The sequence below is a fragment of the Molossus molossus genome, unplaced genomic scaffold, assembly GCF_014108415.1.
Source record: "Molossus molossus isolate mMolMol1 unplaced genomic scaffold, mMolMol1.p scaffold_m16_p_5, whole genome shotgun sequence".
NCBI classification, from domain to species: Eukaryota; Metazoa; Chordata; class Mammalia; order Chiroptera; family Molossidae; genus Molossus; species Molossus molossus.
Window position 1 is genome coordinate 7068408 of NW_023425388.1, and position 64007 is coordinate 7132414.

A 64007-nucleotide genomic window follows, 5' to 3' on the forward strand; every position below is an offset into this window, starting at 1 on the left:
GGGGTCCTAGACACTTTGGCGGGAACTTTCTTCCATAAAAATACACCCATTAATTCCATTTGACAACTGCATTGACATGAAGAAAACTACAACCCAGGCTGGATTAAAAATTAGAACATGATCTTCGACCCTAAAAGCCTATTTTTCTCCATTCTGATTTTTAAGGAAATCTAAATACTCTTGTGGTCCCTAAAGAAAACATTTTTGTGGTTCCCTGAAAGTACCAAAGGCCCTAAACACTGCTTGATGGCTAAGTGGGCCCCGATTAAAGGGAGAAGCAAGGCAGGGAGCCATGCACACCCCCCAAGAGAAACAGACCCCAGATGGACAGATGGAAATTCAGGCTTCCAGATCTCTGCTGGAGAAGCTATTCACTAGATGACAGCCTCCCAACATTGATGCTTGTTTTTCAGCCTGATAACTGAGATTAGAAATTCTATTGGGATTTTTAAAAATTCTTTAAAAATTAATAGGGAGTACTTTCATTTCTGACACATGAAGCATTAGTTGCCCCAAGGAGATTTCCTACATTGGGAGCACTTGGATTCTTTTTTTATTATTATTCCACGTCTCTGGGACTACCCCATTCCTCAGACTGTTATGTTCATTATATTCCACAAATAAGTGAGATCATATGATACTTGTCTTTCTCTGTTTGGCTTGTTTCACTTACGATGATACTTTCCAGGTCCCTCCATGTCGTCTCAAAGGATAGGAGATTTTTCTTTCTTACAGCTGCACAGTACTCCATTGTATATATGTACGACAGTTTTTTGAACCATTAGTCTACTGGGCTGTTTCCAGATCTTAGCTATGGTAAATAGTGCTGCTACAAACATGGGGGTACATATATTCTTTCTGATTGGTGTTTCAGGCTTCTTAGGGTATATTCCTAGAAGCGGGATCACTGGGTCAAATGGAAGTTCAATTTTTAATTTTTTGAGGTAGCACCATAGTGTTTTCCATAGTGGCTGCACCAGTCTGCATTCCCACCAGCAGTGTACTAGAGTCCCCTTTTCTCCACACCCTCGCCAGCACTTGTTGTTTGATGATTTGTTGATGGCGGCCATTCTGACAGGTGTGAGGTGATACCTCATTGTTGTTGCACTTGGATTCTTAATACGACACATTTGGTGATGAATTAGCAGACCCATAAGAAGTAGGAGGGTTTTCTGAGCCCCCTCCCCTGCCCGCCCCTAAGAAGCTGGGGAGGGCTGGGCTGCCTGAGGGCGGAGGCTCCCCTCACGGTCTAGGAACACAGCCGTGGGTGGCGATGAGGTTCGGGAACTGAGCCTGGCTTTCACGCTGAGCTGGGACTCGGAAAGGGTGGGGGGCAGCGACAAAGTGTGCAGAAGAGGGCCACCGTAACCAGACTGCTCTCCTAGAAAGTTTGCAAGGTTGGCCCTCGACTGGAGTCTGGGCCCACGCTGTTTGTACAGACAGCATGGGTTATGCTGAACCCTGCTCTCCTGCGAGTCTGGGATTTTGAAGAGTGCTAGGCAGAAGGTGCCCACCGGCGGTGTCCTTGCAAAGGTACACGCTTTTCCCAACAGGTGCGGTGGCATCCTGTCGGCAGGTGGCTCTCAAACCTGGCTGGACATTAAAATCAGCACAGGCTCTATTAAGAAACGCAGATGCCTCATTCACAATGGTCCCAACGGAAAGCAACCCGGATGCCCTCAGGCAATAAAAGGACAGACAGCTGTGTCCACAGTGGGGCTGGACCAACCACAGCACACACAACACTGCACGAACCACAGGGCCAACGAAGGACAGACGAGGAAGAGAACACACCTCCGACCCCCTTACAGCGAGAACAAAGCAGGCAGAACCCGTGTGGAAAGCCAGTGTCTGGTTACCTTTGGAAGGGTGAGGGGTCGTGACGGGAAGGGGTCTGCAGGGTCCTGGGTGCTGCTCATGCTCTCGTTCCTCATCTGGGCAACGGGTGTGGCCCCTTGGGGAAAACTCAGGAAGTTGAACCCTTGATGTATACATTTTTCTTTCTTTCTTTTGTGATGTACTTATTTATCTATTTATTTGAGAGAAAGGAAGGGAGAGAGAGAAATGTCAATGAGAGAGAACATCAATTGGCTGCCTCTTGCATGCCCCTTATTGGGGATTGAGCCCACAACCCAGGCATGTGCCCTGACCGGGAATTGAACGGGGACCTCTCAATCCATGGGAAGACACTCAATCCATTGAGCCACACCGGCCGGGCTGGGCCATGCACTTGTCTTTATGCATATTAAACCTCAGTAAACATTACAAAGTAAACACGAAGTGAGCGATACTGGGGCCCATCGCAGACCAATCAGAGGTCCTCGCGTGAGCCCCAGGCATGAGAGAGTTGGCTTTCGTCAGATGACTCTCAGATCCCAGTGTGCAGCCAAGCTCCGGAACGGCTGCTGAGAACGTGGCCTCCCAAACTTTTGTGGGCATGCGAGTCACGGGGCGCCTTCCCAGGCGTGGGAGGCCCAGGACTCTGCGCTCTTGATCTCTTGAGAACAAGCTCCCAATGAAGGCCTGACAGCGTTCTGTGCTAGTTCTTAGGAGCGCCCTGGAACCTGCATTTTTACCAAGCACCCTGGGGATCCGTAGGCAAGTTTGTAAAACACTGATCAAGTTCCCCATCATCCCATCAGGTGAGGAGTTCCATAGAATTCACTGTGTTCTTCAAATGAGAAAGCTGGCTTCAGGAATTTCAGACGCTGCTTTTTAACATTCATTTAAAAAAAGATAGGAGGAGAAGTCAGCCAGGGCAGGAGCACATTCCAGCTGGGACGTGGATCCGAGCAGCAGCTCTGTGGGCACCGCGGGGGACGGGGACGTAGAAACCAGGACCCCAGAGACACCCCCTCGTTCCAGAGATCCTGAGAACACACAACCAGCTGGAGATAGACCGGGACCTTCAGGCAATGTCCCTGCATGAGGCCAGGAGCTGGGGGACCCAAGGAGATACCCACCCTGCTGCTCTGGACAGGATGGGGCGCTGTAGCCAGACAAGAGCCCATCAGGTGCACTCAAGTCAGGGCTTCAGGCCCAGGTGAGGCACACAAAGATGCCCACGAGCCTGCAGGTTTGATTAGGGGTGCGGGTGGGAAAGTGTCCCCCCTGAGAGGGAGCACCCATCAATGTGGCTCCTGGTCTCCTGTGGCCCCTTATGTTTCCCACACTGCCCCTGGGCAGGGACGTGGCTCTGTGATTGGCAGATTTGTAGGAACAGGTGCGTAACTAGGAAAGCGCCGTCTGCCCCCTGATCTGGGGGCTCAGACGTAACCAACCAATGCGGCTGGGATCTCAGGCCGAGTCCTCAGCTCGCTCACCCACATTGACGGTGACAGTCTGCGCCCTTGTTGATTCACACTTCACTCCCAACTTAGCACCCCGGTTAAGAAGAGGGGTGCAGTTTGGAGGGGGCAGCACTCTAAGATCGGCATAGAACGTGCAAACGAAAGGAGAGAGTGTAAATGTCCTGCTTTTTTTTAACCAAAAAAAGAACATTTTTCCCCAGACATTTGAGTCCGGTAATGTGGACACTGATCCCTGACCACAGCTTAGGCTGGGTCATTCGGCAGACACTGTGCCGAGCGAGACGTAGAAAACAGTGAAGGCGCCGCAGTCCACGCAGATCCGCTCCCAGCGAGCCTCTGGTTTGCAAGCTCCAGACCGGTCGCCAGACAACTTAGATGTGGCTTGTCCCAACAGGACTGCCATCCACCCCTCCACGCGGCTCTCACCCTACATTTCCATGAAGTATGTCGCCCCACCCTCGATGAGACCTGCCAGTTGTTCCTTCCCGGCTCACCCTGCGAGATTCCTCACCGGTGCGGGGTGCCGGGGAACCCTCTGCCTCCCTGTCTGTCTCACAGCAGAGCCCTGGCAGACCTCCAGTGCCCCGCCCCCGCCTCCACCCTACCCCCCCTACCCCCCCACCCCACCCCGCCCTCCAATCAGAGACATCCATTGCAAAGGGTCCTCGGATGGGACTCCTCAAACTGTAAGGTACGCCGAAACTCCCCGGGCTTCTGTTGAGATGCAGGGTTTGGTTCCTCCAGCCTGGGGGGGCCTGAGAGTCCGCATTTCTAACAAGCTCTCGGGTGGCCCTGACACTGCCTGGCCTGGACCACAGTGACTAACGAGGCTCTGAGTGACATGCACATGTGATGCTGCCTCCTCTGGGCCTGGACCCTGGGACAGTTCCCCTTCAGACGAGGCCAAACTCTCTCCGAGATCACTTTGAACCAGACCTGCCTTCATGTCCAAACTCATCCCAGTCGGGGCCAGCCAGGAGCGTGCAGCAGGTGCTCAGTTCCTGGCCTTCAAACGTGAGGTCTGGGATGTCTGTCCCTCCCACCCCCACTTCCGCCTTAACCTTGTTTGTTCTACTCACACTCAAGACCCGGGTCAACTGCGCCCTAACGGAGCCGGGGCTCTTTCCTCGGTGACCCTCACGCTCTGCGAAATACTCCTGTTAGCACACTGTTGGAGATCTAGTGGTTTGGGGGTAACTCTGTCCCACTGGGCTGTGAGCCTTTGGGGGAGACCTTAGCCATTTCTCCCAGGAACAAGAGTTTGCTCCCCGTGGTTTATTTTTAGAAGCCACTTCAAGGAACAAGTTGGGGCTGGGAAGATGCTGTGGCACCAGGGTCCCCCTCCTGCTGGGACCCTCTGCAGACAGGTGGAGGGGCCTCTGAGAAGGGAGACACCCAGAAGGGAGTGTTTGCCCTTCGTCTCCTGTCACCACTGGTCAAGGCTTGTCCCAGAGCATGTTAATGGTCTGTCATTTCAAGGTTTATATATGTTTCAGGTTGGCTGTGACAACCCCATGTGGAGGCAACACAGAAACCCAGGGCAGAGACAAACCTGGGCAGACACCCAGATGCCACCGAGGCAAAGTGCTGCCAGGCTCCACCTGGGCACAGCTGAGGCAAGAAATAGGTCAGAGGATTGGGGGTGGGGCCCAGAGCATCTGACACCAGGCGGGGACCGCAGCTCTTCAGGTGTGGTCCAGGACAGGGACGCCAGCACCTGGCACAGTGCGGGCTATCAGGCCCAGGATGCTGAACGAATGAATGAATGAATGAATGAATGAACAGATGAACAAATGAACAAACAAATGAACAGAAATTAACAGCCTCATTTTCACTGTGGATCTGGTTGTCAGAATGATAACCCAAGACATAGTCAAGGTAATATAACTCTGCACCCACTGTGGTTTGGAGAACCAGCCTCAGGGACCAAGGCTGAGGACCCAGGCCATGGTTAGTGACTGTCCTGTACCACTACCTGTCCCAGGCCTCAGCCACTGCGCGCTCCTATTTCTTGAATGAAGACGTTGACGTCATACGGGTCCTGATCAAATGGGCAGACCAAATCAAAGCTGGAGGAATGTCCAGTCGACCATGGCAAGGCCACAGTTAAAAAGAAAAGACTTCATGGGTTTGCCGGAACTGCGTCACGCACCAGGTAGGAGTTAAGATGGGTTGACAGAGATTCCAGAATCCCGTCGACTCCTCTCTGTGCCCAAACATGGAGAAACACCTTTGCCACCGTGTGAGAAACCACCTGCAGTGGTGTCCCGGGAATGCCAGCTGGAAGGGACGCAAAGATGAACAACAGTGCCTGGCAGAGGGGCTTCTGCGGGTGCCCTGGGTGTTCCCAGCCGGACACCCCCTTTTATAGGAACGTTTCATGCATTCCTGAGATCGTGCAGTTGGAATAAATGCAGACTAGCTTCCCTGATGTCACCCTTTACTCCTGGAATGTTCTTTTTCTGGTTTCCCTTCGAAGGCCCTGTTCAGTGTGGGGAGCTCATTTCCACTTGCTCCCCGTTCATCTGCTCCTGATGGCTTTAAATGCTGCTCCTTGGTGGCCAAGGCCACCTGGCCTGCCCTGCCCAATCCTGCCCCAGAGCAAGGGGGCCACGAACCCGAAAGCCACCCGGCCTTTTTCCTGTCCCCGTGGGGAGAGCCCTCTTCCTCGGGGAAGCCTGGCTGCACTGGAAAGGCTGCTGGTGTCTTCCTGCAATTTTCCTAGATGTGTGGGGACAGGGCGGGTCCCAGGGCACGTTTGTTCCCTCTTGCTGGACAGAGAAGCATGGAGTTAACACAATATACACAAGTAATCAGAACTGGGCATTTTGAACACACGTGGGGCAGGGTCATGATGTGCTCACACAAACAGAAAGGCTGGGGTGAAGAGGGACTTTTTCTCCCCCTGGGACCCATCAGCTGCCTTCTTCCTATCACCTGGGGGAGAGCCTGGGGGGAAGGGCGCTTCCCTCCTGAGAATTCCTGGCTTCATCTCTGTGGCCCCTTAACTCAAGGAGAACCAGAGCGACTGGACGAGGAAGGGAACTGGGGTCCCAGTGGGCGCCCCCACTCTGCTGGCCTCTCCCTGGGCTCAGGCTCAGCGGGGCTCCCTGAGGGGGAGCTGGCAGAGCTTCCAAAGGTGACTCTCCAGGAAATGATGCATCAGGAAAACACCTGCGGTGACCTCAGTGTTCACAGGACAGTCACACTTCCCACCCGGAGTGGCCCCGGGGGATGCAGCTTCATCGGAATCCGTGAAAACCGAAACACTGCAGCAACCGCGTGTGTAAACTTGCATGCGAGTTCCACAGGGATGTCTTGCAGACTTTCTGCACGGAGGACCACGCAGGGAACACCCGCACTCAGGTCTAGCTCTGCCACCCTGAAGCGAGACGTCCCTGGTGAGTCTCTTATTACAGGGATTCTTGCAAAACGCGAGGCAAACAGAAGGCACCGCTGTTTTTCTCTCTTAATCGCCAGATCCGATGTTCGCAGGCTTCAGTGCTCTCAGAACCAGCAACATTGTTCACCCGTCTCAACGAGCGATTCGGTGAGCCACAGCTCCGACAATCATCATTCGTAATGAGCACATTAATTATTTGTAGGAAGGTGGCTACCGCTGGGCTATTTTTAAAGCCCTTTAAGAGTAGTTTCCTTGAACTCTTCAAGAGGCTAAATATCCCTCCAGATATTTAGTTGGTTCTATCCTTGTGCACAGCAAGACTTTTTAAAAAACAACATATAACACGAAGGATACTTTTAGGCCAAAACACAGGCAAAACGTCACTCACGCGGCCTGCGCCTTGCGGGGCCCCACGCTGGGAGCTGAGCTGCGACCCGTCTTCTGAGCCGGCCGTCAAGCCCCCCTTATCCTGCCCTTAGCACTGCCAATGGCCAGAGGGGACTGAACAGGCACCTCCGGCAGGTTCTGAGAAGCTCGGAGCAACGCCCCTTCGTGTGGCCCAGGGGTCCCCAGCAAGACCCCACAAAGGCGGCCCTCAGCGGAAGCCTCTGATGCAGTCACAGCGAAGTCCTAACAAGGGTGGGGGTTGGGGGTGGTAACCTGTCTTCATGCCTCCCTCTCTCTCTTCCTCAGCGTGCTCTCCCACCAGGCTCCCACCGCCTCCAAAGGAGTCCCCGTGACCTTGACCTCTGTGCGGTGGACACATCTGCCTCCAACAGTGTGAGCTTACAGGTCAGTGGACAAGGGCAGGGCCAGCATTCATTTTTTTAAATCCTCACCCGAGGACATTTTTCCATTCTTTGTTCAGGTAGAGTGGGAGGGAGAGAGAGGAACAGAGAGAGAGAGAGAAACATCGATGTGAAAGGGACACATCGAGTGGCTGCCACCTGCACAATCCACCAGGGCTGGGGACAAACTGCAACCGAGGTACGCGCCCTTAGCAGGAACCGAACCCCGGTCTCTTGGGACCGCAGGCCGACGCTCTAACCGCTGAGCCAAACCGGCCAGGGCCGGGCCAGCATTCTTTAGTGCCAGGAAAAACATACAATTTGGGGAACTACCTCCTTGAAGGTCCTCCTTCAGTATATAGAAAATACAAGGTGAAATATTTTCATTCATAAGGCTGGTCCCAGCCTTGGGTCCAGGCAAAATTGCCAAACCGCCTCACTCTTGGGCAATCTTTGGGAGGCTTAACTGGGCCACCTGGTGGGGACGGAGGCTGCCATCTGGGTCACATTCCTCTGTCTGCCTGGCATGGGCACTGAGTTGCAGGGGCCGTGTCACAGGGTGGCCTCGGGCAGGCTCTTGGCAGACTGGCTGGCCCACAGCAGGCTGGCAGCCCTGCCTCTGACCCGCCTGGATGCCTCCCTGCAGCAAGGCATGACTCAGGCTCCTCAGGGTGAGCTGCGACAGCACATCCTATTGGCTGTTTACTTTTGGGGTGGGATCCAGCCTGGAGGGCCCTCCTTGGGCACCTGCTGGGCGGTCATCTGATCGCCCAGCCATTTCCATGGCAGGTACTGGGGGGGGGGGGGCTCATCTCTGTCTTCCCCAGAAAAGGCTTGGGGCACAGCAGAAGCTCCAAGACCCTGGAATGAACCCTAAGTGAACTTCCTTCCCTCTGGGTCTGAAAGACTCCACGTCTCCTGGACTTCAGAACACAAAAGGCAATTCATCTTCTTTGGACAGAGCTTTGCTCACGGACATGAGAAATGGGACCCCTTCATTTCCACCTTTTAACATGGCTCTCTTTTCAGTAGAATTTGTTTACTTTATAAAACTTGATAGGAAAAAAAGTGAGCTCTGGGGTCACACTCTGTCTCTGCCACTTTCTCACTGTGTGGCTCTGGATAAGTGACTCAGCCCCTCTGAACTCAGCGTCCTTACTTTTAAAACAGATAATGCCACCCTCTGAGTGTTGCCAGGAAAATGAAGTTAGCCCATCAAGTCCAAACCTCCCTTGTGCCTGTTGGTACACACAGCCAAGACGTCTGTGCCCCCTGCCAATTGCCCACCACTGGGGGTGCACCTGTGAGGGCCCCACCATGGGGATGTGCAGTGATATGACTGGGAGAAGGAGCTTGTGGGATGGTGACTTCATCTCTCTCACAGTCACTCGTGCCAGGGTCACTGGCTTGTGGCCCGTCCTTCAGGCTCAGGAACTCCCCCCAGCCCTCCCGAGGCTGTGCTTCCGGAGCCTCTGCAGTTAGGAAGAACGGATGCTTTTCTCCCAGGAAGGCGCCAGGAACAAGGTCTCAATAAGCCGTGCAATGATCAGTGGGCCCACTGCAGGCCTCTCCTCCGGCTCTGGCCACAGGTGACCTTTGGCTGGGTTTCAGGCTCCCCAAATCCACCCGCCTGCATGACAGGAAACTGACCCGAAGCACACCCCCGCCTCCGGACTGTGGAAATGACTAAGCCCATTCGATTGTAGCCAAGGAGACTGGGTCAAATGTCCACACGGACCCCGCTGCGGAGGGCATGGAGCCAAATCTTAAAAGCATTTTGCTAACAGGGAATTCTCGGCATGTCCGCCTTCAAGGGCCGCTGGGGGAAGCGGACCATTTGTAGTCACAGGTTGTCCATCCCAGCCCTGCGGGGGCCCAGGGCTCTGGTCCATCAGGGCACTGGGCTTAACTTGATAATTCCAGTTATCACCACCACCACCACCACCACCACGATCTTCGACATTGTGCAAAGGGCTACAGGGTAGAGAACCTTCTCCGTCGAGTTCGAGACAAACGACAAGCCCCTTGGCCCCCTTTCCTCTTCTGGAAAGTTACAGTTATTCGTTGGAAATTTAGCAAAATACATCCCGACTTTTGTTAAATATTTTTATAAACCCATAAGAATATCTGATTCAATGGTAATGACAAATTTCTAGTATTGATAAGTATGATAAGTATAGCTTTGATTATAGATATGAAGCATAGAAGACACTGGACATATTGATTCATTTTTTAAAAAAATGCAACATCATCATAGAATCTGCTGGGCCAGGTTGCGGAAGACACAGAAATCCCTCCATCCTGGGGGGATCCATGAGGCACCTGGGGATGGGGTGACTGGGCAAAGAGCACCCAGCAAGCAATACTTGTCTACATGAAGAGCATTTTAGAAACATTTTAAAACTGAAAAATAGAACAAGGGAGCATTTACTCCTGTCCTGTGCCTGCCTCACAGCCTGTTACTGTGGAATATTCTGAAGAGGAATTTGGAAATACAGGCCTGGCCATCTCCTCCCCGTCCCCATGGAACTCACCTGGTCCGAGGATCAGAGTGATGCCTTCCAGAATATTCCAGGAATGCGCCTGCTCCTGGTGAGTCCTGTTGGTGGATGTGGCGACGGGTTCCCCTGGGCCCCTGCAAGCTGCTTTCATCACCACCACTTCAGTGTAAGAGCCAGAATTCGGGGCAACAGCCAGCGCCCAGACCCCCAGGCTCTCCCTACCTGCTCACAGACACTCCCAAGGAGGGGGTTGGAGGATTAAAAGAACAGGGGTTTCTTTCTGGGAACATCAAAACCAACCTCTGCAGGGCAAGTGTAGGACCCGACTTGCCAGAAGTTATGGTGGGCAAGAACCAGCGTCATTCCTGGGCAGAGCAGCCGTCTGGGTCCTTGGGTTGGAGGGATGCTGAGTGGAGGAGAGGGCAGCATGCCGGGCACGGGGAATGTCACCACGTGTGAGGGAGATGCCACCCTTACAGAGAGCTGGGCCCTTCAGTGTCCTCCGTGCGCCGGATGAATGGGACTGGGAGCTGGCGATGCCTTGCTGGGAGCAGAAGTGAAGGCAACCTGGTCTTTTTGATAGATGTGTTCCATCTGCATATTTAGGCCAACTGCATTTTCCTGTAAGCCCAGGTCTTCCCTTAGTCTCCCTCATGTGGTTCCACACAAGTGATTCAATACCAGAATGTGTAGATTCCTTCGTAAAAATTCCCAACCACAGATGGTTGCTAGTTTATAGGTGGTTGCAAGCCTCTAAATGAGCCAGGGGGTTAGCATGCCTCGAGACATGGCCGTGAGCAATGAGACTGGTTCCACCAGTCACACGGGATGTGCCCTCTCGTAACTGCCAACATGGCTACAGCAGTGCACACATCTGCACACGGACAAACGCTGCAACGGGGAGACAGGGAACCCGAGGTATGCAGTAATCCCTGGAATTCTGGCAAGGGGGCCCCAAGACTTGAACTATTCAACTGCATTGATCTGGCTGCAGATCAGAAAATAATTAGAGGCATGCTTCAAATACGGAGATTTCCAGGAAAGGGGAGCCATCCCCCAGCCCTGAAGGACCTGCGGCCAAAGGGAGAGCTAGTGTTTAATGACCAGGTGACTTGCCGGAAGCTCGGAGAATCATTCTAGTTCCACTTTCTACTATCAGACCCACCTGCTAAGGGCTGGGTCTCCCCTGCTCAGCTCACCTGGGCAATCCATTTCAGCTCCCTGACAGCTTCCTGTTCTGTTCCCCACAACGGTTCTCGGTCCAGCTGCCTCCCCATTCCTTCTTTCCTCTCGAGAAAATTGGGGGCCCTCAGACGTAAACTTCTTTCACCCTCCTACTGCTCTCTACCCCACAATTTCAAACCCCATCTCATTTTCAGCCTCTAAGAAGGAATACCCTCTCCTGTGAGGGCCCATGGCCTCTCCCGCTGCTGTGCGCTAGGCCTAGCTAAACCCTTCTCGTGTGGCCCCTAGGGTTACCCTCTAGCTGAGTTCTCTCCCCCTCCACTTCCTTCCAATCCAGCCTTCTCTACCTGCTGCTCGGAGTGACATTTGCAAAATGCAATTTTTCTCACTCCGTGCTTCAGGTAGTGTGTTGCTGCTTCTTTTCTGGGGTTCAATCTACTACCCATCGTTTCCGTGCTCTGGTTGTAGCCTCCACCTCACCCCTGACTGCCTCCAGCCCTCACATCACCCCCTTGCACTGCCTCAGGGGCACAGACATACATGCAGGCCTGGGGGCCTTTGCACGCACACCACACACCCACTTCTGCTTATGTCATTACGCCAACCTCCCCCTTTCTAGGTGGCACCTCGCTCTCTTATCTTTAATACTTGGTATCCAGGGCAGATCCATCATAATATCTATGGTTCTCTTTACTATACTGTTCCAGGGATTTTGCATAATAGGAGACGATAAATGCCACTCGTCGGTGAACCAGCTTTAGATCCTAATCTCTGATCTGCCAAAGTAGCCTGTGTTCTTAGCAAACTCCCTCTGAGTCAAGTTCTAATGTTTACCCAGTGCAGTGGCAGGGAGGGACTGAGGAGGAGCGCCAGGACCCCTCCGCTGCAGCAGCAGAGCCAGACCACCCCTGGCTGACCCACCAGACTGGCCCATGAGCGCACCCTGGCTCACTAACGAAAGGCTAAGTGTTCAGGTCTAGCCAACCCAATTCAAGGTCAAATCGTCTTCATACAGCTGCAGAAAATCCCAGTGAATTATTTTATGAGTTAGGTCTCGGAGAATCTTGGGCTCTTGTTTTGTGGTATTTCCTAATGATGGGGGTGACTGCAAGGTGAGAGGCGCAGGGGGCCGCCAGACACATGGGTGTGTACACACTTCTGAACAAATAACACGTCCATCTGAAGATGGCGAGTCTCCAGGCCCTCCTGACTTTGGGGTGCGATTCGTGGATTTCTAGGGACTTTCCAAGTATGTTAAGACCAGACACTGTCTTGCTGGTAGGCAGATGGGGATGCTAGAGAGCACCTTTCCACAGGAACAGGCGCGCGCGCTCACGCACAGGGAAGCCGGGTGGCCAGCCTCACGGTCTCCCTGGAATCCCGCCGATTAATTGGAAAGTCCCGCGCACCGCGACGTCGCGTCGCCACGCCGGGAGCATGAAACACGAGAGAAAGCCGCGCAAGACGCACCCGGCGAGGCCACAGCACCGCCGCGGTCCGCGGGAAGCCGCCGAGAGGGCTGGCGTTGCATGCACGTGGCTGGCGGGAGCCCCGAGCGGCGGTGGGGGCGGTGCCCACAGGGGCCCAGGCCGCTGGGCCTTTAAGTGGGCGGGGTCGGCCCCGGCGCCAGCGACCCAGGCCCCACCCCCCGGGCCAGGCCCCGCCCCCGCCCCCGCCCCCGGCCGGAGCCTCGCTGGCCACTACTGGGCAGCCGGCGGGACGCCGGGGGCGGCGCGCGCAGGAGGAAGCGCGCCCACCGCGGCCCTGGGAACTGCCCAGACGCTGAGTCGGGAACGCCATTCGCGGCGTCCCTCTTGCCAGGTGTGCGGGTGTGGGGGCCCAGTCCCGGGCCGTGGCCGCCGTGCGCGGGCCGGCATTTCCTCCTGATCGCCCCGCCCGGCCTCCAGGCTCCCTGCTGCCGGCCCCGCGTCCCGGGCCCCGGGCTCCGGGGCCCGCTCCGCCAGCCTCCCGGATCCAGCCCACCGCGCCCCTCCACGCCCCCCGGCCGGCCGTGGGCTGATGTCCTGAGCTCGCCGCCGCGGGCTCCGTGTCCCGCCGGGGCTGCCCTGGGAAGTTGGGGCGAGGCGCGCCGGGTATGCGCCATCACCATGTCCCGCCTAGACTCGTGGCTCGGTGAGGTCCAGTGGCTGGTCTTGGTGTCGCTCTTCGTCGTGGCGTTGGGCACGGTGGGCCTGTACCTGGCGCAGTGGGCGCTGGCCAGGGCGCGATCTCGGCCCCCGCAGCGGGCGGCGGAGCCTGGCGAGGACCAGCGCCCCGAGTCGGACATGCTGCTCTCCTGGATTCTGACGCTGAACAGCTGGAGGAGCCAGTGGCAGGCCGCCTGGGTGGCCGCCCTGAATCAGGAGGCCAGACGGAAAGGGGTGAGTTTCTGTGAGGGTGTGGTGGCGCTGCAGGGTCGGGTGCGGCTGGCGGCGGGTGCCGGGCCCGTCAGCGCAGAGCTGTCCTCGGGAGCCTCTCACAGCCCTGGAGTGACCCTAAGTGAGCCTTCCCCGTGAGAGGGCATCCTTGAAAGTTAGGGGAAACGCTGGAGAGAGGACCATCCTTGATGGGGAGTCAAGACAAAGTAATTAGACCTTATTCGCCACAGAGGAGGTGTGACAGGGACTGGCTGTTGGAGAGACTTGTCAGAGGGGTCCATTCCCCTTCGAGCTCGTATCAGCCCTTCCTGGAACCCCGCGTGGATTCTGGCTCCCAGATGGACACTCTGCTTTTGCACCTGATGTATGAATAACTGTGACCCAAATATGCTTCCATCTATAGAGCTGAGTTTCACCAAGAATGCATTTCTAAAAGGTTTGCCTGCATCCCCTGGCATATGAAACTAGTGACCATTTGTTGAGAGCCAGCCACTTGCCAGACATTGTATTGGGGGCTTTATGTGCACATGTCATGTGAATCCTCACAGTTCCTGGGACTGTCAACACTTTTCAGATGACCAGCTAGGGCCTGGAGAGGTTAAGTAACCCCCTCCCCCCAGCCCCCCGCCAAGGTCACACAGCCTGTGCTTGGCAGAGCTGGGATTGGAATTCAGCTACCTCCTACCTACCCCAAATAAAACTTGCAGGTTTGTGACCTCAGTGCTGACGAACACGCCTGCGGTTTTCTTTCTTCCAGAGTTAATGACGTGGTGACTTATTTTTTACTCTTAAGGCATCTTAGTTTAATGACAAACTCCTGGCATCTACTATTTCTGGGCATTCCCATGGCAGGAATCAGAGCCTGGTGGATTTGGGGCGGTGCCTCGCAGTCTTTGCCAGTCCTCCTTGTTTTCATGGTCCCGCACCTGCTTGTGCAGCTCAGCAGAGAAGCCTGGGGCTGCTGGCTTTGGAAAGAGCGAATACAGTGTGCCTGGACCCATCAACCTTCAAAATGTTCCAGAGTGGGACCTGTGCCTGGTCCTTGTGCCATGGCCTTGACTCACATGGCCATGGGTTAAACAACAAAAAAGCTTTGCATGTAAATGAGCATGAATCCAGCAACTTGAAAGACTTTGTTCTGAACTATTGAAAACTAAAAGTACCTTTTGGATGAAAAAAGGCTTCAAGGTCAGTTGACTACCGGCTGTCTTGATGCCTAGAAAATGTGCCACTGCTGTCCAGAGCTGGATGTCTCCTGGTCAGGGGAACCACCCATCTCTGTGGGAGCCCCAAAGCCATGTGATCTCATACATGGGAGCAAACCAATTTGTTTCCCCACCGAGCTGCTGTCGTTGACCCCTGATTGACCTGGTGTTACAGGCCAGGTTCTGGGGCTGAGTCAACTTTGGCGGGTGGCGTGAGCAGGTGAGCCTTGTCCCTGGTCTCTAAAATTCAAGGAAGTGTTGGGTGAGTGACCTGAGGATCTGTCGTTCTAATCCTGGGCCTCCAGGTGGAGTTTCAGGCACAGAGCCAGGACCCCACCTTCTGTGTGTGTGAGTTGGGATAGCTTTGCTTAACCCATCGCCTCTTTTCCTGACATTTCTTGATTGGCTTCAGGAAATAGGATGGCCTTAGACCTGCTTCCGGATTGCCTGTGTGCCTGGGTGCTGGAGACTCCTCTCTGGAATGTCTGGGTGGTCAGGTGGAGCTGAGAACCCTGAAGGAACAGAAGGTTTTGAAGAAAAACCTTTCATCACATCACTTGGCTTTGTGGCTGCAGAGAGGGCTCTGTGTTCAGGGAGTGGAGAGAAGTCTGGCTCTGTTCTCCGTCTGCTATTGACCATGCACTGCAGAGCCAGAGACATCAGTGTTTCCACACTCCTGCCCGGAAGGGGCCGTGGTGTGCGGGGTTCAAGCTCAAAGCAGCACGGAGGCTTCCCTGACAGTTTCGGGTGGCTGTAGATTAGATCTGATTGTGTTCCCTGGTGCCTGCAAGTGTTGCCTGATTTGAATTCAAATGGAAGGTTTGCAGGCAGATAGGATCTGGGGAACTCCCGACTAGTGACTTGTCACATGCCCTCCCCTGTCCTAGGCCATCACTGGCAGCACTGATGACAGTCTGGGTGAGCAGGCTGGTGTTTCTAGTGGGTGTCCTGACCCCGGCAGCCAGCCCTGCAGTTTCTCTTTGCCCTCTCTCCAACTTGATTCCCACTAATCCTGGATTAGGGTTGACACCGCATGCCAGACAGGCCCAGAGAGCCACAGCTTAGTGGCCACCTCTGGCCCCTCCTGTCCTGTTATCTCTGCCCTGGCTGGGGGAGGAGACCACTTCTCAGCCTGTCACTAGGGGCTTGGGGACATACTGGAAGTAGCAGTCATATCCAGCATCTTCCTGAAAGGTGGAATTCTCTATCGAATGGAGACGGTAACTCCTCACATTCTAAGTCTTGCCCCGAATTTGTATTTTAAGACTGAAAGGAATCCTAAACTCTTCTAGCAAAGCCCCTTCCTTCTCCAGAGGGGAGATTGAGGCCCATGATCTGGAGAGATTGCTGGGGTTGACCTAGACCCTGGCCTGGGTCTTCGTAGTCCATCCACATCTGCATCCAGTCTCTATGGGCAGCAGATTTGACCCTGAGACCCGTATGTTCTCTTTAACAGAGGACCAGCAAGAAAGGATAAAAGGGTTTGATTGTTTCACGTACCATTCCTAATTGTGGGGCTCCTTTCTCCTGGAACCTGAGGATTGAGCGCTAACCTGTGCAGCCTCCTTTGAATCTGGATGGTCCATGACAGTGGCAGTGCAGGGTCCTCTTGTCAGGCAGCCCTGTGATTCGGACCCTCACTCTGAAACTCTTTTTAAGTTGGAGAGACACGAGAGGAGACCATTGGCTGCCGTGCCAGCTGGCCAGCCAGATGCCAGGTGTTTGGGGAGCACAGACAAATTGCCTAGAGAGCTTTGAAAAAATACACATGCCTTCCCTCCTGCAATTCTGAATTAGTAGGTTGGCAGGGGTGTGGGGAGCATACTGTATGTTTCACAAATTCCCCAAGCTAGCTTCTTCCCACCAGTGAGAGGCTGCTAGTCCTAAGCCAACTGTCAGTCAGTTACCCAACACCTCTCCACTCTGATGTCTCGAACACCTAATCCAGTTGGTCTGGTCACAGTTCGGTCATGGAGAGCAGAGACCCCACAACTGCCTCAGCCACTAGACTTGGAACTAATACTCTATTATCTAAAAGCGACAGCCGAGGTTTTCCCTTTAGTTCCCCTGCATAGTGCTGACAGTTACAAAATGGTTTGCAGGGACAGTCAGTCACCCCAGCGATGGTCCACACCCCTGACACCCATCCGGGGGGCTCTGGGTTGCCATTTCCATGGCAGCTCACTGGCTGCCACCGTGCCTGTGGCCCGAGAGCCCTGCTGGCGCGCTGGACAGTGCTTCCTGCCTACGTGATGCCCGCACTGTGATACTGACCTCGCAGCGGGATCACCTCTGCGCTTAGGTAGCGTGGGCCACCCTGAAGCTGTCTGTTTCTTTCATCCTTTGCCCCAGGATTGTTTTCAGAGGGATGTGCTGGATGCCAATTACCGAGACCGGGGGATAATTTGTGGTTTTCTGAAGAAACAGAAAAGATGCAGTGGAACTTAGGGCGTGTTATTAATAGCTCTAACTTGTAGATGAGCTTCAGCAATTTAAAAAGTAAACAGAGTGACAGGACTTCAGAGTTTTCCTGTTACATAATGAGCTCTGAGTGTGTTCACAGAAATCCAAACTTCTGACCAGCTGCAGTGGCCATGATATAAGAAGTAAGTTGGCAAGAATGTGAAGGCGACCTTGGATAAGGGACTTGTGCGGGCCACTCCCTGCACCCTCCCCTGTGGCAACCCCAACCCCCAACTGGTCTCCTTTGTTTCTCGACTATTCAGGTTCCTTTCCTGTGGGGGCTTTTCCATGGGTTATTCCTTTTGTCTCAAACACTTACTTAACCGGTCTTCTTATTTAACTTCTGCAACTCTTTCAGAAAGATCCCTGGTCCTCCCATTCTGCCAAGATGCTGCCCCCCCCCCCACCCCAGTAACCTGTGCTTGTCCTGAATTACATTGGCACCTAGTGGTCACTTGTACCTCATGGAATTGTAAGCTAGGCCAGAGCCCTGCCTGTCCAGGCACAGCCCATCCAATGCCCTGCACAAGGCTGGCTCAGAACAGTCGAGGGTGGGTTCAGGGGGTGCAATGAATTTAGGGCCTCTTAGAGAAACGGTGGCCATGTGCATTACCCCATTTGGACACAGGCCTTCCCTGCTTGGGAGCCCGCCAAGCCTGGGCAAAACAAACTGTTTAATATGCTTTGTTTTTCTCTTCTAAAGAATCGACTTTAAAGGAGGCTCACTGATGACTTTGCAAATTGTCCATATGAAACCCAGGAGCAGGCGCCAGTTCAGGTTGTTCTTTGTACTCACCCATTCTCCCAGTGGGACCGGAATTCGGGGGAAGGAAGAGTGGGTGTAGTGTTAACTAAATTACAGCCAAAGCTACCTCGACTTTTATAGGCCCCTCGTGGGCTGCTGAGTTGGGAGGGGACTTCTTGAGCTGCTTGGAAGAGCTGTGTTCACTGCCCAGGCTGGAAGCTCTGGGGCTGTGTGATCCTGGGCAAGTCCTGACCTCTCTGTGCTTCATTTGTAGAAGAGGATAAGTTTGGGTTCAATCTGGAAAACAGAATCCACTCTGGATGACATGAGATCTATTTGGGGGCATTTAGCAAATAATGTTAAAAAAATGGGCTACTTTCTTGTAAAGTCTCTTTTAAAAACTTTATTTTTTATGGCTCTTAGATTTACAGAAACTTTGCAAAAATAATCCAGAGAGTTTCCATATATTCCTCACCTATCCTCTTATAACCATAGCACACTGCTCAGAACCAAGAAACTAACATTGACACAATGTTATTGTAATTTATAGTAAAATGATATTAACAGTGTAACAGGACAAGAAATTAACATTGGCACAATGTTACTATAATTCATGGTACAATGATATTAACATTGTAAACAGTATAAGACATCAACATTGATACAATGTTGCTATAATTCATGGTACAGTGATATTAACATTGTAAACAGTATAAGACATTAACACTGGCAATGGTCTTTAGCTAAACTGAAGACCTCATGTGAATTTCACAGATATTCCACCAATATCCCTTTCTTGGTCCAGGGTCCCATTCAGGTCCCTTGTGGCATTCAGTTGTTGCTTCTCCTTATTCTCCTGGTCTTGAATAGTTTTGTGATCTTTCTTTGTTTTTTACAACCTTGACAACTCTGAAGAGTATTATTCTTTTGCCAAATGTCCCTCAAATTGGTGTTTTTACACAATTGAACTGAGGTTACACAAGCTACAGAAGTGATATGCCCCTTTCCATATACTAAATCATGGGGTTCATGATGTCATTGAAACTTACTGCTGGGGACTTTAGCCTTGATCCCTTGATGAAGGTGGTTTCTGCCACTTTCTCTTCTGTGTTATGTCCCCTCTTATATCATTCCCTCTGGAGTTAAAGTTATCTTGTGCAGATACTTTGAGACTATACACATCCTGTCACTACTCACACTTTGTTCGCTGATTCTGGCATCCATCCATGTGATGAGTCTGCAACAGTTACTTCTGGGGAGTTTGCTTAGTGATAGTTTCTTGTTTTCGTCTCCCTTTTACTTTTATTCATTCGAATTCTACTCCAGGGGAGAGCTATATATTTAGCTGATTATTTACATCAGTGTGGACTCACGGGGGTTTATTTTATTCTGTGCATTATAACCCAACACGATCACTCTCTGTGTTGTTGCATCTGTTCTTATTTGAGCATGAGCAGCTCTTAGTAGCAGCCTTTGTGTCCTTCCATCAAGATAGAAAGATATTTGTGTGTGTATATTTAGCACTTTCTTACTTCATGGTTCTAGAGATGTTGTTTTTCTAGACTCGTCTTGGCTTTCCCCTCTGCCGGCCCTAGACTTAGCCACTTCTCCAGGCTGGTTCCTTCTACTGCAGAAGTGTCTAGAAACCAAGATCTGGGCATCAGGGGTGTTCATTAATGCTGAGGTCCCATGGCTTCTAGACTTTTTAGTGGACAGAGCTAGGAAATATATGTGTGTGTACAAACACTCATGCACACGCCTGTATTTCTCTATCTTTCTGTCTGTATCTTCGAAACCATGACTTTATACGGATTCCTTGGCCTGAATAGAGTTCATTTTATCTCCCCTATCCAATTTTTTTTTTTTTATTCTCACCCGAGGATATTTTTCCATTTTTTGTTCAGATATAGTGGGGGGTGGGGGGAGAGAGAGAGAGAGAGACATTGATGTGAAAGGGACACATTGAGTGGCTGCCACCTGCATGACCAACCAGGGCCAGGGACAAACTGCAGCTGAGGTACGTGTCCTTAGTGGGAACTGAACCCCGATCTCTCTGGACTGCAGGCCGACACTCTAACCGCTGAGCCAAACTGGCCAGGGCTCCCATATCCAAATTTTTAACTTACTTCTCCAGGAGGGAGGCATCAGGTACTTATCTGGAACGTATTTATTTACTTGGTCAGTTCGCATTCACATAGAGTAGTTTCTGAATCGCTAACCTGTACCCCTGTGAGAAACACATTCACAGCATTTATGTGCCATCAGGATATTGTTTCCCAAAGTGTCTTAGGTTAGACTGTGTTTTTCCACCCCTTCGGGGGGGGGGGGGGGTTATGATATTCATTTGCAATGCAGTTGGGTTCAATTGTTAGTGTTTGTTTTCCATCTGGGGTTCCTCCCACATCGTGATCAAAGAGAGAATCCACCTTTCGCCAGTGATCTGGGATGCCACTCTCGCCCCCTGCTAAGTCTGCACACGTCCGGGTCTTCGGGACTTCCTGTTCCTGTCCACTGGACGTTTGCGTGTTCACGTGCCAGTCCACACGGTTTGAAAGGTGGAGGGGCTGTCGTGTGTGCTAACACCTGGCAGGGCTAGTCCCCCTCATGGTTTTTCTTCTTCAGTGTTTACCTGGCGATTCCCGCATGCTGCCCTCCCAGGGGGACGTCAAGTCTGGCTTTGGTCTGAGCAGGGCAGCACCTGCAAGGGGCTGTCTGCTCACTCGTGGCTGAGTGCACACGCTAGGCTTCTTGAAACTCAAGGATTAGGCAGTCAGGAAGGGAATGGGAACCCGTGTCCTTGTTTCAACTTAATCTATTTCCTTTGTGAGCCCACTCTGACATGAACTCTCCTGGCAGAATCTTTCCAGGGTTTTAATTCATTAGGTGCTATAGGTGAGAGGGTACGGACTGTGTGGACTGCGTGCACCGAGGCCCGGGGCAGGGGCCTTCGTCCGGGCTGCGCACGGTGACAGTGGCTCTTTCGGCGGGGACAGGAGGTGCATTGTTTCACTGCACTGTGCAGCAGCTGTCACCACTCCTGCCGATGCTTCCCTGCCTGGCACTGGGCTCCGTGCTGGGGCGGTCCCTCTCGCCACCCGGCCCTGTACGTGGACCCCTGTCATCACCAGGCTCCTGGCGTACCCCGGTCAGCAGGTCACACCCAAACAAGCACCAGCCATGGAGAGCGTCAGCGGAGCAGCTGAAACTGATTTCACCTCTCGTGGGGGGTCGATTTAATTCCCCTTTGATGATTTCTGGGGGATGAGATTGGCGTTGCTAAACCAGGCGGGGTCAGAAACATGTGATCGAAAGTGTTCTGTGCCTGTTAGCTTTCCTTTGGGTTGTGGGGAATTCTTAAGAAGTAACCCCTGATGACCTCAGCGCCCGCCGGCTCCTGGTGCTGTGCCTCCCAGACGAGCTTGGGTGTCTTTTGCAGAATTTTGTTTTCCCACCTGATGGGGTCTCGAGCTGTAACCAGCTCACCACGTGGAGCATCTCTGGATAGAGGGGGAGCCGTGGGAAGCGCGGGGTGGAAGTTTTTCCTGCAGCACCCCATCAGAACTTGCTTGACTGTGATACATGTCAGGAAGTGTTTTAAGAAGAACTTCATTCCAGGTTGTATTGTTGCCATAAGTGTTTTGGCCTCTCCAGAGAATTTATTTGAAACAGGACAAGCTTGATTGGCTGTCCAAGCCCTGGTTTGTTCTTTCATAAAATATTAGTCTTGTTGCCTTGGGGGTCATATTAATTTAATTGCATATCTCTCTCACTTGGAGATTTTTTATTGCAAGAACCTAAATGGACGTAGGCTGACAAGCCACGAGGGAGTTTACGGGGAGGGTGTGGGCGGGTGCACAGAGCTGAAGGCAGGGTTGCACCAGAGGCTTGGGGCAGGAGCTGGCAGCTCTGGGGGTCTGAGAAGCAGTAGCTCTGGAAGGTGCTCTTGGGGCACAGCCTCCAAGCTGGCTCATTTCCAGCCAAGGAGTCCCAAGTTCCATGGAAAGGTGGCTGGCCCCAGGGGTTCCTGCCCACCCACTCCTTGGCACCTTAAGTACAATGCCAGCAACCAGAGACAGGGAAGGTGATTCTCTAAAAGCAGGGCTTTCCCCAGAGGCAGGGAGGACACAGCCCTGGCACCTCCGTGCCTGGCCGGAGGCTGTGCTGCACCCGCAGACCCCCAGACCAGCACGGGCACCTCCCCGAAGAGCCTGCACTTCTTCCCGTGGTGAACATGAGTGTCCAGAACACCCTTCCCTGTCTCAGCTGTGAAAGCTTTGCTCTTGTTCCTGTGTTTCTCTGCTTCCCATCCTTGTCCCATTCCCGAGTCTGCCCCGGAGTGCGAGCCAGCCCGAGCAAGTCCCCAGCGCCAGCACCGACTCCTGTTGGATCACTGCTGCTACTTGCTACTTAGAGGCACGGGCTTCACTGGAAGAAGCCATGTTGCATCTCCTTGGATTTGCGGGGTGTTGTCGCAGACACCGGATCTCCCTAGGGGCAGGCACCCCCACTGTGCGCGTGTCCTCACTGTGCGTTTCTGTTCCAGGGCCCGCTGCCCCTCTCCTTCCAGGAGGACCCGCAGCAGCAGCCCCTGGAGCTGGCGGTGCAGCAAGTCTTGAGTGCGGCCAGGTCGGCCCAGGAGAAGGTGAGCTGGGTGTGTCCCTGGGAAGGGCCTTCCCTTACGGAGGGAGCGCATCTAAAGCCCGTGGGGGCAGTCTGCTCTGTTTTAGAATTGTTTGAAAATGCAGACACCTTACCTTTAAAACATCTGCTCCATCGGCTGGTGATGGATAAATAAAAGGTGGTCTATCCGTACAATACAATATCATTCAGCCTTAAAAGGAATGCATTACTTTTTTCTTCATTGATTTTTAGAGAAAGAGGAAGGGAGAGGGAGAGAGAGATAGAAACATGGATGAGAGAGAACATCGACTGGCCGCCTCCTGCACGCCCCTCACTGGGGATCAGGCCCACCACCTGGGCATGTGCCCTGACCGGGAATCGAACCGGTGACCTCTTGGTGCACGGGCCGACACTCAACCACTGAGCCAGACCCACTGGGCAAAAGGAATGAATTTCTGACGCAGGCTAGGACATGATGAGCCTTGAAGACAGGATGCTCAGTGGAAGAAGTCAGATACAAAAGGCCACATATCGTAGGAGCCCATTTACATGAAACGTCCAGATCAGTCAGTAGAGACAGAAAGCAGACCAGTGGTCAGCAGTCCTGGGTGGAGGCAGAGGTTGGGGGAAATAGGGGTGACCACTGTGGGTACAGGGTTTCTTTTGGGGGTGGTGAGAATGTTCTAAAAGTGATGGTAGAGATGGTTTATACTGGTCTGTGGAGCATATTTTTTAAAACATTTAATTCTACAGCTTAAGTGGGTGAATTACATGGTATGTGAATTATCTTAATAAAATATACACAAACATGTATGTGTGTATATGTATATAGTCTGTAATATGATAGATTGGAGCATTTGGATATTATGTAGAGCTCATTTTGCAGTTTCTAACTGTTCACAAGCTGAAATTACTTATTAGACTGGTCAAATACCATATGTAATTTTAATGATCTTTTAAAATGGAAGGTATCTGTAAGATCCTAGCCCTGGCCAGCGTAGTTCAGTGGTTAGAGCATCGGCCCTCGGACTAAAGGGTCGCAGGTTCGAATCCTGCTCAAGGGCACGTGCCTGGGTTGCAGGTTTGATGTGTGTGGGAGGCAACCAATCAATATAGCTTTCTCACATGGATGTTTCTCTCCTTCCTCCCCCCACTGTTTCTAAAAATCAATGGAAAAAAATATCCTTGGATGAGGATTAATTTTTTTTAAATCCTAAAGAACTTTTCTTAAATACAAGGCTTACCCTTGTATCTCTCTACATTTTATTATTCAGTAAAAAGCATACCATGTAGCAGCCAGTGAGGAAGGGACACCTTTGTGACCCCAGGTCGAGAAGCAGAACATTGCCAGCCCCAGCACCCTCCCCGCTGTGTCCCCTCCCTGTCTCCGCCAGAGTGTGGCTGGTGCACTTAGAACATTTACCGTTTGTAGGTAGTTTCACAACCAGCTTTTTCTGTAGGATATGGCAGTTTTGAGAGTCATCCAGGTCAGTTTACACAGCTCTGTTCATTTGCTTTACTATAGTTCAGGGTTCTGGATGGACCAGAGCGTCTCTCTGCCCTCTGTTGATGGGTAATTCAGTGGTTCTCTCTCTCTTTTTTTTTTTATCCTCACCCGAGGACATGTTTCCATTTTTTGTACAGATAGAGTGGGAGGGAGAGAGAGAGAGAGAGAAACATCAATGTGAAGGGACACATCGAGTGGCTGCCACCCGCACGACCAATCAGGGCTGGGGACAAACTGCAACCGAAGTACATGCCCTTAGCGGGAACCGAACCTGGGTCTCTCCGGACCGCAGGCTGACGCTCTAACCGCTGAGCCAAACCGGCCAGGGCAGTGGTTCTCTTTTTCACAAGTGCAGCAAAGCTGTAGTGAACTTGAAGGTGTACAGTGTCCAAACCCCTCAGCATGAGCGTAGAGGATGCCAGGGGGACGAGGGACTGCCAGGCAATAGGTCTGCACCCCTCCTCTTGACTGGGTTTCCCAGGACTCGTCCCCAAAGTGCTGTGCCACCCAACTCTGCCTGGCATCCCAAGAGACCTCCCCTCCCCATCCCTTTGCCAAGAGAGTCACACAGCTACCTAATCCTCAAACAAACGTCATGGAGTCTCTGGATCATATTGGGGTTCCAGGAGGAAACTGGCGGCACCACCGCAGGATGCTGAGTCCAGCAACACCCACAGAGCTGGGAGGGGCCGGCGAGCAGGGCTCTAGTGCCTGAGTTTCACAGACCGGGACCGAGGGCAGACCCCGCAGGCCTGACCTGCCCGAGGCCTCTGCGTGGGCAGTGTCCCCCCCTGTGCGGGGCGCCCTCTCCACCGCAGGCACGCAGGACCCTCTGCGTGGGCGGTGCCCCCCGGTGCGGGGCGCCCTCTCCACCGCAGGCACGCAGGACCCTCTGCGTGGGCGGTGCCCCCCGGTGCGGGGCGCCCTCTCCACCGCAGGCACACAGGACCCTCTGCGTGGGCAGTGTCTCCCGGTGCGGGGCGCCCTCTCCACCGCAGGCACGCAGGACCCTCTGCGTGGGCGGTGTCCCCCGGTGCGGGGCGCCCTCTCCACCGCAGGCACGCAGGACCCTCTGTGTGGGCAGTGTCTTTCTGGTGTTTTCTGTCACTGGCCAAGGGGTACAGGAGGGAACAGACACAAGGAGCAGCAGTAGACCATTTTGCAGTGTCTTGCTGTGTAGTGCCCGAGAAAGGGGAGGTTCAATATGTTTGTTTTGTTTTTAATCCTCACCCAAGGATATTTTTCCATTTATCTTCAGATAGACTTGGAGGGAGGGAGGGAGAGAGAGAGAAACAAACACCGATGTGAAAGAGACACATCAATCGATTGCCTCCTGCATGACCCCGACCAGGGCTGGAGATGAACCGCAACCGAGGTACATGCCCTTGGCCGGAATCGAACCTGCAACCCTGTGGTCCGAGGGCCAATGCTCTAACCACTGAACCACGCCAGCCAGGGCTCAGTATGTTTTAGTACCATTCCGGAACTGGTGCATGCTCACTAGAAAGTCAGAGCAGTTCAGAAGTGTGGAAATTTCCATGGAAGTCTGCACCCCGCGCCCTCCCCCGGCTCCTCGGGCGGGACCGCCGTCCACAGGGTGCCCTCCAAGGCCTTTCACTCACCGCAGGCGACGGGAAAGTGCACACGAGGTCCTGTTGTGTTTTACAGGCGTCTTCAGAGTTCTTGACTCGTATGTTTTCTCAGCCCGACGAGGAAGTGAGAACGTGCCATTGCCTTGTGCTGTCCCCCTTGGACGAGCTGGCTGGCCGGCTGGGTGACAGGCCCCTGGGGCCCTGCGCAGTGTGGGCAAGTGGGGCTGGTGGTGTCCTGTGTCACAGTAACACTTGGCAGCCTGGGTCCTGTGCATGCCCCCCGGTGGGGACACCCTGCCAGGATCTGCCCGGCGCCTGGGAAGTTGGGCATAGGACTCGCCTGCGTGTTTGGATCGTGTACATGGCCTTTTCCACTCTTGGACGAGCCTCCTGGCTGACATGGTGCATTTCAGGGCGTCCTTTTGCAAAGGGGTCGGGCCAGGCTGATCAGAGTTCCTCCTGCCATGTGTCCCGGCAGGAGGTTCCTGAACATCTGTGCATCAGATGAAGGTGGGCACAGGGGCCAGTGTGCTCGAGTCCTCTGTCGGGCAGGACGCTGACAGCACCCTCCTCCTGCCTTTAGGGTCTCATTGCACACGTGGCCCCGCCACGGGCCCCAGACTTACACGGAAGCCTGTGTCCACACCATCCTGTGTTCTCTCTACTCGGTGTAGTCTTTTGTTTTTCATTCCCCACCCGAGGATATTTTTCTGTTTATCATCAGATAGAGTGAGAGGGAGGGAGGGAGGGAGGGAGGGAGGGAGAGAGAAACATTGACGTGATAGAGCCACATCGACTGGTTGCCTCCGTGTCACACGACCTGACCAGGGCTGTGGACGAACTGCAACCGAGGTACGTGCCCTTGTCCGGAATCGAACCCGCAACTCACTGGTCTACAGGCCGACGCTCTAACCGCTGAGCCAACCAGCCAGGGCTTGGTGTAGTTCTTGAGAAGGAAAAAACTGATAGACCCCGAGGCTCACAAGCCGATGTTACAAAAGAAATACAGGCGTGTGATTTCAAGGACAGTGCCGTCCCCTCTCTAGGTTCCCTCCAGTGTCAGGTTGTCCCTTTGTCATCTCTCTGGCTCACGTGCATGGCGTTGGAGCTGATGGTAGAGACAGTCCTGCTGGACCTGGGGCTCTGGTGTGTGTAGTCACGTCTCTGATCCCTTAGCTGAGAATGGGGGCTCAGGTCTACCTTGGGGAGTGTTTTTCTGACTTGTGTTTGGTCTTGAGCCTCCCTGACACCTCCCTGGGACAGAACCTGGCCCGCCTGCTCTCTGGGTGCCCTGCAGGTGCAGTTTCCCTGCAGCCCCCAGGACCCCCATCGCCTTGCAGACATCGGGCCGTCAGCACCCCCGCCTCGGCACCCTGCGCGGAGGGCGGGCATGCTGCTGTCACTCAGTTGTCCCGCAGAACCACGAGAAGTGCGGAGCCCACACCCGCAGCCTGGGCTGAATCAGGGTGGTCTGAGCTGTGTACCCACAACACTGCTGACACCGAATGTGTGGGTGTTTCTTCCACCCAGCACTCGGTGCTCCCGCGTTCTGGAGACCAGCCGGGTGTGCAACAGTTCAGTTCGATTGGAACACTGCCGAATGCAGGCCTCCCAGGTTAAGGGCTCTGCCCCACACATCTGTCCCCATGTCACACGCCAGTCCCCAGTCAGGGCCACCCATGCTCTGACCAACAGGCTGTAAAGTCGGGGTTCTCATTCTCAGGTTTGATAATTTGCCGGAGCAGCTCACAGAACCCTGTTTGGGATACAGGACACCACTCAGGAGTGGCCAAGTGGAGAGATGCGCAGGGCCGGCGTGGGCAGGCGTGGGGGCTCCCACCCCTGTGCGTGCTCCGCCCTCCCGGCACCTGCTCCCGCGGACCGACCCACAGCTCCGTGAACCCCGTGTTGGGGGATCTTATGGAGGTCCCATGACAGGCAGGATCGATGAACTCAATGGCCGTCGGTGACTGACTGCAGTCTCCTGGGAGGTTGGGAGCAGGGCTGAGAGCATCAACCTCTAGTACTTTCTTGGTCTTGCTGGTGACCAGCTCTGCTCTGAAGCTGCCTGGGGGCCTCCAGCCACCAGCACACGAGACACATTGTGTCACTCTGGAGAGTAAGGGTTTTCGGAACAGTGCACCAGGAGCTGGGGACACAGACCGACTCTTCGTTCCTCACAAGCGGCAATCCTGCAGGGTGGGGGCATTTTCCCAAGGAGAGTCTCCTCTGCAGCCGGTGCTTGCCGGAAGGCGGGGCGTCTTTTCAGACCCCACGTGCCCCTGTCACCAGGGCCCGTGTGTGCAGCACACACTCGCCCAGGCGCCCCAGGACCAGACCAGGGAGGGCTGAGTGGGAGGCGACCCCTCCCCGTGGGGCACTGCAGGCACCAGCCCCTTCCCTCTCCCTCCAGGGCCCCTCTGCCCCTGTCCGGTCTGGGGAGGACCGAGCTCTCCCTCAGCCTGTGATTACGCCCTGACTCAGGGCGGCGAGCCCCACCTATGCTCTCTTTCCTCACGTCCTGGGAGAGGCGCGCTCCAGAATGTGTGACCCAGAAAAAGGCAACTTTTATTTCCATCTCGCCAGTGGCCTGCAAGTCAGCTCTTCCCCCACACGACGCAGCCACGGCCCCTCCCGGCGCGTCCGGGGCTCCCAGGTCACGTCTCCGGGCTCCGGAGTCCCGCGCGCGGCTGTGCAGGCGTGAGGCCCCGGGGCGCACGTGGAGATGCCTGGACCGTGCGTCCCGTCTGGGGTTTGCATCGTGATGGGCGCCCTGCTGAGACAGCCCAAGTCTCCTTTGGGAGCAGGCCGAGCGTCTCGGAACATAGCGTGTGTTTGGAAAGCTCGCCTGTTAACGTGCTGGGAGCAACCTGAGAAACTGGCAGAGTTGCTGGCTTTCTGGGTGTGAGGCCAGGTGTCATGAGAAAGGCATCGCATACCTTTGATTTCAGCACCGTTTGTAAACAAAGAGACGTCTAGTGAATGAGCAAACTGTGGGTTCAGGTTTTAGATCACTGGAATAACCCACCCAGCACGGGGGCCCCGCTGTGAAGCCAGGGAGACCCTGGGGTGTGAGCTGTCCTGGGTGCTTCCTTCTCTCCTGAGCCACAGGTGCTGTGAAGTAGTAACCCCTCCCTGGCAGGCACATGAGAGCACCGACCTGTGCCGTGCCTGGCATGACACCTGCCATGTCGCCAGTCCTGATGCTATCAGGTGTGACCAGCCCTGGGCGATGGGGCTTGTGCCCATTCCTACTGTGCTCGAACATTCTGCCCGAACAAATAGCGTGCCCACTGTGCAGAGGAGAAAACCAAGACAGAGAGCCCAAGTCACTTGGCCAAGGTGACCAAGAGCTACTAAGTAGCAGAGGCTGGATTTGAACCCCGGTGGCCCCCAGAAATGAGCTCCAACTGCTGCACACCGTACACAGCCCTGTTACTATTATTTTTATATTTTTGGGAGTATTTCACTTAAGCCCTCACTCCCACCCTCGCCTGGAAAGAGACAATGAAGATGAGAAAAGCTCAGAAAGGCACTAACCAGCCTTTGCCTCTGGAAAGCCAGAGCCACACGGAACGGCTGCCACCTGGGATTCCCCCAGATTGTTCCGCATTGTATGTCGGGGAACCCCACAGCCGGCGCTGGGTGTGTACTGTGTATGGTGTGCACATGGTTTTTGCTAAGGCGGCCTGTTGTACATTTGTGTACTGAAATGTCGCCTGCCAGCTTCTTCTAGAGGCTCCTGTGCTCTTTCCAGACCGCACTGGGTCCCTTGGTTTGCGAAGGTAGCTGGGTTCAAAGTTGCTCACGTTTGTCTCTCTAGCTGTAAAGAGGATGCTTGGTTGACCGGTTTTGGTTTTTATTTTTGTACGACTTGAAATTCCAGGTAGTCCATTAACCTGGCATCTATGCTAAAATGCTAACAGGTTGTGAAATTGTTTTGAGATGGGTCTCTCCGAGGGCAGGTAGAGATTACTCCTGGGGGCCTCCTTTTTGTTTGGCAAACAGAAAGCCGGGCTCAGTGCCGTCAGGTAGCCTGACCTCACCCGGGGAAGACAGGGTGCGAGGACCCACGGGCCAGCTGTGCTTTTGTGTGGTGAATACAGAGATGGGTCTTGGGCAGGACAGAGGGACCCGGCCGCAGATGAGAGCATCATTCATCTTGAAGGAAATGTCTCGTATGTGTTTCTTTCTTTTGAAAATTTTTTTCCTTTATTGATTTTTTTTTTTTTATCCTCACCCGAGGACATTTTGCGATATTTTGTTCAGATAGAGTGAGTGGGAGAGAGAGAGAGAGAGAGAGAGAGAGAGAGAGAGAGAGAAACGACGTGAAAGCGACACATCGAGTGGTTGCCACCCACACGACCCAACCAGGGCTGGGGACAAACTGCAACCAAGGTACATGCCCTTAGCGGGAACCGAACCCGGGTCTCTCCGGACCGCAGGCCGACGCTCTAACCGCTGAGCCAAACTGGCCAGGGCTCCTTTATTGATTTTAGAGAGAACTAGAAACATCGATCAGAGAACATAGACTGGCCGACTCCTGCATGCCCCCAACTGAGGATCGGGCCCACAACCTGGGCATGTGCCCTGACCGGGAATCAAACTGGCGACCTCTTGGTGCATGGGCTGACGCTCAACCACTGAGCCACACCGGCTGGGCTCATGTGTTTCTTTGTACATAGAGTTGATGGAAGAGAACTCTGTTCACAGACTCTAAAGCTAAAGGATGTTCCCTGTAAACCACATTTTGTGGTGAGATCACTGAAAGCCTCCTTGTTCATTTTATTTATTTATTTATTTTTTGTCCTCACCCGAGGACATTTTTTCATTTTTTGTTCAGATAGAGCAGGAGGGAGAGAGAGGAAGAGAGAGAGAGAAGCATCGATGTGAAAGGGACACATCGAGTGGCTGCCACCCACATGACCAACCAGGGCCGGGGACAAACTGCAACCGAGGTACGTGCCTTTAGCGGGAACCGAACCCGGGTCTCTCTGTACCGCAGGCCGACGCTCTAACCGCTGAGCCAAACCGGCCAGGGCCTCCTTGTCCATTTTAAAGCACCCCGACAAAAGCAGGGATGGAGGCTGTTGCTGGGGACAGGGTGTCAGAGCCTGGGGTGTCCAAGGCACACCCCTTGCGCATGTGCCCAGCATTCCTTGGGCTTGGCTGCCTCCTGTGTCCAGCATCTTCCTTCTCCACCCACTGGGAGAGTTGCATGGACAAATCCACCTTCAGTCCGTATTGGGGACGAGTGGGCAGGAAGGGTTAACTCTAAAGATGCTCGGACACACTTAGCTCGGATGGATTTTACTTTTAAAGCGGAGTCTCTGTTCCAGAGCAGAGACGACACGTTACATCAGATCCACGCTGTCTTAGGAATCTTTACGGAGCCGCAACTCGATGGTAGAGGGGATGCACTCTGAGTGGGGCTCCGAATGACTCCTGAAGGCTCTGTCCTTCCATTTGACGTCGGGGCTCTCTCCTCGGGATGTTACAGAGGATGATTCAAGTGAAAAATATTCAGTGACATAAACCTTTCTGGATGTGTTTTTCTCGGCTGTGTTCCTAGTTCTTTTGGAGACAAAAGGAATGAAATTGTTCCCCGTTCTGCAGAGTGTTCCAAGCAAAAGTGGCTATGTGAGAGGCTCATTTGAAAGGGACAGTAGAGAGAGGACATGGGGTGTGAGGACATCGGGGACTTTCTGGTTGGTGAGCAATAAACAACAGGAGCGTCAGGCCAGGAATTCTCTGACCACTCTGAACAAAGGGACACTGTTTCAAGACAAGACCTATTTGTATAGGTATGCGGATATTTAAGGGATAAGAACTATTTGTATAGGTATGTGGGTATTTAAGAGATAAGACCTATTTGTATAGGTGTGTGGGTATTTAAGAGATAAGACCTATTTGTATAGGTATGTGGGTATTTAAGGGATAAGACCTATTTGTATAGGTATGTGGGTATTTAAGGGATAAGACCTATTTGTATAGGTATGCGATTTAAGATCTTGAGACTGGATTCTGTCCTGTAGGTCACAGTGAAATGTGCTCATTTTCACAACTTGATAGTGCCTCCATCTGCTGTCTTTTCTCTTGAACCTGGGAGTGGACCAGGGATGCCCTGACCTTCACCTGTCAGACCAGGTGCTTGTGGACCAAAAAAAAAAAAAAAAAAGTTTCTACAGAAAGTAACCTCACAGGGTGATCTGATCATAAATTCCTAACTGGGTAGGTCATGATGGGTTGTCACACCCCTAGCACAGAGCTTTTTTTGTTGTAGAAGATACGGTTTTTTTCACTGATTTTAGAGGGAGAGAGAGAAACATTGACAAGAGAGAAACATCAATTGGCTGCCTCCTGCACTCCCCCTACTGAGGACCAAGCCCATAACCTGGGCATGTGCCATGACTGGGAATCAAATCAGTGACCTCTCGGTATATGGGACAACACTCAACCAGTGGAACCACACCGGCCAGGGAGCCACACCCGCCAGGGCGGCACAGAACTTCTTTAATAAAAGGCTTACCTTTGCCTTAAGCCAGCCCCGTCCACTGTTCCTGGGCACCTAGGCTAACATATCTTTGAAATGCCCCCTTTCAGGCCCCTCCTTCTAAAGCGAGACCACGTGGCCACAAGAGAGCACAGGTGAACCTCTCCGGTAATCTAATCCCACCTTGCCCTCCCCCCATGTCATCTTCTGCACCTGCCCTCCTTAACGCCAAGTGCGTAAAAGCAGCTGCAGACCGCCATCCCAGAAGCAGTTTTCTTAGTCTGTTGTGCTCTTGCTCCCAGCTGTGTCCTGTGTTTGGCTGAAATTTTATACAAATTCTTCGCCGGTGTGGATGTTTTTACGTCAGACTTGCACGTTGGGGACCCTCACCATACTGCCCACCCTCCAGGACATGCTCTCTGGTGTACAGAGGAAGGGGGTTGACCTGGGACCCTCAGCTCAGCCTCCGATGCTTTCTTTCTTTCTTTTTTTTTTTTAATCCTCACCCGAGGACATTTTTCCATTTTTTGTTCAGATAGAGTGGGGGGGGGGGGGGGGGGGGAGAGACATCTATGTGAAAGAGACACATCGAGTGGCTGCCACCCGCACGACCAACCAGGGCCGGGGACAAACTGCAACCGAGGTACATGCCCTTAGCGGGAACCGAACCCGGGTCTCTCTGGACCGCAGGCCGACGCTCTAACCGCTGAGCCAAACTGGCCAGGGCCTCTGATGCTTTCTTTCTAAACGTTTTATGTATAGAGGAGTTTTTTCTGGCATTGGAAAAACATCCCAGGAGTGAAGGAGTGGGCCTCTGGACCTGTTTGCCAGAACGCTCCTTCCTGTGCTCTTGGCTCGAGGAGTCCTGCTCCGGGGCCGTGGGTCCGCTTCTGTTCTCCGAGAAGTCTTTGGTCCCAGCACAGTTACTAGACATTGTTTCTATTTAACTTTGAAGATCCGGCGTCAGTATCAGCCTCCTTCATAGAGAAGCTCTAGCATCCGGGATGCAGCAGCTCCATGTCGGTGGGACTCAGGGAACCTCAGACGGAATCCCCGTAAACTCGGTGTATTTGTGGTCGGGAGACTCTGGGCCTCTGTCTGTTCGTCGGTATTTTGGTAGCTGTCAACCTTGGACACTCTGGCCATTTAGGTGTGGGGTCTTGTGCCAGGTGATCCTGTCTTCAGCTGTTCCGAGAGAGGGTCTCTCGCTCCGGGGCAGCGAGGCCTTGCCAGTGTTCTCCTGGGACCAGGGAATTTAATGTAATCCCCATTGCGGATAACAACTTAATGCACTAAAAGAAGATTACTTATTTTAAAAGCTCCTTTCCATTTTGTTCTCGTCCATTTGACAAATGGGCTATTATTACTCAGGGTGGCGGGGCGGCGGCTGGGCTGGACAGGATGTGGCCCAGGCGTCCTCCCTCCAGCTGGCCTCAGGGGGACAGAGATGGCATTTTGTTTGGCCGTAAGGAAATGCGGAGGCAGGTTTAGATTGTTTTAATCAGCGTTTCCAGCCCAACACCGAAGGGAGGCCAAGAAACGCAGGGTCCGCAGGACTTGGTTTTATTTAGAGTCGGGAAGCCATGGGGCTGGGAGGACCCTCCGGAGAGTCTCCATGAAGAGACATTCGGACCTGTAGGTGTCTCACTTTTAATGATTGCACTTAACTTCTTTTCTAATCCCCACCCGAGGATGTGTTTATTGGTTTTCGAGAAAGAGGAGGGGAGAGAGAGAGAAATATCAATGTGAGACAGAAACATTGATCGGTTGCCTCCCGTACACACCGAGACCAGGGACCGAACCCGCAACCTAGGTGTGCGCCCTGACTGGGAATCGAACCCGCAACCTTTTGGTGTATGGGATGGCACTCCAACTGAGCCACCCAGCCAGGGCTGCACGTGTCTCCTTGACATGACTTAAATGGTAATTGTGATCTTTGGAGGCTTATATTCCAGAATTTTAATGTCTTTTAAAATCTGTTTGGGTTTTGTTGTTTGTTTATTTGGTTTGAATCAGGTGCCTGGGCTGTCTGTGTGTCAAGGGATGAGTGGGCAGTAGGGAGGCTCCTTGTAGAACTAGATCAAAAGAAACCACCTTTCTTGCTTGAGTCAGGACACTAACAACGTTGCCCGTTTTCCTGGTCAAGTTCTAATTAGCTTAGTAGAGAACAAAGAAATCACAGAAGCAAAATGGTTTACTGTCGTTTTTTTTTTTGGACGTTCCGCAGAAAAAGAGTTGTGGGCCGCAGAGTCGAGGGACAGCGGATGCGTCCTGTTGTTTGCGTGTGTAACTCAACTGGCTTCAAACTGTTCCTCCAGAAAAGACGGTCTGTAGGGCGTTGATTTTTAAAAGGAATAGACGACATTCCTTGTACAAACATTTTCTTGTTCCAACCTCTCGTGAACTTTGGAGACGCAATAGCGCGATGTAGATACTGTAACTAACCTCCGTGAATGAGCCTCCCGGGCGAGAGCAACCTTACGAGGATGACGAAGATGGGGCAGAGGACAGGGGAGCGGCTCTTCCAGATCTGTGCCGGGGAGCTCGTCATGGTGGCCGTCGGAAGTTGGCCCCTTGCTTCGGGGCCCGGTGTGCAGGTCCGTTTTTGCTGGAAGGGGCAGGCGGGCTCGAAGTGGACAGGCGCTGGACGTGGGGAGGAAGGAGCCAGGGACAAAGCAAGGACGGGGGGGACGTTCCAGCCTGAACTTTGTGAACTAGCAGGCCCCAACAAAGGAAATATTTTGATCGTCTTTCTACTTGGTATTTTAGATTCTGATAAAGCCATCGGAGAATTAAAATGTTTTCTCTTCCTTCCCAAATGGCACCGTCCAGTTTGGGGTCAGCAGTTCCCCTGGGAATGTGGGGGAGTCCAACCTGTCCTGTCTCGCTCGCTCTCAGCCTCCCAACGACCCGGCTTTGGCTAGACTGGTCACCTGTTAGCCCCCCTCCCCCCTCCCCCACTGCTGCTCCTTCCAGTGTGGACACCTACCTCTGGCCGGGAAATTGTCCTACCCTGGGCTTGCTTGGAGTCTGCTGGGAGGGTGGCCCGCCTCTCATTCTAGAAGATCACTTCTATAGAGGGGTTCTGTGCAGAAACTGGGTATTTCTCTGTGTGGTAACAGTGGTCACAGTCATCCCTCTAAAATGCTTTGTGGTTTATCTCAGGAATATGGCCTGGTTTATTCCCAGTGAAATTCCTTGTCTTCTCAAAGGAGCTCATTTGATAATTCTATTTTTAAGGCTGCATAATTTCGTAACTGTTTAAAATTTCATATGTTCTTTGAATTATTCCCACATCTATGAAAACCACGATAGGTTAAAATTTATTTAGCCCTGGTTGGTGTAGCTCAGTTGGTTGGAGCATCGTCCTATACACCAAAAGGTAATGGGTTCGATTCCCAGTCAGGGCACAGACCCAGGTGATGGTTCTATCCTCAGTTAGGCTGTTTCTCTCTCCCTGTCCCTTCCCTCTCTCTAAAATCAATAAAAACATATTCTCGGGTGAGGATTAAAAAAAATTATTTAGATAAAAATAATTTATTGTGTCCTGCATACTTTTTTGTATTTTTTACTTGTAACATCTATCCCATTTTTTCTTAAGGCTCATTTTTTAGTGAGAGACGATGGTTAATGATTTTCACTCCTGTGACGGGGAACGTCTGGGGAATTTGAAATCAGCGGGTGTGGAGAAATAGAACAAAGCAGTATTTAAAGAAAAACATCTTTGTGTGGAGAGGGCGTAACAACTAGATTTGGGCAAGAAAGAGTTTAGCTCCTAGAAATCCGTCGGGAAGAAGGGATTTGAAATATTTTTCCAGTTTTCAGACTACTACATAATAGAAAAAATGTGAAGGTGGGTATTTTTCCAAGTTTGAAACTCTGAATTCTTCTCCTTGTTGATCTCTCCCTCTCTTATAAATTTCCATTAAAGTCACCTTGTCCCCCCTGCAGGTGGTGACTTCTCACGTGGTGGGCAAGGCCATCCAGTTCCTGGTGAGCACAGGGCCCGCCTCACCTGAGGACGCGGGGCGCCAGCAGTACAGCGTGCGGCTCGCCCCACTTCATTTACAGGTGAGGTCGGTGGGTTGTGTCGGGGAAATAGTTCTCATAACCCTGTAAGACGAGTGTCACGGGGCCATGAATACCCAGGCTTTTATTAGTTGCCATTCATTTAATAATTTCCCAACTGTAACCTTCCATATTGTATCTGTGGGAAGTTTAAAGTGCACATGATATGCATAGTATATATACACACACACACATATAATGCATACATGTATATGCACGTGTGTATACATACATATACACACACACATGTATATATGTAATGAATTTAGAGGTTGCCCATCTATCACAGATGAGAGAGATGGTACTTCTTAGAGACTTGACCGGGGGTGTTGCCAATGGGGGAGCCAGGTAACGGCAGGTGAGGTGAGGTGAGTGGGTTTATCTCCGAATCAGCGCTGGATTTCGGAAGTCGACCACAGCCTGGAAAGAACGCCGGGCTGGTGCCGTCCTCTTTTTAGTTTCTGAGAAAGTCAGCTTTAAAGGACCTCTTATTATTTTTATAAGCTAAAGAATGAGTATTACCATTATTTTTCAGATAATAGACATTATTATAATAATTATAATAGACATATGTAACAATTTTATAATGTATACACAATGCTGTATAAATATTCATAATTATAGGTAACAGTTACATAGGGAAACCTAGATGGTAATTATAACAGACCGAGTGAAACTTCTGGCGGGCTGAACCGCCACACAGCGTCCGGCGTTAAGCAGTTCACCCGGGCCCCTGCTTAGCAGTGTGAGAACGTGGTAAATTTCTGGGTCTGTTTCAGGGACACTGCCCACTCAACCCCGTGTTTCCCCTGCTGTCCTTGTGGTTGGCTGCTCATTTTGGGGGGCTTCTCAACAAGAGAAGATGATGCTCCATACACTTTTCTGACGAAGACATAGTTTTAAATCAGCAGGGGGAACAAGATTTTCTGGCCAACGAAATGGCTTTGTTTCTGAAATCTAGCCTCCCCCATATCACCCCCTTTCCAAGTTGAAGAGATTAAGTGATAACTTCACAAACTTGTCAGATGTCAATGCCTCGTGTGTCCCCCAATGTTTTGGACAATGTGACTAAGGAAAAACTTCAAAGTGTGGGACCTGTTTCAGGGCTGAGTCGGGCAAGGACCTCACACACGGAGCAAATGTAGCATCTGAGGTGGACACTATGTGTCTGTCATTTGAGCAGCTCAAACACAGTAACACAATGGTATCTTTGATCTCTTAGCACAGTTTCAACGCGGCCTATGGATTAGGCTGCAAGCAGAAGAGATCGGTCAATTATTCATGCTGAAGGCAGCAGGCCGGCCACTTCTCCCTTGTTCTTCAGACAAAAGGCATCGAGGGGCCAGCAGTGGGGCTTGCTGCCACCCCCTCCCCACCCGGTGGGGCGGACGCGGGACCTGTGTCAGTGAAATTAAAGTGCGCTTGTTCTAGTCTCACAAGGGAAGGCTTCGTTTCTCTAACCCTCTTGCTAGCACGAGGTCAGAGTCCTGAGCCTTCAGAATTACATCCTTCTTTCTGTTTGTTTCGGTGGCAGGGAGGAGGATGGAGATGTGATGGCTGAAAAAATGAAGGCTGGTGTATTATTTTGTTAAGGCTGCAGAATGTCCACAAACTTAGCTTAAAACAGCCCAAGTGTATTCTGTTACCGTCTTGGGGGTCTGACGTCCATCCAACAGGCGGAAGTCCAGGTGTTGGCAGGCTGCCTTCCTTTTCTGGAAGTTCCGGGGAGAATCTGTCTCCTGCTCATTCGGGTTGTTGGCAGAACTCAGCTCCTCACCGGGGCAGGACTGAGGGCCGGCCCCCTGCTGGCCAGCAGCGGTGGGCGGTTCCCAGCTTCTAGGGGCAGCCTCATCCCGGGCTCCTGGCTCGAGGCACATGTGTGGCATGCTTTCTGCCTTCCTCTTCCGTTTTTATGGCTCCACTGGGCTCTCCAGGACAACACAGGGTCACCTCCCCATCTCATGGCTCTTAACCCAAGTCACACCTGCGGAGTCCCTTTTGTCATGGAAGGTCACATGTTCACAGGTTCCAAGGAGTGGGGCCAATTTTCTGCCACAACGGATGGAGAGGATGGAATAGGACATTGTGAGGGATCAGAATCCAGTTACAGGTGGAGTGGTGGCCCAGGCAAGGGGGACCAGGATGCCAGTGTGCACAGCCCTCGGGGAGCCTGTGGGCATGGGCTTGGCTCAGGCATCCTGCTTCCCAGCTCTCACTCCTCCTTTACATCTGGGGGACGCTGCCACAAGAGCAGTGCAGAGTGCAGAGAACTAACGTAGACTGCAGTTTCAATGACATCTGGCCTTCAGCCACCAGCCCTGAGGCTCCTTTCTCGGCGGCCGGTGGAGGCAGAGGTGCTGGTGGGGGAGGGCGAAGGGAGTGTGGGACCCTCTTCTCCATTTTGAAAGTGCACAGTACGGCACGGGGAGGCTAAGCAGTTAGTTCACGAAAACAGTGAACACACACACACACACACACACACACACGGAGCCTCGGGGGGGACAGTAGCCCTCCAGTAACCACTGTTGGTTTGTTTGTTTTTGAAGCTGGAGCTCTGCATGAAGGAGAAGAGAGAGGATATTCAGGTCCGGTGGGCGTTCGTCAACGTGCCAGAAATGGCCATCACCGTCCAGCCCAGAGCCCCGGGGAAGGTCAGTCCATGCTCCTTTACGATGCCTCCATCCCCGTTGGGAACGTGTGCGCGTTGTGATGGGTTTAATGCCCACTCTCACCTGGGCTCTTGGGCTGCCTCTGGAATCACCTGGCAGCCTGCCTGCCACCCCCATGCAGGCGTTCCTGGGCTGGGAACTTATTAAGCACGTGTGTGCGGCTGAGGTTGCAAACTGTTGACGTAATGAAACCTCAGTTTCCCTGGGCGTTCTAGCACACGTGGTCGTCAGATCCGCGCTCCTGCCTTACAGCGGCTTCCTTGCAGCTTGGGCTGAGCCCAGCTGACTCCGGGATCACGACCTCCTTCCTCCCCGTGGTTTTTGCAAAGATGCACCGCAAATCCGGGGGCGGCGTCCTCCCTGCTCCCCATGGCCTTAGCGGTTCGGAGATGTGAATTCCGGAGTGGGAGTGGGTGTGCTGGTCACGTTGGTGGTGCCATTTCCAGTTGCCGAAACGATCGGGTGAAGTCATCCGCACCAAAGGCTTCGGTGTTCGGGTTCTTCCCTTGCAGCGGCTTCTCCGGACGTCCCTGCGATTTCACCCATTTCTGACTCGTGTTCAACTACTGAGATGTCACCGCAGCCGAAATATGTGAAGTTCATAGTTTGCCTGTGAATACTCAACCGTTCATGCCTTAATCTACATGTGGACAGTTTTTTGTGTGTTTGTTAATATTGACAAGCTTGAATCGTAATTCTTTCAGCTTGCAGCCATCAGAAGTGTCCTTTTCTCCTGGCTGTGTAGTTGTAGAAGGGGTGTGTATTCGGTATTCCCATCATTGCCAATTCCTTTCCTTTTTCTCCTTCTTTTCGTATTTGTATCTCCTTCCTCCCACGTGGCACTGTTGTCCTGTAACTTGCTACCCTGGCACCACTGCTGACCTCAAACCTGCCAAGGTCAGGACACTCTGCTGGCCTTGGTCTCAGAGGGCATCCTGCTGAGGGGTTCGAAGTTCATGTCCAAAATGGTCCTGGCCAGTTTGGCTCAGCGGTTAGAGCGTCGGCCTGCGGACCAGAGAGGCCCGGGTTCGGTTCCCGCTAAGGGCACGTACTTTGGTTGCACTTTGTCCCCGGCCCTGGTTGGGGTTGGGTGGGTGGCAACCACTCGATGTGTCTCTCTCACATCGATGTTTCTTTCTCTTTTTTCCTCCCTCTCTCCCTCAAGATAAATGCACAAAAGGAAAATATCCTTGGGTGAGGATTGAAAAAAAAAAAAAAAGAGCAAAATGACTTGATTTTCTTCTCTCGGTGTGGTTTTCACACCCATTCGATGTAAGAGAACTGCTTTCGTGTTTGTTCGTACGCAGTGTTCGGGTTTGTCCCCCATCTCTGTTGATTTACATCTATTTTAACATGTAAAATATTACCATGGTTTAAAAGTCAAAAGGACACAAAACATCACACTCAGAAGTCTGCTCCCCATTCCTCTCCCTTCGACCCCCATTTTCCCCCTGCATGCAAGAATGCGTTTCAGTAGTTTTTATCTTTTCTGCGTTTCTTTGTGCAAAAATGGTCTTATCCCTCCTGTCTTACCCAGCTGGTGGGCACTGTATGTGCTTTCCACACCCTGCCTGCACTCCCCCACCCACGCCTTCAGACACCACGTGCTGCTCATGTTCGTGAGGGGCAGGTCGTCCCCCCGAAGCGGTTGTGTCGAGCCTGCCAGCTCCCTGCAGCAGGGTCCTGCTGGGCCCTCGGGACAAGACGGCGTGTGGGCAGGGCAGTCGCGTGGAAGGAGGGTTCCCGGGTCCGCTGCTCTGGGGATCTTAGGTGTGACGGACTCTCATCTTTCACCCTTGGTGTCCTGCTCTGTGAAGTGAGCAGTTGTAGGGGCTAAAAGAGATAAAAGTAGACAAGCGGAATGAGGCCCATCCTTGTGACGGAATGTCATTCGGGCGTAAAAGAGAATGGGGCTGCGGTGCTGCTGGGACTTGCAGGGCCCCGCAAACATCATGCCCGGCGGCAGAAGCCAGACGCACGAGGCCACTGCTGCGTGAGTCCACGTGAGCGCGGTGCCAGCACAGGCGCTCCTGAGTGCCCAGCACCCCGCTCTGCGCAGAGCTGGGGCTCCGCAGAGACCCTCTGTCCCTTCCGTTCACTACCCCCGGCTCCTGCCTCCCACCTGCAGGAGTTATCTGCGCTTGTAACTAATTTCCACAAACCGAGAGACAGGGCAGAGCGTGGTTGCCGGGGCCTGTTGGGGGAGGGGGGAGGAGAAGGGGCTGCCAGTGGGTAAGGAGTTTGCTCGGGGGGGGTGATGAAAATATTTTGGAACTGGATAGAGGTGATGGTTGTACAACACTTTGTACTAAATACCGCTAAAATGCATAAAATGATTCATGTTATGTCATGTGAATATCACCTCGAAACCATAAGATGTCAGGGACTTGCCGGAGAGAAAGGTGATGGCAGAATGGTTACTAGCGCAGACCCTGGGGCCTTAACTGGCTGGGTCTGACTCCGGGCTCTGCCACTTCTGAGCTGTGTGACGCTATACATGTTAATCCGCTTCTCTGTGCCTCAGTTTCCTCGTCTGTAAAGTATGGACAGTGATGTTGAAGGCTACTATGAGGATTAAATTAGTACAGATAAGTGTGTAAAATCAAGGCTGACACGTCCTAAAGTGATGAACGTATTAGCTATTCTGATTATTTTTAGATTACAGAGTAGATCTAAATTTCAATAAATGGTAGACTTGGCCTGAGTTTGTTGTAACAAGGCCTGGCCGGCCAGTTGTCCTTTGGACACTACAGACCAATTTCTGAAATCGCTTCCAGCCCCCCACGTTGGGAGGTTTCATCTGTCATCCTGGAGGGGACTCAGTTTTGTAAGTGTCCGGTGCCCCTGAGGGGGTGGGCTGGAGCCCCACAGTGAAGGCATTCACAGCAGCGGGGACAAGGGGCAGCAGGGAGCCCTGGCGTTGGCAGTGGCAGAGCCAGAACGGGGGCCAGGACCCCACACGCTGGTGAGCTCCCTGCGCGGCAGCTGCTCCCCGAAGCCAGAGTTCGACACGTTCTGTTAGCAAGGATCCAACCCGAGCCAGGTTTTGAAGAGTCCAAAACAAAATCTTTCGTCTTTAAACAAGGCTTCTAATTGAGGATTTTAAAAACAGATACTGCGCCCTGGCCCATTTGGCTCAGCGGTTAGAGCGTCAGCCTGCGGTCCGGAGAGACCCGGGTTCGGTTCCCGCTAAGGGCACGTACTTCGGTTGCAGTTTGTCCCCGGCCCTGGTTGGTCGTGCAGGTGGCAGCCACTCGATGTGTCCCTTTCACATCGATGTTTCTCTTCCTCTCTCTCCCTCCCACTCTATCTGTACAAAAAATGGAAAAATGTCCTCGAGTGAGGATTAAAAAAACAACAACAACAAAAAAAACAGATCCTGCTTGCGTAAGCATTGTTATTGACACAGGAAAGTGCACGCGTCGTACACGTCCAGCCGGTTGCGGCTTTCACACACCAGGCGCTCCTGAGTGCCCAGCACCCCGCTCTGCGCAGAGCAGGGGCTCCGCAGAGACCCTCTGTCCCTTCCGTTCACTGCCCCCGGCTCCTGACTCCCACCTGCAGGAGTTATCTGTGCTTGTAACTAGTTACCACAAACCTAAGAGAACACGCATACACGTCATCGTTTTTGTCCGTCCTTCTGGGCTGGGTCTTCTGCTCAGGGTCTTATAGGCTGGAACCAAGGTCTCGGCCAAACTGCATCTTCCTGGAGCTCAGGATGCTCGTCCAGCCTCATGCGGTTGTTGGCAAAACTCGTTTCCTTGCAGGTGTAGGACTGAGTCCCAATTTCCTTGGCTCCTGGCTGTTGCAAAGTCCCCGCCCCGTGACCCTTCAGACATGGAAGCTGACTTATTCAAGGCCGGCAGAACTCTCCTCTCCAGTTTGCTAAGAGAAAGTCTTGTATAACATAACTGTTGACATTGCATCGCTTTTGCTGCATCCATTGACTGAAGGCAAGTCTCAGGTCCCACCTGCACTCCAGGTGAGGGCAGGACTCCCTGGGGTTACCTTAGAGCCCTGCCTACCACTAACAGCATGACGAGTTTGGCCTGTTTGGGCACTTTATATACAGAATGGGATTTTCTGTTCGGCTCCTTGCAGTCAGCATCATGTCCGTGAGATTCGTCCGTGTCACGTGTGTGACTGCGTATGGTTTGTGCTTGTTGTCCTGTAGCATCCCATTGTGTGGCTGCCCACAATTTATGGATCCGTCTAGCTGCTGATGGACATTTAGGTAGTTTCCAGTTCGGGGCTATTGTGAGTCGTGGTGCTATGAACATTCTAGAATGAATGGACATAGTTCTGTTGGGTCTTGATTATTGCAGCTTTATAGATCTTGACATCTGCCTATGTAAGTTGTCCAGCTTTGTTGTTCTTCCTAAAGCTTGTTTTCATTCTTATCCAGCCTTCCCATTTGTTTGAATACTTTTTAATTAAAAAAATATATATATCAAATGTTATGTGAGAAAGAAAAACCACATGTCTGCATGTTTGGGGGAAAATGACTGAGAAGGGTATACACAGAAATACTGGCATTTCTACAGTGCGCATGGCTTATTTCTTGACCATTTAAAAAAGTAAGATCAATTACTTCCAAGATCAGTAAAAGGGACCCTCTCTCCCAGATATCTCCTGGGTCCTAAGCTGACCTCCTGGAGCCCCGGCAACGCCAGGATTGTTCATCTCGGGGCCGCGCGAGGAGGGCCAAGGCTCGCCGGTCCTTTTGCACACGTACATGCTTATACAGGGATTTGGTGGCTTCCTCCTCTGTTGGCAGGACCAGGCCGTTGAGGTGAATGCAATATGTGAAACTCTGAAGGATATTTTGAAGTACCTGGTCAGTTCCGCCTCCCCATCGGTGATTCTGAGCACCAAGCCTGTGGACGTGCGGGAAGTCCAGGTAAGGCTGTTCACGGGGCGTGGGCTCTTCAAGGCCCCGGGAGGGGTCGTGGCCCAGCTCCTGGACCATCTGCGTGCATTTCCGATGTTCCTCCATCCTGCGGGTGGAGTGGCATTGCACCTGTGTTTTCTGGTCAGTAATGGCCGTGCTCTGGGGAAGCGTCAGGGCACAGGGTTCCAAAGCCCTGGGGGATGGGAGGAAGAGGGCACTCAGCATAGTCTGACCCTAATGAGGTTTGACCCTCCACCTTCTAGAAGCCCAAACTTTTCACTGTCCACTCAGAGCCTCTGGTCTTGGATGTCATCCCTCCAGGACTGAGGTACCTGGGGAAACCAGTTAGCAATGAGAACGTGCCCCTGCATTGGGCAGAGGAAGGTGCACTAGAGAGACGCTCTGTCTGGCCCAGGCTGTGGACAGCCGGACGACCTGCAGCCTGGGAAGTCATCGCACCCTCTGAAGCACCTGGCCTGGATCAGGTGTGGACTGGCATGTCTGCCCCAGTCTCCACCCACAGAACGATTCCGAGGGGCCCTCTCTAGCTGGATGCATGGCTGCCTTTGGGATACAGAAGTCTCCCGAGCAGAAGCGGTTTTGGTTGATGGTACCTGGCCTTCCCACAAGAGGGGAGACTGTCACAGAGCAGACTCTGGTTCAGGTTCCAGCGGCTGCCTCTGTTCTCTGCTCCCCACGGTCACTGCTCCTCCTCTTCCTGCAGAATCTCCAGTGCACTTCACCTGCCCCTCAGGAACCCTGCCCTCCCAAACCTCCAAGGGCTCATGATCTCAAATTACTGGTGAAGAACATCCGAGCCTCGCTGCTAAGTGACCCTGGTGCTTCAGGTGGGTGACTGGTGCAGGAGCTCCGGGTGACGGCAGGCAGACTAGTGACCGTCCCACAGCATGAGCTGCGTGGAGGGGTGACCTGTGGGTCCTTGGTGGCTCCCTCCAGTCGGATCTGCAGTGCGTCCTGCCTTGGGTGGAGAAGATGCCCTACAAACCATAGTAATAGTGCGAGTCCATTGGAATGACTGTGCCTACAGCCAGAACTGAGGGATGAGCAGGCCCTTGGGGGCAGTCCAGGGCTCTGCATATCAGGTGGGGGAGTCAGGCTTTAACCCCAAGTGAAGTGGGGTGCTTTGAGAGTTTGGAAATGGCATCTGAAAGAAAGCGGGTGAGCCAAGACCTTAGGCATGTTATGCAGCCTTCTCTGACATGTGGAAGTGCCTTGAAGCAATTAAAACAGGAAAATAAAAGGTGTCGCTGTGTTTGCTTCCAGGCCACGCCCACCTCCAGTGTGCAGTTCAGCTGAACAGCCCCCTCCAGAGGCTCTGCAGCGCCCTCCCCGAAAACACTGCCGACCTCACCTGGGAAGAAGAGTTCACCTTGTGCGTGCAGCTCCGTTTCCATGGGCCCTGGTTTCCATGGTGACACCTACTCAAGACTGCCAACCCCCGAGATCATTTCATAGTGCCAAAAAAAATTTTTTTTTTTAAATTTTTAAAAAGTGTATTAAACATCTGAGGTAGCTTGAAGTCGAACGTAGATTTCTTTTTGAAGGCAGCTCTATATATGCCTAAAAGATATTCAGTGACATTTAATAACCATTCCCAGTGCTAAAAATCTGTATTAGAACAAGGTGTATGGACACTTCTTCAAAAAGGTTTTTTTAAAAATCACTGAAAGTGATAAATACGAGAAGCAGTTCCACTAAAGTCAAGAGAAGGAGACCCACTGTGTGTGCTAGAAGCACTGGCTAGTGTAATTAGATAAGATAAAGAAATGCTACAAAGCCCGGCAAGGAAGAGGCAAAGCTAATCATTACCTGCAGATGACACTACTGCATGACATGACGACTCAGGAAGAGCAATTGAACCCATTAGAAGTAATAATGGACATGGCATAGAAATCACAATATTCTAAAAACTTTTTGTACTTATTTATTGTTTAAACCCTGGCCGGTTTGGCTCAGCGGTTAGAGCGTCGGCCTGCGGACCAGAGAGTTCTGGGTTTGGTTCCCGCTAGGGGCACGTACCAAAAAAAAAAAAAAAGACTAATATAAATACTATTTCAGAAAAGTGGCTGACTACGAAAATGTAGAAATCAACCACTCTCTGATGCTTCAACAGTAAATAAGTACAAAAGGTAATGGAAAAACATGCCCCGCGTATCATAGAAAGAGCTCTTATAAATCATTAATGAGAATATAGCACTCTTAGAAAAATGGGTAAAATTTTCAAACTAGAAATACAGAAGCAAGAACTATAGATAGATAGAAACTTCTGAAAAGATGTTTAATCTCAGAAATAGTGAGAGTAATGCAAAGTTAAACAAAAGAGGTTGTTTTTTACCTTACAGAGCGCTAAAGAATAAGAGTGAGAATGGCCAGGGGAGTGTGCATTGGAACAGCCATACTGGAGGTCATCAATATGTACAAACTAAAGAAAATCTCTTAAATGCGTGTACCTGTTAACTGGCAACTAGAGTTTTCCTAAGGAAGCAATCACACATCCCTGCAGAGATACATGTATGGGGGTGTTCAGCTCAGCTGGGCTATAATTAGGAAATATGAAAACAACCAACTTATTACTAAGGGTTGGTTATTAATACATTGGCTAAGTAAAATCTCATAAGGCCAAATAATGGAATAGACACCTATTTAAAATGTTGCTCTGTAGTTATTGACATAGGAAGGTGTCCATGATACCTTAAGCGAAAAAAATAGGTTACGAAGAAGGGAAGAGGTATATTGTGTTCTATACTTTTGTTTTAGACAATGATGTTGCTACCCTTTCGGTGCAGTAACTCATAGCCATATGCCTACTGGCCACATTTCAAGTTTTCAAAAGCCACATGTGGCCAGTGGCCACCATATTTGAAAGCACCTGTATGGAGCGTGTCCATCGGCCTCCGAAAGCTCTGTTGGATAATTCTAGGAGACTAGGCACCCAATATGCAGAGTCACCGTTTCTGGATAGTGAGGTTGCAGGTAATCTTTATATTTTTAGTTATATGCCTTGCAGTTTTTAAAATATTGATGAGGACAGTTCCTTTCTATAATCAGAAAAAAATATTATTTAAAAAATAATCAGGGCTCACAGCTCTTCTTTCTTTGCACAGTGAGTTGAACGCCAAGTCGAAGGAGTTGCACCTGCAGATTTCAGAGGACGGGCAGCCCTCAGAAGGTAGGTGGTGAGCGGCGGACGGAGGCCCTGCTCTCGGGAGGGTGATCCCGTGCCCTGACCAGGGCTGCGGGAAGCTGGGGAGGGTGGGAGACCCCGAGCAGGCCTGCCCCTCCCCCAAACCACCTGGGTCTTCCCAAGGGAATGTTTAGTGGAAAGTCCAGGTCAGTTATTAACAAGGTCGTGCATTTTGGGAAAGAGCATATATTGAACTAGTTTTGTTTTTGTTTTTAACAACTGCCCAGAATGTTTTATTTAACAAGTCTTGTCTTAGAGAAGCAGTTCTCAATCCTCTTAACCTCCATAGACCTTTTTTTTAAAAAAAAATTTAATTATGATGAAATACATGTAACAAAATGTATCACCTTAACCACACCATAGCCTACAGTGGCATGAAGTGCATTCGCTCTGTTATACAGTCATCACTGCCTCCGTCTCCAGAAGGCTTTTCCTCTTGCAAATCTGAAACTCAGGCCCCATTAAACACCACTCCCTCCCCCTTCCCAGCCCCCGCCACCCTGCTTTCTGTCTCTGTGGATTTCAGCAGGCTTTTCCTTGTACAATGAGCCACACCAGCTCACGTGGAACACATGCTTTTGATACAAGAAAGTAACAATTAGAGGGAAAAAAAAATCACTAAAGTGAGTGTGGACCGTAGGTGTGCCTGTGTAAAGATCAGTAGTTTCCATATTTATTAGATTTTATGTATTTGTTTATTTTTGGTTAAGCCTTACCTGAAGATATTTTTCCATTGAGTTTTAGATGGAGTGAAAGGAGGAGAAAGGGGTAGAAAGAGAGAGAGAAACATCGTTATGAGAGAGACACATCAATTAGTTGCCTCCTGCACGACCCCAACCAGGGCCAGGGCTCAAACCTGCAACCCAGGTATGTGCCCTTGACCAGGAATCGAACTCTTGACCGTTCAGTGCATGGGCTGACACTCCAAACACTGAGCCACCAGCCAGGGCCCTTATGTGTATTTCTTACAAATAGGGATGCTCTTACATGTCCATAGTGCGGTTATGAGCTTCCTGAGTTGATGCTGATACAGTTCTTTAATCCACCAACCATATTCCTGTCTTGGTCCGTTACCACTGCTCATCTTTAGAACAGCTGCTTCCCCTGCGGCTCAGGTGCAGACGTGGCCTGGAATCACCTCTCTTAGCCTCCTTTCTCTTTTGACCGTAACATTTGTCAAATGTTTTGAAGTGATGGGGACGTGGCAGGAGCCGACTGTTCTGTCCTGGGAACACGCCCTCACTGGGTGTGTCCTGTCTTTTTCAGCTCTGCTGGCGGTGACAACTGTCCCTTTAGATTTGTTTAAGAAGCAGCCTTCCGGGCCACAGAGCTTCGTGCTGACCAGCGGGCCCTCGGCAGGCAGCTCCGTGCTGGGTTCCGTCACCGCGGAGGTATGTGACCCAGTGGCCACCCCAGATGAGGAGCACCCTCAGTTTTGTCCGGCAGAGCCTTGCTCTGGCTTGAACACGAAACAAAGTCGTCTGGGAAGAGCTGTGCACTTCCAGGCTTCCCCGGGACCCTTCCTGCCCACCGCCTGGCCGGTTGAAATAACGCCGAGGCCGTTTCACGGGGCCTGACCCAGGGAGGGCTGCTCTTTTGTTCGTTTGTCCCCATGTACGCGCTGCCTGGCTGGCTTTGAGCCTGGGGCTCGTCATCCTCTGTCAGTTCAGGGGAGCTCTGGGTGCGCTCAGGTACTGACTGCAGATCATCCTGGCCCGCATCGAGGGAGCCGGGGTGCAGAGAGGGTCAGCGTCCTGCGGTGGGTGGGCTTCGCTCTGACCCTGCAACCCGCGCCCGGCCTTCCCGCAGTTCTGCTACGTGGAGCCCGCAGAAGCGAAGTCCTGGCCCGGCCCTCTGCCCGTCCCCGCTGCCAAGATAGAGAAAGACCGCACGGTGATGCCGTGTGGGACCGTGGTCACTACTGTCACTGCTGTGAAAACCAAGCCTCGCTTCGACACGGGGAGGGCGACCCCGCCGAGCTCGGGTGAGAACGCCCCGTCTCCCTAGGCAGGCAGGGCCCCGGCACCGTGTTGTGAAGAAAGCCCTGTGGCCCAGGGAGCGTGCGCACTGGCAAGACTTTTGTGTAGCTCTTTTGTTAAGAAAATTATCTTCCTGCTTTGTCAAGTAAATGACAAGCAAGGTTCAGCCTTGTAGTATATCCTGAAGCTAAAATTCAGATATTGGGTCAGATGGCTAGTTACATTAAGACCCCATCACGTGTACGTGGGGACACCACGCTCTCTTGGAACATTGGGCGTACGAGGTCAGTGTGGAGTCCGTACGTTAACAGTCGTGGATGAGAAGGCTCGATAATTGCGGTCATTTGACATGCAGTGGAATTCTGTACCTGTCCCCACAGCTGCCACTTCTGAGACACCTCTGTGTGCTTCTATGTCTTATTATTACTTTTTAATTTATACGTTGTTTCTGCTAATGCAGACGTGTTATCTTCCCAGAACAGACTGCTTGGCACCGCTCCTTTTTTAAAAAATTTTTTTTGTTAATCCTCCCCTGAGGATATTTTTCCATTTATTTATTTTTTTATCTAGAGGGAGGGGCAGAGAGAGAGAGAGAGAGAGAGAGACATCCATGTGAGACAGACACATCGATTGGTTGCATCCCAGGGCCAGGGGGTCAAACCTGCAGCCCAGGTGTGCGCCCTTGACTGGGAATCGAATCCGAGACCCTTTGGTCCGGAAGCCAACGCTCTGACTGCTGAGCCAAACCGGCCAGGGCTTGGCACAGTTCTTGAATGCAAAATAGAATGTGAAATCCTTCCTTCATTAAAACATTTCTGAAATTTTATTTAAACCCGAGCTTCCAATACCCCTTTTTGGCAACCCCACCCCACCCCAAAGAAAAGAATAAGGGAGACGATTAAAAAGTCCTGCGTTCTGGTCTTTTTAAATGACATGAGACAGAGTTGAGGTGAGGTGTGGTCTCACTTCCCAGTAACTTCATTCAGAAGGCCGTTGTAACCAGGATCTGTCCCTGGCAGAGTCTCCCCTGCGGACGCCCGTCAAGGTGAGGGTGATCGAGAAGGACATTTCCGTCCAAGCCATCCCCTGCCACAGTGCGCCCGTCAGCAAGACGCTGTCTTCTTCCGACACAGGTAACGGACAGCCCGCCCCTGTGCTCCCTCCGCGCCTCGCCGCGCTGAGCGTCCCTTTGCGGGGTGTGGGAGTGTTTTTGAGTAGTAAGTAAAGAACTGGAAAGAGAGGGAAATCCGAGTTGACTGAAGACCAGGAGCCATGTTAGCACCCTGCTGCAGTTAAGGGGATGCTGCAACAAAGTAACCGTGAAAGCCGGCTTCTGCCTCACTTTATACAATTTCCCAACATTCTTTTTTCTCTTGTTTGACATACCAGTTACATGAATATCAGAAAGTAAGTAGGACTCTGGTGACATGATCATAAAGCCAAGTTAATTTTTGTCTCCAACTGTTCCATGAAATGTGGTAGGTCAGAGTAGTTTCCCTCAAAATTCTAGGTGCCACTTTCCCATTTTTATGATCACTTTTAGATAATAAATGTCTTTGAAGAGATGTGTACTGTCTCTTTAAGTCACAGCACAACCTGAATGTGGGAATTAGATTCCCACCTTGGCTCGTAGGACCTGCTGGTAGAGAAGGGGCAGGTGGGCAGCTTTTCCCTGAGTCTGTTTCTGATCCTGCCAAGGTCAAGGATGGGGCAAGGAGGAGCAGATGGAGTTCGGGGTCGCAGGGAGGGCAGTTCTCATTTGACAGGTGCTGCCTTAAGATGTTTGTTTCCTCTCAGCCTGGTGGAAGTTGCGACGGTCTCTGTCCCTGTGGGAATTTTCATGATTCTTGGGACGCAGCCCTGCAGGGTCCCCCAACTGCAGCTCCCCGGACACAGGCAGGGCTGCTCCTTTGGCTGCCTGCTCCCGAGGGCTCTTTCTCAGCTCTGCTCCTGGCAGTACACCCCACTGCTTCATCCTGCAGGGCCCCTTCACCTGGCAGGACCCCCTTTTCAAAGACCGGGGGCTGACGTTCCCGCCGGGGGCTCCTCACCGGGTCCGCAGGCAGTGGAGCCAGCCCCTGGCGACAGCTCGCAGGCACAGCCGGGGCCAGAGCAGCCTTCTCAGGTACACCTGCCACCTTGCAGGCTTTCCCAGGATGGCACAGAGGCCTGGGCTTGGCGTGCGGAGGTGGCACTCCACACCTGTGCCTGGGAGTCCCTGGCAATCACGGCACAGCTGTCTCCTAAGGTGACGCTTCTTTTCTCGCCACGGGTCAGGGCCAAGCAGTTTTGGGCTGTATTCATCCTGTCACCACACCCTCTGGCAGTGTAGCAGCTGTCGTCTCCAAAGCCACAGCCAGAACGGAGATGAGCAAGGTCCTTGCATCCTGCTCCAGTGATACTTGCCTGTCTCATCTTTCTGGAGCAGAGCAGTGTGAGTTCTCAGTGTCGGCTCTGAGTTCGAGACCTGGCTGGGCGTCTCGGCTCTGCCGCCGACCTGGCTGCCTGCCGGTTCCCCATTTCCCAAGTGAGGATTTAGGGAGGACCTACCTCAGGCTTTGGGGGACTGTCGAAGGAATGCGCTTGTGCATGTTGAGCCCCCCCGATGTTGGCCCTGTGTGGTATTGACGTGGGAAGGGAGCTGCTTTATGCACCAGCCCCTCATAGCCTGAACACCTGCGGGTGGTCCGCCAGTCTTGCCAGGGAGGGGGAGTGACCGCGCTGCCCTTCAAAGGCCCCAGTCCCCCAGGAGGTTAGAAGTCTTTGGGTACTGCCCTTGTTCTTCATCACCTTGATCGAGGAAGAAGCCACACACCAAATGCACTCGTGTTCACGTCAGAGACTCAGAGACTCAGCTGCACACTGAGGATCACAAGCAGAGTGTTAATTTTTGCTGAGGCGTCAACACTGCCCTCTCTCCGCAGAACTGCTGGTGTTGAGTGGCTCGGATCCAGTGGCCGAAGTCGCCATCCGGCAGCTCAGCGAATCCTCGAAGCTGAAGCTGAAGTCGCCTCGGAAGAAGAGCACCATCATCATCTCAGGGATCTCCAAGGTGCGCACGCGGCGGGCTGTCCGCAGCCCGCGGGCCCTCCCTTCCTACAGGCTGGCCCACGCTCTCGATCGAAGTCCAGAAGGTTCTGTTTACAAATGTCGGTTAGATCCCTCACCCTGCAAGGGAGTGGTTTGTGGTCTCTTATCCACCCTGTGTATCCTGTTTATGAAGGAAACATGGCCCTTTCTGACTGGGGTTGAGAGGTTGGTGAATCATTTGAAGAAAAGTTATTGAAAGAGAAAGACTGACATGATGTAAGACTCCCCGGGGGTGGAACCTCCACCCTTATCACCGATTGATTGATTATGGGGAACTTTCACTTTCCACATTACACATTTCCGAACCATTTTTACTTTTTGAGGTGAATGTTTATGCCTTTTGCAATCGGAGAAACGAAGCTTGTTTTTAAACATGTCCTGAGCCCCTTTCTTCTCCTACTCCGTGACGTTTGTCCAGAGCGGAGAGTGGGTGCGAGGCTGCCGCCGGTGGGCACCAGGCAGGCCAGGGTGCTGGAGAGCCCAGCCCCTCGGGGCAAGGGGCCACATGACAGGCCCTTATGCTTTTATAATATTTCAGAATGAACAAGGACAGTGTGAGCAATGAAGGGACGGTTGGGAGATTTGATGGTGGGAGGGGCCAAGGAGGAAGAACTGTAGACCCCTGAGGGCAAGTTGACTCTGAGGGCACTCAGAGAGCGGACAGGAAGGCACTGCACGCTGAAGTTGACCTCTAAGCTACCAGGAGAAAGGCCAGAATGGGTCGCAGGACGTGCCAGAGGTGAGTCACAATGTTGCCATTAAACTCTGGACGTGGGTGACCAGTGCCCAAGTCCCAACAGGCACAGCTGGCTGGTGGCCTTCCGCAGCGTCACCCCAGAGCCAGGTCGTGCCTCTCTGGGCTTCCTTCATGCACTTCCAGCAACAGCCAGCAGGTGGCGACGGCATCTTTGGAAGCTCCCTGACCCAAGGGTTGTCTTTTTTTTTCTTTTGTTTTGAAGTTCTGGTGCATGTGAACGAAATAAGGATGAGACTTGTGACCATCTCCTCTAAGGTTTTAGTTTCGAATTATTAGGAACTCATGGATCTTAACATTTAATGCGGTTATTTCTACTGATGCTCAAGTTGTCCGACCTCGATCAGCGTGCATTTCCGTACGCCAGCACTCGAGGGAGGAAAGTGCAGCTGTTCATTGTCAGTAAGCAGACGCTCCTGTGCAACTGCTCCCAGATCAGCCACAGACCAGCCCCCCGGAGCCCCCACCCCGGAGTCCCCCCTTAGTCACTTCCCACCCTCCAGCGAGCTGCTTGCCTGACTCCCAGCCCAGATTAGCTTAGCAGCTACATCGATTTTACACGTGTGTAATTCCTAGGGTACAAGGTATGAACTGATTAGTTTCTCCATCCAGGAAACAAAAATGCTGTAGAAACGACGATTCAAAGACGAACTGACTCTGGGGTCCTTGGTCACGTCCTCGTGACCTGTGTGCTCTCCAAGACTTAGAAGGACAAGCTCCCTCTTCTTCGGACCTTCCCACAGGCCTCCTGGCCGGCCATCTGCTGGGCAGGGGTGTCACCTCCTCCTGCCGCCACCCTTTCCAGATTGTGAAATCAGGCCATGCCCCTCTGCTCTGAGGGGACACTTGCATTGACTCAGTTTCAGCCCCTCTGACATGCAGCTGCCATGTTTTTTAAAATTTATTTTTATTTTATTTATTTAGGTTTTTTAAATTATTATTGTTCATAGTAAAAGTTACTTTCTTGAGATGGCACATTGGCAGGTTTAATGTTTGCTGACACTAGGAATATTTAAAAGAAGTTGTTTTTGAAAGTTTGATTATCCAGAAAGAAAGAAGAAAAATAAGTTTTTCTACAGTTGACAATAGTAATTTTTCACAAAAGGTTGAGGAAAAAAATCTAAACAAATCATTTTTGATAAAGAACGAGGCAGTTTCAAATTAAAAGTACAAATTCAAATGAAGCAATTTTATAAAATATCAAAGCTAGCTAAAATTACATGTATAAGTACTTAATAAGAGAGGAACAGCAGTGGAAAATTGATTTTATTTTTTAATTATCCCCCAAGGACAAGCTTAGAGAAAGGGGGGGAAGGAGAGGCATCGATGTGAGAGAGACATTATTCAGTTGCCTTCTGTATGCTCCCTGACTGGGAATCGAACCAGCAACCTTTCGGTGCAGAGGACTGCGCTCAGCCAGCTGAGCCACTCTGGCTGGGCGTAGCTGTCATGTTGAATGAGCTGCCTCCAGTGGGGCCGGGGCCTCTTCTGACCCTTTAAAATCAGCCAGGATGTTTGGAGGAGGCTTCCTTCCACGTGTCCTGGTAACCTCCCTCACACTGCCTTCCCTCCCTGGGCAGACCTCTCTATCTCAGGACAACGACGCTGCCCTGATGCTGGATTACGCAGCCTCCATGGACTGCACCCTGGAGGAGAACACCCTGGCCCAGGCGGGGGTGGCCGAATCCTCTGCCCCACCCAAGGAGGAGGCCCCAGCCCAGGTCCCGCTGGCCCTGGAGGCCCAGGATTGCGAGCTGGCCTCCTGGGACTTGGAGAAGGAGTCCCAGGCTGAGTCGTGGGACGGCCAAGCCCCGCTGGACCCCGACGGAGATGAGCTGTCCGAGAGCTCCCTGAGTGTCTGGGAGCCAGGTGCTCCCAAAAAGCATAAAGGTACTTGACCCCTGCACCCCTGACTCCCAGCTGATGGCCTGGCTGTCGTGCTGGTTTCCAAGCTTTTAGTCCTCCGCGTCTGCTTTCTCTCCCTTGTCTGCAGTCCATCCGCCCTCAGCATCCCCGCCCAGCACAACCCCTGCGCTGAAGGCCCGAGCCTGCCCGAGCAGGAAGGGACTCGGGGGGGGGGGGGGGCACCTCAGAGGCCTTCCGAATGAGCGGTGGGCTTCATCTCCGCATGTGGGGCACCATCCCAGCCAAAGTGGAACAATCCAGAACAAAGCCGGGCAGAGACTAGGTTCCCCTCAGCGTGGAGATGGGCACCTCTGCCCATTTGTGCCTTTCAGACGGTCCCCTCCAACTGAAACCAAACCACACCTCACCGCTTGAACCCAGACCACACCACGGGCGCAAGCTTCCCGGAGAGTTAGCCGGTAGCTTAGTATGTGTGGATGTGATCGTTTCGTTAGAACAGCCCTTTGTTTTTCTGTTAGCTCTACATCGGTGCTGTAATTTGTGCAGTTCTGCCCCGTGCCAGCTCTTTGAGTGAGTGACCTGAAGGGACCTGCCGAGGGAGTGGAGTCAGGGGCCGGGGGCAGTCCAGGTGCGACTGCAGGACTCACCGAGGCTCCATCAGCTCCCTCCTCCATAACGGGGTGCGCCCACCTGCCAGGCAGCAAGGGGACCCCGGCGAGGAGGACAGCACTGGGGCCTGAGCTGAGCGGGAGCGACAGGTGTGCCTAGTGTAGGTCCTAGCTCCCCAAGAGTGTAGGGGGCAGAAAGTCCCAGTCAGGAGCCTGGTCCGCTGTCCTACCTTGGCCTCTCTGCTCCTCTGACTTGGTGCCGTGGACCGTGCTTCTCAGACAGGGGATTGTGCCCCAGGGGACATTAGCTGTGTCTGGAGACAGTTTCCTTGTCACACGGAGAGTAGGGGTGCTGCTGGCTCAGGGGTGCTCTGGGTCAGGCATGCCACTCAGCACCCTTCAGTGCAGAGGATGCCCTTCAGCAGCATCCCATGGCCCCCCCTTTGTGGGTCCGAGGTTGAAAACCCGTGGTGGGGGGTCTGTGTTCGCTACTCCGTCCCATTTGCTTCATGTCTCTCCCCCGTGACCCACCCTCTGGCCGGAGCGGAGCAGGGACCCGCGTGGGAGGAGTGGAAAGTTAGGAGGAGAAAGAGAGAAGGGAGGATGATTCCTGGTGTGGTGTCCAGACCATGTGATGAAGATGGGCCTATTCTTGTTTCACCGCTGTGTGGCCTTGAGTAGGTCACCCTGCAGACCGGGGCCGGGGACCTGCGCACTGACCTCTGGTCCCAGAGCGGCCTGGTTGCCAGCCCACAGGGCAGCACACGCCCCTCTAGCCTGGTCTTTGGGGCGCGGGCCACCCCAGGGAGCTCACGCAGACCCGAGGCAGGCAGGTGGGTGCCGGGCAAGGTAGGAAGCAAGGAGGCGCAGGATGGGGTGCCCCTTCCCTCCCTTCATCTCCACTTCTCGCAGGACCCAAACCTCCCAGCCCACCTTCCTGGTCCATGCTGAAAGGCACCGCAGGTCCGTTCAGGGTCCACTGTTCATTCCCCCTCCTCCTCCTCTGCTTTTCCTTCCAGAGAACCCTTCCCTTGGGTTTCATCCTTGCTCTGCCGTGGCCACCCCGCTCCATTCCTGTCACCAGCCAGGTGGATGAAACCCTCCAAAAAGGCATTTTGGGGGACCGAGGTGCAGACAGGGGCTCTTGCTCCGAGCACCACCTGAGGGTTGGCACTGGGGCTGCTGCGAGCATGTGATCCCGGGCAGGGCCGACCTGAGGCTTCACCAGGGACAGAGCAGCGGTGTTTAAGCTGCTGCTTCCTCCCGGTGCCTGCTGAGCGGTTTGCACTTCGCCTGTGTATGAGACGGTGCCAGGACCCCCGACAGTCCGCGTTATGGGTGCCAAACAGTTTTTGTTTTCCACCAACATTTTTTGACCCCGTGATATGGGGAGTGGGACTGTGGCCTTTTCTCTCGTTTTTCAACGAAAGTGTATTGTTTGGGCCGAAGAGCCCGCGTATGTTCCGCCCGAGGATCTGTGCCGGGTTTGCGAGCCCGGCCGCCTTAGGTGGGCTCCCGGCGTTCTGCTGTATGCAGGTGCGCGGCCGGGGCGGGGAGCTTTCTCCCCAAAGCGAGGCTTATTTCCAGCTCCACAAAGTATTGGCGTGGTTGCCCAACAATGGGAATGTCCTCCGAGCGACCGAACTGTGCACTTGCAAGTGGCTGAGATGCTCACCAGGTCGTTGTGTGTTTTACCACAACAGAGGACAAACGTACTGATGTGAAGCGAAGCTGCCCGGTGTCCTGCGCAGTAACTCCGTGTGTGTGTGCGATGTCGGTGCTTCGACACTCACTGTCTTTCATTCTTACTTTGCTCTTGCTTACTTGTTACTCCTCTTCATCTCGTGCTCATTCCCTTTTCCTTAAGAGGATCGCTATGCCAACCAGAATCAATTGCCTGCACAGTAAGTTATTTTTGTCTTATACATACATATTTTTTAAATGTAGCCTTGCTGGGAGAAAAGCGTATGCTGTGACATAGCAGGAATCTGTCCCTGTCCCTGTCCGTTTTCCCCTCTGTCCCTTTCTAGTTTTACTTCCCGGGGTACTAGTTCTCCCATATCCCTCCCGAAAAGTGCCCCAGTCAGGTTCGCGGAGCGCCTCTGTCTCAGCCGGTCTGGGGCGGGCATGTCTGTTACCTGATGGCACAAAATAGCCTCACTGGGACGGACGGACGGACTGTCCCTACTTGTCCTCTGGGCTTGTGAAGCGGTCACTGTTATAACCAGCCCGCTGTGGTTCGGCCTGAAATCCGAGACTGCAGTTTAGAAGGTGATTTGGTCGCTCTCCTACCGATCAGGCTTTGAGACAAATTCTTCAATGAGCTGTTTATGTCCGTTAGACTTTGTGGGAACAAAGGAACACAGTTACTCAAGCTGTCATTTAGAGTAACGTTTAAAGTTCCTTCCTATCTTGTTTATGCTTCATTCTCTTTGTGATTTTTTTTTTTTTAACTTGGCTAGAAGCAGGGAAAGATCCCCCTCCTCCTTTCTGTCCCCCATGGAAGATTTTGGCTGCGTGCCTCACACTTCGCGTGGCCCGTGGCCCGGTTTCCCCTTCTTCTCGGCTGTGGGGGGTCCGGGCTGGCGTCCTGCCGGCTGGCGTGGAGGGGTAGCCTGGCAGGAGGGAGCGCGGCCCAGACGCCCGGCTCCCCTTCCTGCGGACGTTCCCGTCAGCAGAGGTGACAGGTCCTGGTGCCACCATTCCTCACTGTCGGTCAGGGTCCTCCAAGGGCCGGAACCAGTATTCCAGGGAACTGGCCCACGTGACTCGGGGTTGACGAGCCCCAAACTGAGGGCGCAGCCCCAGGCCGGGGCTGGCGAAGCAGTCGGGCAGAACCCCTTTCCAGGAACCTTGGCTCTCGCTGTCCGGGCGTGTAGTTGACTGGATGAAGCCAGTCCAGTGCCAGGGTGACCGTCAGTGTGGCCCCTGGCGTAGCTGGTGGCCACGCCCACTGAGGGCCTTCACGGCCACCCCGAGGTCAGGTCCGATGGGCTCACGGTGCCCAGGCCACGCCGGCCCAGGGAGCTGAGCGCACAGATCGCCAGTGGGGTTTGCCCAGGGAGCGTGTCGCCCGCCTGCCGCCAGCCTCCCCCACCGCGGAGGGGTCGAGTCCTCCTGCCACTGTTCACCCCGAAGGTAACTGTGATGTCGTGGCCAAGTTGAAACAGACTAACTTTTTTAAATTGAGAAACGGTGATGGAATCACCTCTGTTGATGCTCATTGTTCTTCCTGTTCAGGGAGTTAAGCTGTGGGCCCTGGAGAAAGGTTGGCCTCGTTACAATGTCCACCCCTCCCACGCCACCAGCGTGCCTCTCGAGAGCCTGACACCACTCCAGAAGGCCTACGGAGTCCATGCGGGGTGCAGGCTCTGCACGTGGCATCCTCTGAGGTCGCCGTCTCACCCCCACACCCCCACACTTTGAAAAGACATGGTGGGCATTTTGTTGAAGAATTTGTCTGATCTGTCTGTCAGGAGGAGAACGAATTAGCTCTCAAGCTCCCTCTGTGATCTGCAGGTCTACTCTCTTATTTCAGAGTCACTGACACCTACGTGCAAGTGGTCATGAATTTCACGGGCTCGCTGCACGGGCCCCTGACCTCGCTGGGGCTCGGTTAACTGGATGCCAAGCTAATCTGGGAAAGTGTAAGATTAGTGAGCTCTGTTGCCGCATTAGCTTGCATTTCATCTTGAAGGATTCCCTGCTGTTGAGATTACTGTGGCTGCTGCTAATTTTCTTGCGTTCCACATCCCGTGACCTGACGCTGCATACAGGTCGGTCGGACCGTACGCTGTTGAGATCTGGTAGCGCAAGCACAGTCAAGTAACAGATGTCTCCTCTGACAGCTCGATGTGGAGTCATAAAAAATGTTACTTCCCAAAGGAATAAATGTGTAACTTTCCCGAGAGAGCGAACACCATTGTCCTCAGGGTCCTTAGTGTGGCTTTAATAGCAAGGCCATCCTTTGGGGGGCAGTTAGTACTGCTTTGCCATTGACAATCTTCCTAATAAAGGAGGGTCGGGGGTGGGGGCTGAGGGGACCCCCAGGGCTAAGGCGAGGACAGCCTGCCGCCGTCTGGTTCGACTAGAGTCAACGATATAAATGGCCTGCCCCGGACACCAAGGGACAGTCCAGCCCACTGCTTCGCCTTTCACAATCTTCCTGTCATTTCGTCTTGTGTTTTGCACAAGCCAGATTCCAGTCGTTTTTCTCACGCGAACAGTGAAGGCACCCCGCGGTGATGAGCTGCTGCTTAGTAGAATAATCCACGTTTCCTCTTTTCTTTTTCAAGCTGGCCTAGTCGGTCCAGTGTTCCTGTCCCTCCCAGCCCCGCTGACCAGCCCCTGTGCTTTGCTCTTCCAGGAGGCCTTTTAAGGAAAGGCGCAAAGCTGTTCTTCCGCCGGCGCCATCAGCAGAAGGACCCCAGCCTGAGCCAGTCCCACAATGACCTGGTGTTCCTCCAGCAGCCAGAGGGGCCCCGGAGGAAGGGGGCCACGCTCAGCAGGATCCTCAACAAGAAGCTGCTGTCCAGGCACAGGAGCAAGATCTCCATGAATGGCGTCCCCGGGGACCCCAGTGTGTAGGCGGAAGAGGGCAGCCTCCTTCACGGTGATGCTGGAGATGGGGACCCGCCGCCGACCCGCCAGGCGGAGCGGGCGTACCCGCAAGCTGTCCGACGCCCGTGGTGGGCTTTCTCAACAGTGTCATCTTTTAAAGGGGAAGAAAAGTCTGGGTCTCCAGCAGCAGTTTCGCCAGAGAGAACTGATAAAACCTGTTTACCACCAGAAGTCGAAGGAGACCAGAGGGCCCCGCCACGCGGCTGTGTCCCACTCTTAAGAGCCGGAGTCCAAACTGAGAAGAAATTTACATTATGAACCAAGGAACATACCGCAGGGGGCGCGGATGGGGCAGGTTTGGGGCCTCAGTGTCACCCACTCTCTGCTCTAACGGGTATTATCTGGGTCAACGCCTGGACCACGTCACAAGGAGAAGACGACCCTGTGTGCGGTCCCTGTGAACGGAACGCATAGGTCACCTCTTCTGTGCGCCTGCTCAGGAGAGAACAGCGCAGATGGCCCCGAGTGCAGAGCGGTGGGACACGGGCTGATTTTGGTAGATGGAGAAATGACGTCAGGCACGGAAACACTATAACAAATGTAGGAAGACATTTGCCTTTGCTATTAGCCATAGAACTTGAAAAATTATGCAAATACTAAATATATCCTATGCATATGATGCTGAACACTTTTCTAAGTTTACTTTGAGCCTATTTGCAAGTGGGAGATATATAGGTTCTTACATGGTTTTTACATTTTCCTTGTAGTGTAAAAGGCGCTCTACCTACCAGTGGAGCCGTCGACGCACGGACTTTCCCCCTGTCCGGCTCTTTGGAAACACGTGCAGCAAGCCCCCCCGACGCACTCGGGAGCAATAGCGACAGCTCAGAGACCGTGGCACCCACACCCGCATACCTGGGTTTGCTTTAGTCCGAGGTCCGTTTGCCAAATATTGCCAATCGCTGGAACACAGTACTTTTAGGTCAAAAGAGGAAATTATTTTATGTCTCAGGTGTGAGTCTTAGGAATGGAAGTTTAATTCAAAAATAGGCCAGGCTTGCATCCAGTTGCTTTCAGGAGCCCGTCTGAATTCTACTGTGAACACTACTTGACACACTTGGGGGTGGGGGGGCGTGTTTTGATTTCCAGTGGAAAAAATGATTAGCTTGCTGTACCACTTGAATAGCCCACGTGTCTTTCAAAGCACTGCCACATCAGGACACCACGTGGGTCCATTCACAATCGCCGACGTTGGTCCGCTCCTAAATGTGCCATTTAGGGGTGTTGTTGTTAAACAGGCACTGTCATTAGGGTAAACGGTTCTGATGGCTTCATAAGATTCCTTGTCCTCCAACAAGATTTAAAAGGCTATTGTGAAAACTTGACTTTGGTCACAGATGTGAAATTGGGGGGCTCCTTTGGATGGGCGCTTTCGTTAACCCTTCAGCATCGACTGCAGGGGTAAGAGAGCCGTTGTTGAGCTAAAACCTTTATAAAAACCAATATTATAAAATTTATTTCTTTCTTTGGAGGGAGGAATTAGAAGACTACATTAAGCATTTTACTTCAAAGTGCACATTTAAAAATTCTTAGGTGTCCCAGGAATTATCAAGTGACTGTAAAATGACTTTTCCCACCATACTTTGTTTTTAAAGATTATAGTCCATTGTGAAGCATTGCACAGTAGCCCCTGGCATTACAAAATATATTAATAACCAAATCATAACCACTACAGGTCTTTTTGGGACAGATGGTCACTTTAATGTTTTGTTGTACTTGGAGGATTTCTGTTCTTCCTCGTGGTAGACATGCAGCATGCAAGGGTGAATTCCAAGAGGACATGCTGTGTCCGAATCTAAGACACAGGTCAGAAGTTTTCCATACAGCTCTATGCTTGCTTGCTTCTGAGATTCAGATGGACTCAATTTATTCCAGTGTGAAGGTGTCCGAGTTTTAGATTGAGTGTTTCTCACCCTCAAAACAACAACAACCCACAATTGTCGAGCCATTGCCATCTCCAGGTGGACCGCAGAAGCATCCTGTTCACTGGTCAACGTCTTCATCAAGGGCTGTGCTCTCTCAACTTCCTCGTGACTTGACACCTCTCCAGGATCCTGGGAAAGTGCCGGGTGGGCTTGGTCTCGCCCTCCTGCGCGAAGCGACTTGACAGGGACGAAGAGAGCGTCGTCATGGAGACCCAGCTTTTCTTGGTGTCAGTTGGGTACGCCTGAGACGCCCGTCCACTGGAGTACGATCCGGAAGCCCACCCTCCAGGCCCACGCACCCTGCCTCCGTGGTAACCTTTCCTGAAGTTACGGAGGATGCTGACGTGCAGGAACAGGACAAAATGACACCAGGGTAGCACCGAGAGACAAGGGGCTGTGTCGATACTGTGAACATTTTTTTTTTTTTTTCTCCAAGCTGTGTATCCAGGTTTGTTTTTTAATAGTGTAGGGTATTTATGGTAAAGTTGACATCATTCAAGTTAAATATCAATTACGATTATACACCGGATACAAAACACGCCGATTGGTAAATCACCGATTCCCCTTCCGCACGCTGGCCTGAGGGCTTTCGTTTTTGTTGTTTGGTCTTGATGGGATTTTTTCAGAGTGGTATTTTGAAAGTGATTCCTCATGAACACTAATCGTAACGTGTCTGTGTGTCTGGAACCAGGAGCCCACGCTGGTTCTAACGGGCCGGCACCGTCTGTGCGCTTTGCAGGGCGCCGGTGGACTTCGTGGGCCAGGAAGAGGGGCTTTAATGCAGCACCGACAAGGGGACCCGGCTCGTCGGGCTGTTCAAAACCAGCCGTGGGGAAGGTTTAGACAGAGTGCTTGATCCAATTCCAGCCTCCAGCCGATCTTCAAAACCAGCCCTTGCCTCCTGGGATGGCTACCAGGCCAGCTGCTGCCCACCAGTCACAAGTGAGAAGCCTGTCGAGATTTTCGACTGGTGGTTCTGGCCACGTCTATAGAAGAAAAGTTGTACATTTTCTTCTTGAGCGGAAGAGAAAGATTCATTTGCACTGCTGCCAACTGCGGATGTTTTCTGAGTAATAATCTCTCGGCCCTGGGAACCTCAGAGTACCAGCCGGTGGGCGCCGGGCGCCGGAACACTTACCTCTACCAGATGGAAAGCAGGCCTCGCGTCGGTGCGGACCCTGCCGCCCCCGCCCCGAACTGCCAGGGCATGACCACCAAAGCACGTGGCACAGACCACGCCCCGCTAACTCCTGCACACTCAGGTTCCCTCTGGTTCCTCTTTAGCATCCACCCCTCCTTTACCTGAGGAGGCATCAACCCGCCCAGTTCGCCCAACTTCCCACTGACTAGTCAAGTACCCTTTATAGTTTAGGCTTGGACTTTTTCTGCCCAATGTCACACTAAAGCTAGATTTTTTTTTTTTTTTTTTAAAGAAAATAAAAAGGTTTTCTAGGTATGTGGAAAGGTTTGGCTTGTGATGTAGTGCGCTGATGAATTTACATGACAATGATTGTATTTCTTGGTAGCACTTTAAAAACCGATTCCAGTCCTGCACCAGGTTCATCTGATGTGGCTGGAACATGAATGGTCTTTAAAGAAATAAATGTACACACGGAACCCTGAAAACTGAGTTGTTTTTGCCAAGTCCTGTGCTGGCTGGAGCTCCCCCATTTCTGAGGGGCTCAGAACCAGGGTCTTCGTCGGGTGCCTCAGCCGTGACCACACCCGACCAGCATGGTCGGCTGGTGGGAGAGGCTTCCTCCTTGCTCACTGCCTGGCAAAGGACCTACCTCCTAACATGCTCTTGCATGATTTGACTTAAAAATCTTAGCACCATTTTTGGTCTGGGGCTAAACCACTTACTAGGAAGTCAAATGTTTGCATGAGCTCTCGGGTCATGGTGAATTGTGGGAGCTACCAAAGTCTACTTGGCCTGGTCCCCCAGCAGCAAAACCTGGCACAAGGTGGCTGTGAGACAGACCCTTCACAATCCCCTGAGACCTGAGGGGCGCAGTCCCCTGGGGGTGGAGCTGTTATCCATCCATTGACCCTGCTGTCAACACTGCCCAGCCATGGCCCATGGGTGAGTGCAGAGCGTGGGGTCAGAGCAGCTGCCAGGCGGCCACGGAGGGACGGCGTGT

The 64007-nt window shown here is 52.6% G+C and overlaps 1 protein-coding gene across 3 annotated transcripts; it reads left to right on the forward strand.

The window, feature by feature from the left end:
- The first annotated feature begins 13296 nt into the window (after window positions 1-13296).
- C2CD2 (C2 calcium dependent domain containing 2) lies at window positions 13297-60658 on the forward strand. 3 transcript variants are annotated; one of them, XM_036243362.1, is made up of 15 exons: window positions 13435-13569; window positions 22523-22621; window positions 36143-36262; window positions 38806-38910; window positions 43706-43828; window positions 44544-44667; window positions 45104-45212; window positions 46945-47009; window positions 48291-48415; window positions 48834-49008; window positions 50023-50136; window positions 51928-52055; window positions 54428-54737; window positions 57189-57225; window positions 59688-59882. In XM_036243362.1, the coding sequence occupies exons 1-15, from the start codon at window positions 13474-13476 to the stop codon at window positions 59770-59772; spliced, it is 1815 nt and encodes a 604-aa protein (XP_036099255.1). In that variant the 5' UTR covers window positions 13435-13473; the 3' UTR covers window positions 59773-59882. The 3 variants fall into 3 exon arrangements, with proteins under 3 accessions (XP_036099253.1, XP_036099255.1, XP_036099254.1); XM_036243360.1 differs by lacking the exon at window positions 57189-57225 and having other exon boundaries at window positions 13297-13569; window positions 59688-60658; XM_036243361.1 differs by lacking the exons at window positions 13435-13569; window positions 22523-22621; window positions 57189-57225 and adding an exon at window positions 34438-34788 and having other exon boundaries at window positions 59688-60658.
- Window positions 60659-64007: the final 3349 nt, after the last annotated feature.

What these genes read in the sequence shown, in the direction of transcription:
- C2CD2 (XM_036243360.1), top strand. Translation starts at nt 13,297, where the DNA reads ATGTCCCGCCTAGACTCGTGGCTCGGTGAGGTCCAGTGGCTGGTCTTG. An exon ending in AAGTGACCCTGGTGCTTCAG is followed by an intron (nt 44,668 to 45,103) that starts GTGGGTGACTGG and finishes GTTTGCTTCCAG; the next exon opens with GCCACGCCCACCTCCAGTGT. An exon ending in TGGGAAGAAGAGTTCACCTT is followed by an intron (nt 45,213 to 46,944) that starts GTGCGTGCAGCT and finishes TTCTTTGCACAG; the next exon opens with TGAGTTGAACGCCAAGTCGA.